The sequence below is a fragment of the Sorex fumeus genome, unplaced genomic scaffold (genome assembly GCF_029834395.1).
Source record: "Sorex fumeus unplaced genomic scaffold, SorFum_2.1 ptg000063l, whole genome shotgun sequence".
NCBI classification, from domain to species: Eukaryota; Metazoa; Chordata; class Mammalia; order Eulipotyphla; family Soricidae; genus Sorex; species Sorex fumeus.
The window spans coordinates 51,518,609-51,579,556 of record NW_026606120.1 but is presented as its reverse complement, the minus strand read 5'-3'; the positions used below and the strand labels follow the sequence as shown (position 1 = coordinate 51,579,556).

Genomic DNA, 60,948 nt, shown 5'->3' with positions numbered 1-60,948 from the left:
CCGAATTATAAAGGAATAGTATTACACCTTCATTAAAAACTGAAGTTAACAAACTTAGAGCTACTTTGGTTGAAGCACTATCTAAAAGTGTCCAATGGATCTATTATTAGTTATATACTCACATTTAAGTTAACTGCAGTATTTTTTTCTTGTGAGTTATATGGATTTTTTTGTTTGTTTAAAAAAAAAAAAAGGAACATCAAGTACTTACAGATTAAACTAACCTGTACTGGCAGGGCTGTGGGATTTTTCTTCTCTACCAGTAAGTAGCAAATGCTGAAATTCTGCTGCTAGTTAACAAAAACACAAAGTGTATTAAACTGAGGAGTTCAATCCATCGTTTAAAAGTCATTGTGCATTAAATTTCCTCAGACATTAATACATTTAAAATTTTCTAAGTCTTAAAAAAAAAAGTTACCTTACATTAGCTATTAATTTTAGAGTGAACTCATGACTTTTAACAACACTGTATTATCTCTTGGACACATTTCACTTAAAAAAAAAAAAATGCATTCCAGGGCCTAGAATGATCATACAGCAGGTAAGGAACTTGCCTTTAATTTGGCCAACCCAGGTTCACTCCCAGACACTCCATATTGTCTCTGAGCTCACCAGGAGTTATTCCTAAATTCAGGGACAGAAGTCAGCCCTGAGCACTGCTGGATACAGTTCCCAAACCAAACAAAAACCCCACTATGATTCAAAATTTTGGTTACTACAAAAAAGAGATTGAGTGGGGCATGTTTGTATCAGGGAGATTTGAGAGCAATTGCTGATATTTTCCACACTTAATTTATTCACCCAGTGCCAAATATTTAACATTTAATTCAATTTTCAATAATTTGGTTCTCATTTTCTTATAAAAAACTTTCAATTTTAAAACAATGACACTAAGGTAAACTCTGCTTGTCTTGAAGCTTGAAAGCTAAAAGGTAGGCTTATTCAAAAACTAGATGGCCCCTATTTTCTTAACTTGAACAGTAACTTGTAATTCCTCTCTTGGTCTAGTTGGTAGCTTTGTGATTCTTAAAAAGACAGGGAAATAATATAGTAAAAACCTACCCAACTTAAGAGGAAATGATTTTCACTGCATTAAATATCATGGTTTTCTTTAGGCCACACCCAAGCAGTTATGGGCTTCTCCCAACAGTGCTTAGGTTGCTCCAGGCAGTGCTAAGGGTGCAAGCGAACTCCCCAGTCACCTGATGCAATGCATGCAGTCAGCACCCTCAAGATCTCCTGCCCACATTCAATGTCTAATTCACTGATACTACATAATGACCTCTCTCTCAAATAATCACTATCTGCAAATAGTCTGTAATAAAGCTAGGGAAGGAGAATTTGTATCCAATTTCAATTTCACTAAATTCCAAAATTTAGCCAAAAGTAAAGGCAAAGAGATTCAGCAATGCAATAAACAAAAAAGACAATACCCGGAGACGGTAGTTACGCCAGATAATTTAGAGAATTCCAATAAAGGACTTCATTTTACAAACAGCTTTACACAAACCCCTGACCATACATATACACAGCACATTACTCAGCTGTGACATTACACCACCTTATACACCATTTATGGCATTTAGAATTAACAGGATCGGACAGAGTACAGCAGGAAAGGTCCTTCCTTGCCTTGCACATGGCCAACCAGGGTGAGATTTCTGGCAATACATATGGTCCCCTTAACACTGCCAGAAGTGATCTATGTATGAGTAGTCAGGAGTAAGCCATAAGCACAGTGGGCGTGACCCCCAAAACAAGTAAGGTAAAACAGGTAGGACTCAAGTAATCCTTGAAAGTTCACTCACATTATCTTCTCAGTAGTTAATTTGATAAAAAATTAAGTCTCATAACTGTGACAACTGTACCTCCCAAATAATCTAATTATGAAAGTCTTTTTTTTAAATCATAAGTCTTTATAATCACAATATTTAAAGTTTTCTTCACATAATTTCAAACTAGGTACAGTGAAGATCTCCATTTCTGGGTCAGAAGGATAATATAGTGGGTAAAGCTTGCATGCAGTAGACCCAGGATTCATTCCGAGAATCCCATATGGTTCCCCCAAGCACTGCCAGGAGTGATTAATCCTGAGCACAGAATGAGGAGTAAGCATTAACACTGTCGGGTATGGCCCCAAAACGAAAAACCCTGTTCCATTTCTGCCTTAGTGGTTTCTACACTTGTTGTATAGTAACTTTCAAGAACATGCAAAATTTCGTATCAATTATTTTATATTTTCAGACATAGCCTTTCTAGAATTACATATTGCTTTTCCAAAGTAGGGAGGAAAAAAACCAAAGAAACTTTCCCATGATCAATTATGAAAAAACATAGCCCAGAGCAGGATTTTAGGGCTGGAAGACAGCTCAACTGATTGAAACACATTTTATATGACGAATGCCCAAGTTCAAACCCCAGAATTACAGGGTTGGGCCCATGTAAATTTGGGAGTGGTCTCACAGCACTAAGCTAGGACTAAACCCCTTTACATAGCTAGGCTAAAAAAAAAAAAAAAGCTTTTAAATTATTTTCTTAGTTCATTGAATAAAGCTTGTTTTTTAAAAACTGCTTTCGATGGGGCCAGAGCAACAGTACAGCAGGTAGAGCATTTGTGTTGCACACGGCTGACCCAGGTCAGATTCCCAGCATCCCATATGGTCTCTCAAGTACCACCAGGTGTAACTCCTCAGTGCAGAACCAGAAGAAGTAACCCCTGAGCACTGCTTGGTGTGACCCAAAAAAAGGGGGGGGGAGAACCCATCTGAACCAATTCCCCTATAGAAACATCAAGCGGGGGAGTTGGTTATTTAAAATATTACTAAGGGGCTGGAGCAATAGCACAGCAGGTAGGGTGTTTGCCTTGCACTCGGCCAACGATTCCCAGCATCCCATATGGTCCCCTGAGCCCAGCCAGGTTTAATTCCTGAGTGCAGAGCCAGGAGCAGGCCCTGTGCATCACTGGGTGTTACCCCCACCAAAAAAAATTATTAAAATGGGACCAGGAAGAAGAAATCCATTTTGCCTGCACGTGGCCAACCCCACAACCACAAGAGTGACCACTGAGCTGAGCCAGGAGAAAAGCTCTGAGCAGCTGGGTGTGGCCCCAAAACAAAAGCAATCTACTAAAGGACTGCACTTTGAAATTCAGTAAATTTACAACAAAATTCAATAAAAATAATAAACTGAAATTGAATTTCTGCTCTTTTCATTTCCTATGCATGTTTTCCCTTAGATTTTCAGGTACCTAAGTGCTTAAGATAATCATACCCCTGGAAAATGAAATACTATAAATATTTACTGCATGGCACTACACAAACTCATTAAAGAGCTTTATAGTTTGCCAAGAAACCACACAGAAAAGTTAATTTCTATGCCAAAAAAAACAAAATGATAATTTATTATGATTCAGAATACAGAAAATAAAATACAGGGAAGCATTTAAAAAAAAAAAGAAAATGAACCACCACTTGTCATGATAGCTAGTGTAATGTAGGTTAATGCTTACTTACAAAAATCTCTGCTATCATTCATAATTTTATAACTGAAACGTTTCAGATCATTTCTTTCATATAATTAAGAGAAAACCCATTTCATTTTGGAAAAACATACAAGTTATTTGTTACAGGTATGTAGTATTTTACCTTTAGAAGCTAGCAACCTAATTCAGCGTGAGATCCCATGCCTTGCATGTATAAGGCCCTATGTTCAGTATATCCATCCCCCCAAAAAAGACGAACCTGTTTTATATAAAATTTAGATAACATTTTCCCACTTAATATAATTTACCAGTTTTGTCAGGGTCAGAAACTTAAGAGACAAACAAATAATTAGGTATCCACTTTCAACTTTAACAAATGTCCATTTAAAAAAAGAAATCTGAATCTTTGTACCCAACACAAACTTCAATTATTACTATTAGAACCAGGACAATCACTCTTGAATCGTTCGTATGATGAGAATGTTGGATACAACAAAACATCTCCAACTGTTTAAGAAGCCTTAAAAGGTTTAAATAACCAAGAAGGTTATTTGAAATAATGCAATGGAATATTTTTATTATATTGTTTTCTGGAACATTAAGTCTTTTATTCTGATTCAGTTACAGAAAAAAAAACATTGTTTACTAATTAAACAAAAAATAAAAAAAAATTCCTGTAAAATGCTTTTTCCTTTTGCTTCCAAGAATAAAATCACATAGAAAACAGTACTGATGAACTAAATATTGTATGCTGTTTACCATTCAACTGTTCAGAGAAATATGCTATCTGGAAGGTATGGTGTTCAAACACACAGGAATTGTTTTGGCCTCTAAATTTCCTCTTCACCCTGTACACCATATATATAGAACTGTGATCACAGAAGCTAACTTTCGATGCAAACAAAAACAGGTATTTTCCAGTATGTGCACATTGCATAAAATACTGTAGAGTGAAAATAACGCTCAAAATAATAGTTCCAAAATAATTCAAAATTGCTTCATTTCCTGGATATTAGTAAACTATTCATCTTATCAACATGTTATAATAGCCAAACTTTTATTATCCAATTACTGAATGTGTTGTGTATATACATACCACAAACACACACACACATACATACACACAACACACAACACACCACCTTCCCAAACTTCACAGGGCTCTACATTAACATTTGCTCTAATGTGGTGAGGTTTGGAAATGTTAAATCATAACCATTTCTAGATGACCTTCCACCCTTAAATGCTCAGCATATAACTTTGTGATTAAGAATGCAGATTTCAGTATCCAGTGACATTTCCAATGATAAAACTTAAGTCTTGAGGTTAAATTTAAGTTCGAGGAGAGAAACAGTAGGATTTTCCTAAAGATGAAAGTGAAATTTGAATCACACAGCTCATGCCTCCAAATCAATGTCAAATTTTGTCAATTTACTGAAGTTCATTGTAATACCAACATTACTCAGGCTGTAAAATATTATGTAACACAAAGTATATTACATAAAATTTACACATCACTTTTATTAACACCACAGTCAAACGTGAATATTAATATAGAGCCTTCTCTGCCAAAAGAGTATAAAAATCCTAATTTTAATTAAATTTAGGGGCCTTCACCAAACTTGCTGCAAGTTTGGGGACATAAATATCCAACAGCCATAAAGCTGTGAAAGCCCCTAGAAGGAATAAAATAAATCCCACTTGCCTCAGACTGAACAGGGCAACACTGAGACTCAGCCTCAGCCTGTCCTATGGCAGGGCTATAGAAAGAAGAAAATTTTAATTTTAGAAAAACATTACCCAATTAATGTAAAAGACATGCATTAAAATTAAAAAAAAAAAAACAAAAACAAAAAACCCCCAAAAACCTCCCAATGATCAAGCAAGCAAAGGAAAAAGAGCAGCTTAAAAAAAAAACTCTTGTCCACCATATTCCATTCTGAGTCCATAATTATCTGAGGATCTCTTGTCTCCCCATTATACCCCAACAATAAGGTTAATTAAGCTTAGAATAAATTAAAACTGTAACTTGATCAGTAGAATAAGTACACACTGAGTATTTTGCACATTTCCAATGGAAAGTGTGTGAGATAACTAAAATAATTAAGTATTCAGGTGGTAACTCAGCAGCCATTGAGAAATTGCTCTTCACCTGCCGTCTAATTATTACACACCATAGTAAAATCTATACAATAGAAACTAGTGCCAGACAAAATGCATTTTTGTTGTCACCTAAAGGTGATATACAGGAGTGGATATGAGGTAGTGCCAACCCTGGCAGCCCATTAATCTTAAAACTTCCTTAAATATGATAATCACAATGTACACTGGGTATATCAAATCCTAAAACTTATCTGTGAAGGGAGTTCAAGTTTACATTTATTCAACTTCATTTATTATTTAAGGAAGCATATGCGAAAATAATTTATTCCAATGAAAAGTTATTCCACTCATAATTTAACCATCATGTGGACCCCAGAAGCAGGTCAAATATTTTCTAGAAGCTTAATTACTATGATGCATGCACAAATTATACTGTATAAATGTACTCCACAAGCATTACCTGAACCATGTATCTAACTCAGGAGATAAATCTAACTCAGGAGATAACTCAGGAGTGTCAAGCAAAATATCAGAATTTTGGTTGGGAATGGGTAAAATGATTTGGTTTTGATATGTTCAGGACACCAATGTGGCGCTGAAGACCCAACCAGGGTTGACCATGTGCAAAACAAGTCCTTATCCTTTCTACCTCTCTAGCCCCTCAACTTTTGTTTTAGCGGTGCTCAGGAATTGAACTCAGTTGGCTGCATGCAAGGCAACCACTTAACTCACTGTACCATCTCTTTGGTTCCCTAGCCCCTTAACTTTTAATGCAAATTCTATCACTTATATATAGGAAACGACTGAAAATTCAGTGGCAAGTGCATGCTTCATACGTATGAGGACTTGACTTCCATCCTCAACACTATACACACACACACACAAAACCTAGTGAAAGTTCCTCTGTTTAGGCCTCAGAAAACAATAAAACACATAGAAGTCTCTTTGCATTAAAAGTTCTGAACAAACTCGGAAAGATCACTAACATTTTAGTTCACTGCTAATAGTACACATGAAATGACTGAAACTCTACATGAAATTTTTACCTCTAAAAAATTATCAATGGGTTTTTCCATAGCACTATGATAAAACATACTACCAAACCCAAAAAATGTGGATTAACAACTTCAAGACTACTAGGTAGGCAGGAACTTGGTAGGAAAGAACTTGGCTGCTGGCAAGAGAAATGTATCCTTGGTGACACATGAATGTTAGCTTTCCAGACTGAAGATTTAAGTTCAATGGTAGTAAAAGGAATTCTAAAATGATCGGAGCAACAGTAATAAAATAGCATATCTGTCATATCTAAAATGTTTTGTTTAAATGGTTTTGTCAAAGGCTCCTCTAAGATGATTAAAACATTTCCCAATATTTTGCTACATTAATGCAATTCAAAAAACCTTCAATTTCATCTTGGATGTAAATTTCATATAGAGGTTATATTTTTCTAAACATTTTAAGATATTAGCTTGGTACTGAGGAAAACTCAATTGGAACCCATCAAATTATACTATACAGAAAACTTGATAAGCCAATATCCTAAATTACTTTGTAAAGGTGAAGTTTTAAAAATACAACAAATACAAAAACCTGGCAAGAGGGGGACTGAAGAGACAGTAGTGGGTGGTGTACTTGCTTTGCACCCAGCAGACCCAGGTTCAATTCCCAGCATTACATGTGGTCCCCTGAGCATGCCTAGGAGTAATTCCTGAGTGCAGAGCCTTGACATCTGAGCACTACTGGGCGTAGCCCCAAAACAAAGTCAAGAGCTGTTATTCTCAGACTTGTAACAAAATACTGAGTAACAGTAGTCACCTCTACAGAAGTTCTTCATAGATCATAGTAACATTCAAATTTCCAAGAATGAAAAGACTAATAAGACTTTTCTTAGGCTTAATAAGGTAGTAAATAATCAAACTATTATTTTTCAGAAAACATAAAATCTGTAAATCCACTCGTTAAGAATCCTAATAGAGGAACATTAAGATTCTTAGGTGTACTTAATTCTTATCACCTTGTAATTAAAAGATATACCAACCCATTAATAGCACAAAAAAACTATTACTACATGCACCTTAAGCTTCTAGAAGTTTGCACCTGAAAAATTGCTGAAGTTCTGAGGTCCACACAATACTGCTATCCCAAAACAATCAGAAGGAAATGAATGGGTCTGGCACTAGGCTCTAAGCATCCCAGGAAAAGAAGGTAGTATTATATAGCAACATCTTAAAAAAATCTATGACATCTAACATATCAACACGAAGGGAGTGTAAAGGTCACATATAGATTTTAATACCCATTACTGATGATTCATTTATCTAAATTGTTCTATCAACTTAAGCACTAAGAATAAGTATATATTGGTTCAGTTGAAAACATGCAACTAACAACCTACAATTCAAATAATTCAATTGTATATCAAAAACTGCATTTCTAACTGAGTTTTTGTGGACATCTACTGTGGCATGCATTTGTACAAACCTTTCAGGTAGTGGTCCACAGCTGAATTATGAATAAAAAGGCATAAATTTTTCTCTCTTTTTATTACAATGAAGTTTAACAGTACAGAAAAGTCACATGACCTTGGTAGGTCAGATTTCTTAAGCCCTGCAACATGAGGAACTCTAAATACATTAAATATCGTTACACATTCAGACTTCCAATGTACAGGTACTTGGAAACAGTTACAGCCCTCACCAAGCTAGGTTGGGGACATGAAGTCCAACAGCATTCTGAAATGCTGTGAAGGCATAACTTTACAAATAGCAATGTAAGATTACAGAACTTGCCTTTATTAAGGTGGTATGTTCATGTAATTCCAGCGCCTTCACAATATAACGAACCAAATTTACTATACTTCACTTCTAAAAACCTAGATGAAACATGAAAAAGAAGCCATACAGTATAAATTGCAACTTCAGGAAAAGTTCCTGCTTTATTATTCCAAATAATTTTTCCCATGTAAAATAAATGTCCAATAGTTCCTGGTATGTAGGAAGATAATGTTTGTTAAAGTCACAATGAAGCCTTATTGACGGAAGCTTGGCTATATAAACAGCACAAGTTGATAAAAGGTTTAATCTCCAAACCTATTAGACTGGATGAAGTAAGATCAGTAACGGCCACCTTGCGACATTACAGGAGGTCTCATTCCCATCGGAGGTCGAGGAGGCCCGCCTTGGTAAGGGGGTACCATTGGCGGTCCCTGCCCATATGGTGGCATGGCACCAGGAAGGTAACCTGGCATGCCTTGATGATGACCACCGTACTGACCTAAAAAACACATTTAAAAAACACAGATTGAGTCAGCTATTTTTTAATGCAACATATCTTGCAAATAAATTTACTAAGTATAATCAAATCTACTAATAAACATAAACTAAAATAAACATAAAAAGAGAAATACCATGTGGCGGCATTGGGGGTCTCATTGCTTGTTGTTGCGGGATGCCTGGCTGTGGTGGCATCATACCTCCAATTGGTCCAACCGGGGGATTACCAATAGGAGCCTGTCCTGGTCGAGGAAGATTGCGTTGATATTTAGGTAACTGTGCCCTTCTCTCTTCCTAGAAAAAAAAAAATAATAAACACAACGTTAAAGGCCTGATTACATTAATTCATTAACATAAAGGTAATTATCTAAACTTTGTACAATCAGAAAAAATTTAGGGCTGCCAAGATTGTATAGGGTTTAAGGTACTTGTGTTTACATTAGTTTAAACCCAACAACATCAGATTGATCCCAAGCATAGAGCCAGAAACCTTGAGCACAGCCAGGTGTGGTCTAAGCTCCCACCCCCAAAAGAAAATTTTAATCGTGCCCTTATTCACCAATTATTCTATCCAAACACCAGTTAAGCTACTTAAAAATTTCAATGCCATAAGAAAACGTCATCTGGGACTAGAGCAATAGTATAGCGCAGGTAGGATGCTTGCCTTCCACACATCCGACCCAGGTTAGATTCCCAGCACCTTATATGGTCCCTGAGCCCACCAGGAGGAACTCCTGAGAACAGAGTCAGGCGTAAACCCTGAGCATCACTAAAAAGTATGATTCCCCTAAAGAAAATCTCATATATTTACTTTGGGTTTAGGGTCATACCCTGCAGTGCTCAGGGAACCATATGGGGTGTCAGGGATCAAATTCTGGTTGGCCACATGCAAGGCAAGCACCCTACCAGCTGTACTACCAATCTGGCCCCATCTCATCTATTTTATATTTGAAGCACAGAAAATCTTTACAAGACTTTGGGAGAGCTCACCAACAGGATGAAATTCTTTGCATGCAGGAGGCCCACACTTGATACCTAGCACCAGAACTGCATTGGTAACTGAACACCAACAGAGGTGAGCCCGAGCACTGAGCCAAGATTAGTCCTGTGCACCATTAGATGTGGCTCCAAAATAAAAAAACTGCCAAGGTATTACTTCAGCAAGGTATCAGAAAAGATTGTGGGCCAGAGATAACACAGCAAGGCACTTGTCTCGCATGCATCCGACCTGCGTTCCACCCCCAGGACCCCATAAAGTCCCAAGTTCTGCCAGGAGTAATCAGAGAAGAGCCAGGCATAAGCCCCAAGTACCACCAGCTGAAATCCAAAAGCCAACTTTCCCGTATCACTGAAACTAGTGGGAGGGATCAAGGGACCTAAAGGAAGATTCAATGTCAAACTTAACTATTCCTTCTAATAAATGTATTCTGGACTGTAGTAACCCATCTTAATGTATTTCGAAAATATGCAGGGGGAAGGACAGGAGATGTATCGAAGATGAGTAAGCCTGTGGCTCTTAAAGTCAATGGTTTGAAGGTGGTGAGGTAGCTCAGTGGGCCAAGTATTTGCAAACGGCTGACCCAGGCTCAATTCGCAGCACATTAGGTTCCCTGAGCACTTGCTGGAATGATCCCTGAATATAGGCTGGTATGGCCCAATAAGAAAAATTGTCAGAATGCCTAAAAACACTTTTTAGGGAAAACAAATAGCTAAAGAAGCTGAGTGCCATATAAGCTTTGCAAGTAGGACGCCTAGCATCAATTACTGGCACCACATGGTACCCTGAGCACCATGGGCAAACCCTATGCAGAGAGCACCAACAGCATAGTCCAAAAATAAATAAATAAATAAATAAAAAACAAGGGACCCGGAGTCATAGCAGAGCGGGTAGGGCATTTGCGTTGCACGTGGCCAACCCGGGTTTGATTCCCAGCATCCGACATGGACCCCCGAGCACTGCTGGGATTAATTTCTGACTCCATGAGCCACGAGTAACCCCTGTGCACCACCAGGTATTACCCAAAAAACAAACAAATGAAAAAAAGGAATTTTTTTTAAAAAAAGAAGCCAAAGAAATAATACAGGGGATCATAAGGCATTTGCCTTGCATGCAGCAGAGTCTGGTTCCTTCACCACTATGGTTCGAAGGAATCCTGAGCACAGTAATGAATAAGCCAAGGCATCTTTGGTTGTGGCCCCAAAACTAAACAAAAATTCACTTAGCATAATGAGGCATCATAAAATTGAAGTGTTTTTTCATAATAGCATTAAATCAAACACTGTCAGTAAAAACTAAGTAACTTACCAGTGATATATCCTCATCTGGATGGATCAACTTACTGGTTGCACTGGTTGTTGTAAGTGTCGCAGGCTTACTTGTTATTGAAGCGGCTGGTTTAGCTGCAGTGCTGTTTGTTGTACTAGTAGTTGAAGCTGTAGACTGTGTATAAGCAGGGAATGTAGGCTTTGGGGGTTCTGTAGTTGTTGCAGGAGTACTATTTAAGGGCTTGAAATCTGTACCAACAGGTCCTTGGACAGCTGCCTGAGCCTGAAAAATACAATCTTTCATCAACAAAATCTCAAAACTCAAAATGTTATTTACTAACAAATTTAGAATCAGACAAAGGACAAGGTTTCAAATGAAAGTAAAACAGTTAATGATACATAATAAAAATAAATAAAAATATCCTGTCATAATGATAACACTAAATAGAATTAAAAAAAAGTAATTCTTAGATGTTATTTATCTCCTCGGCAAAAATTTACAAATCTTTTTATTTTACTCTAGATTGATGAAATATAGTATATAAATAGCTTACATTCTACTTTGACTATTCTGAATTAGTTGTTTTAATGTACAAACTATGTTTTTAAAAGCTAAAATTTGGAGTACAGATGTTTGAATACACTCCAATTATTAAGCATAAAAACCAATGATAACAAAAATGAATAGTAGAGATTCTTTGAAATATTCTTTATATAATGCCTTCCCAAATAGCAATAGCTGGCTGAGTGCCATGAATAAAAGGGTTTAGTAGATCTTTTAAGTAAAAAGTTACCAGTAAAAATCGTTACTTTTTGAAATTACTTTCCGTAATACCGAACAAACTGACACAGGTGAAACAGGCCAACTTTAGAATCAAATGCAGATCACTAAATTTCCTTACATAATGTGATGCATTAGATTAAACAGCATAAATCAAAATAGCTTAATCATGCATCAGGCTAACCATTGGCCACTATAATGCATTTACTGCTAACATGCTTTTAACCCTTTAGAACCATAAGAATTTGGGGTACTTTTTTCCCTACTAGTATGAGCTCAAATTTCAAAACCATTAATATATAATTCATTTTACTTATACAATATTAAGCAGTATAGTTTTGGGAAGGTTTCTTTTTTTTTAAAAAAAGTAGGGTCCAAAGGGTTAAATTATAAAGCCATTTTAACAATTTTAAACTGCAACTTCCTGCGTACTTGTGCTGTGCTAGGAAACAGAGCTTTAGAAGATGCAGACAGACTTTCTGAATTGGATGAAGCTGTACTTGAGCTTGTTACAGGTGTCCCCATCTGTAGCATAAAAGAAAGGAAACAATGAAAAGTCTCCAAACAAATGGGTGAAAAATAAGCCACTGGTAGACTTTTTTTAGTATAGATTGCATTTTTTGTAAATGCAAAATACAATGCAATCAAATCTGAATTAACAACTGACAAATTATGAGCCTCAAAAATTTAATTCTACACCAATAAGCCTAGTTAAGCATTTTCTAAAACTAATGTGTTACTTTATTACACTGAACTATTTTCACATCACCCTAAACTTTAGCATCATTGGCAGTTCAATAAACTGAATTTTTGTTACATTTCCCTCTGAATAAAAAAATTCACACTGCCCTCATTGCAGTGATTAAATTACAGGTTAATATGATTACTGGAAATTTAACAGCAAATTTTTTAATTTACCAACAACCAAAAAATATAAATCAATTAAAAAAAGCACCCCAGCAAGAAAACAAAGTGTCAATATATCCTAATCTTCCCAATGACCTGAATACATCTATTTATTTCTAAATGTAACAACAACAACAAAAACTACTATCAACCACTATTTATCTATCATTTGCCTCTGAATTCTGAAAAAGCAGAAAAAGCTACTGGGTCAAAATTAATTAAATTGTGTGTTCTGGCAAGACTGAAGCATGGCAGCTTTTTGAGTCCAACCCCGTAAATTATTCAGGCTTATTCCGTACTCTGAGCTTTAGAGTTCACTCCTAGCCAGGGTAGGGGGGAATTTTATGGGGTGCCAAGTATTGAACTCAGCCGGCCATGTGCCAAGTCAAACAACCTACCTGTTGTACTCTCCAGTTCAGCACTGCAGCTTTTTATATTGTGATCAGATTATCAAATTTAAAAATTTGAAAATTTTCTTTGGCTACAGTTGAACAAAGAGCTGAACTTAATACTAAAATGAACTTTTAATTTATGGGCTACATCTGGCATTGCTCAGGGTTCAAGTACCATATAGGGCTGGTGGAGATCAACATGGGTCAGCTGCATGCAAGGCATGCACCCTGTCTGTTATACTCTATCTCTAAGCTCCATATTGTCATGTACTTTATTCCTTAGAAACAGAACTTTCATTTCTATCAAAAATTAAGACTCACCCTTAGTCATACTCTATCTTTGGCTAAAATGAGGAAATCAATGTGTATAAAAAAGGAAGAGAGGAGGCCACTTCTCAGTTTACTTATTATGTATAACAATCCAAAGACTTCTGTAAATACACGTACTCTGCCTTGAAATCTAAGTGCAATCTTTTCCAGAACGATCACCTTACCTGCCCGGCACTGGGGAAAAGAGGTTTAGTAACTGGAGGCTGTGGAGCAGGAACTGTTGCTGTTGGTGCAGGTGGTCTGTTAAGAATACCTGGTGCTGAAACAGCCTGTGCTTGCGTCATTGGAGGAATTCCAGGACGAGGAACAGGAGGTGGCATACCTGCAGGAAAATATTGGGGAGAAGATCCAATTGCTGAAACAATTATTTCAGGAAAAAAAAATTTCCTTAAAAACTTTGCCGTTGAAAGGGCTGGCGAACTAAGAGGTCAAGGCACTTCCATGTGTCCAGCTCCCTATCAATCCACAGCACCACACAGCACTTCTTAGCACAATCCATGGACAGCCCAAGTACGTGAATGCCAAACAATCTCCACATTCTCCAGCATTTCCAATTAAAAAAAATTCTTTTTCAACAGGCTGGAATCATAGCACATAAGGTAGAGTGTTTGCCTTGCTTATAGCTAACACCGGTTTCCCATCCCCGAGATAACTTCTGTAGGAAGTTATCTCCAAGTTCAGAGCAAGGAGTAAGACTGAGCACCGCCAGGTGTAACCCCAAAACAAAAATAACTCAATAAAACTGCTCTTAAAACTGGAGCAATAGTACCACAGATAGGACACCTGCCTTGCATGCAGACAATCCGGGTTCAATTCCCAGCACCCCGTTTGGTCCCCCAAACACTTCCTGAGTGCAAAGCCAGAAGTAATCCCTGTGCATAGCCACCCCCCAACCTTCAAGTAGCTTGCTCTCTTTCCATGTTCTCTCAAACATATATTCTATCATGACATCTTTTTTATTTTTGGCTTTTTAAAAATCACACAGCAATGCTCAGGAATTGCTCCTGGTGGTGCTTGGGGAAACATGGGATGTCAAAAATGGAACACAGGTCAGCCACGTGCAAGGCAAAGGCTCTACCAGCTGTACTATCCTCAGGCCACTCATGAGATCTAACTTCAATTAAAAACAATCTTGCTTCAAAGAAAAATTCTTCAAGTGGCTAAGGAAATAACACATGAAGCACTGTTTTTTATTTATTTCAGGTTCTACTCCTGACACTACACTTAGCGAATAATCCTGACAAACACAGGGGACTATTATGTGGTGCCGGGGTTTTGAAACCCAGGTCAGCTGTACACAAGGCAAGCACTATACTCGCTGTACTATTGCTCTAGACCCTCTAAATTTAGAGGGGAGGGTGGACATGTGAGCCAACCGTACAGTGGGTAGGGTGTTTGCCTTGCACACAGCTGACCTGGGTTCGATCCCCAGCATCCCATATGGTCCCTGAGCAACACCAGGAGTAATTCCTGAGTGCAGAGCCAACTCAGGTTAAATTACAAGCCTCAACATATGGGTCCTTTAAGCACTGCCAGGAGTGATACCTGAGCACAGAGCCATCAGGAAGCACTAGGCATTGCTGGGTGTGGCCCAAACAAAACAAAAACAAAGCAGATAGGTGCTTGTCTCACACCCATTCATTTGATCCTTGGCACCCCAAAAAGTCCCCTGAACAGCAGTAATCCCTGAGAGAAGAACCAGGAGTATATTGTAAGAGCCAAATATGGTCGCAAATACAAAAATCCTTAAAAAAAAAAAAAAAAGCAACAACAATAAAAAGCCATGTTCTTGGCCAGAAATATAACTCAATAGGCTGAGCATGTTCTGCATATAAGAGGTCTAGGTTCAATCTTAACACTGCATGAGCCAACCCAAGCACCCTATTGTGTGCCCGTTATACACACAGAAAGAACATGGGTTTTTCATTATCACCAAAAATACTAAAGATACAGATTGGGTCATATGTGTTGTATAAGGCCCTTGGTTCAATCCTAAGCACCCCCCCCAAAAAAGTTATAAATATTTTTAGAACACTTAAGCACAACACTTATATTAAAAAGGAAATTAACATCTCATACCTGGTGGCATACCAGGCATCAGAGGTGGTATTCCTGGTCCAGGTGGCATCATTCCACCCATTGGCATCATTCTGTAGAAAGCAAATTGCAAGACACAACAAATTTACTTCATAGCAAAACCACTGGAAATTATTTTGGCTCAAGTCTGTGAACCAACAGGCAAGACCTGAACTTGACCCTTAGTACTGAAATTAATCAAGCTGAAAGTACAACACAAAAACCTTAAAGAGTAAATCTGCTAAAAATATCCAGAAAACACGTGGGGTGACCAGTATAAGGAAAAATTCAGTCTTTGTTGATAAAATATTTAATGGTTAAAGTGAATTATATTTCATTAAGTTTTTTACAGAACCTTTATCTAAAGTATGCATATTAATTGGAAAGAAAAACCATCTTTTGTCTTACTTGGAAAATATCCACATGAAATATGCAAGAAAGAAATGAGATCTCTTTGTTCTATAAGATTTTTCAATCTGTGGGGTAAAAACATTTTTTGGAGGGGCACAGAATAATTACTAAAATTATAGAGAATTAAGTCAAAATTTTAAGTCAAAGTAAACTTAAACAGGCTAATTTTTTTGTTAAATAGCTACCTAAAAGTAAACCATGATGAAAATGTAACCGGTTTCCCCTAAAATAGGTCACCTTCTAATATCAGTTCAAAATTACTGACGACTTTCATCAAGACTAACGTCTACATAAATTCAGCAAAATTACACCTGTATACCAGAAATATCCTAAGGAATATATCCTTTCATAATACCAACACCTTTTTCTTTTTGTTGTTTTAGGAGAAATATCAACATTTAGAAAGGCTTTGTTTATCTGGTCATTCTGTATTTCCTCAGAGTTAATTTATTTCCCTCTATTAAGTTACCTGTGTCAATCAGCCTGCAATCTTTAGTGGGAGAAGTTCGGAAAAAAAAAAAAGAGTATTTCTGAAGCTGACTAGATACCATTAACACACAAAAAAAATGACATTATGATTATACCTCCTGAATTACATTATGAATGAGATGCTTACATGTTTTCACCGCAAAATGACTGGGTGTATTTTCTCTGATGATGCAATCTGTGAAAATGTATGACAAAATCAAAATCTAACTGTGATTTTCAAAATACAGTGGGAAAGTGTATTGTATACCTGACATCCAACAATACTTAAGTAAAGTGATGGGCTTGAGCACCTCATATTCATTTTAGTTCCTAATGATTTGACAAATTATTTACAGAGTATGCTTCTTGGCACAACAGTTATTGATAGTTGTGAATCTCAGAAACTCAAATATTTACAACCAACTTCTTTAATTACATTAGATGCAACTGAAGCAGACGGCTGCCTGTATTTTATATATATATCCTAAACCCAAATCAATCTTCCTTAGAGGTGAATTTCTATTTCTTAAAATTTATAGACAGACAGCCTTAATAGACACGTTAATATTTATAAAGCCCATACCTTTCAGAAACAAAAGAATAGAAAGAAAAAAGAAAACAGAAAAGGAAAGAGAAAAGGGAAAGTAATGTTTAAATTATATTATCCAAAGACCATTACTAGGCATAAGCCCACAAAGCAACTAAAGACTTTCTTACCCAGGAGGCATGCCCGGCATAACTGGTGGCATTCCTGGCATCAGAGGAGGAACACCTGGCATTAATGGAGGTATGCCTATAAACAAGAATTTCAACAACATATGTAATTAACATTACAGGATTAGAGGCCAGAGTGACAGTACAGTGGGTATGACGCTTGCCTTAAACTTGGGGAACCCGAAGTTGCTCCCTGGCATCCTATATGGTTGCCTGAGCACAGAAACAGAAGTACAATCTGGTATGATCCCAAAACAAAATTAAGAACAATTCAGTTTATTAGAAAATGAAAATTTAGCCAGTTTACAAAGTAACAATAAAATTCTAAGGAATGTTTAAGGGAACTAATGCTGGGCAAGAGAGAGTTCTAAGAGACCTCACATGTTCTGATACTCAGCACCTAGATACAGCTCCCAAGCCATTGCCAATAACAATTCCTGCCTGCAGAGAGATACAAAGCAGGTAGGGCATTTGCCTTGCACATAGCTGTCCTGCGCTTGATTCCCCAGCATCCCATATGGAACCCTGAGTAATGATGCTGGGCAATCCCTCAGCAATGCTGGATGTGGCATAAGGAAAGCCAAAGGGGGCCACAGAAACAGTACAACATTTATCTTGCATGTGGCCAACCCAACAAGTTTGATCCCTGGCACTCCATATGGTCCCCTAAGCCCCACCAGCCAGGGGGCCAGAGACACAGTATAGTGATAAGGCCTTGAATGTGGCTGACCAACATTTATGTTCCTGTTCGATCCTGGGCATCCCGTACAGTTCCCTGAGCATTGCTAGGAGTGACTCTTGAGCGTAGAGCCAGATGTAACTCATGAGCATCGTCAGGTTTGAACCACACACTCCTGCGACCAGGGCAAAAATTTTTAAAAAAGAAAAGCAAGCAAGCTTCTGTTACCTGGTGGCATTCCTGGTGCTCCTGGAACTGGTGGTAGCCCTGGCTGCGCCATTGGGGGTATATAACCTTGCTGAGGTTGAACAGGCTGTGGTTGAAATGAAGTTGAAGCTGCAGTTTCATCATCGTCATACTCATCAGAATCATCTTGCTGCTTCTTTTTTTGACTCTCTGCTAAAAAAGTTCTAATTAATTCTTCCCAAAGAAATAAAACATACCATAATTATGATCGCAGAGCCTGGCAAACTACCCGTGGCGTAGTCGATATGCCAAAAACAATAACAATTAGGGTTTCATTGCCCTGACCCAGTAAAAGCCTCCAATATGGCAGCACTGGGAAGACAAATAAGGAGAGGCTGCTAAAATCTCACGGCTGGGACAAATGGAGATGTTACTGATACCTGCTTGAGTAAATCGATGAACATCGAACAGTGATAGTGATAATTACGATATTCAACACTAAAATCATTCATCAGGGTTTTGGTGGGGGGCTATGGCTCACATCTAGAGCACAAGTGAGGACTGATTACACTACCTGGTACAAAAACAAACAAACAAAAAAACCACTACAACATTTCATATTCAGTGAGGAAGGGGAGGTGCATTTAGAGCCCATGGACCATCCACAGCAAAATTCAGTCCAAATATGTGGGCCAGTGAGAGCCAGGAGCCGAGGATGCTGTGCTAGAATCAAGAAGCTAGATTTAATGGTGTTGAAATGAGGGGCATTTGGTGCCAGGGATTGAATTTGGCAATCTGAATTCAGTTACTCTACACTATCTCTTATGTTTTCTTTTTTCCAAAAACATACAGTTAATCCTTTTCCCAGTTTCCCTCCTGTCCCTGAGGACAGAACTGTTGAGCAGAGCTGAGTGTGGCCTCAAAGCAAAACTATTTCCAGGGAGGGAGGGGGGAAGAGAGAAAGGGAAGTAGAAGAGATAGAGGAAAAAAGAGAGGGGGAGAAAGAGGGAGGGAGAAGAGGAGGAAGGGAGGAAGAGGGAAAGAGGGAAGGATGGAGGGAGAGAGGGAGACAGAAAGAAGGAGCACACAAGAGCTAAGGCACTTGGCTTTGCATGTGGCAACGGCAGCCGTAACTGAGTACTGGCACCAAATATGGTTCCTTGAGCACCTCCAGGAATCATTTCTGAACACAAAGCCAGGAACAGTGAGCCACTGAGCACTGCTGGGTGTGGCCCCCAAAATTTCCTAGGTGACAAATGACATCTTTCATTTGAACAGTACAAGGATTCTAATTCTAAGTCAAACAAAGCTCTCTCATTTTTGGGGGGAGGAGGGCTGGTTTGGGCCACACAGGCGTTGCTTAAGAGGACCCCATACGCAGTATCAGGGATCAAACAGGAGTTGGCTACATGCAAAATGAGTGACTTGCTTCTACATTATATATTCAGTATGGTTGTTTAAAGGTTCATCTTCAAAGGTATCACAATTTGTTAATTCCATTTGGAATTCAAATCTAATTTCAAATTTTAAGAGTGGCATTCTGAATAAATCTATAATCTAACATCATTTTAACCCTTGGAAATGGTAAAAATACTCTTTGGGCCGTATCAAAAGATTTAGTGATTACTCAAGAGTAACCACACAGTGCCAGGGATCAATCCTAGGGCTCTAGCATTTAAGTCTTATTATCTTCCCAATTGGAACTAATACTCCACCTCCTATTTTTACATGACAGCAACCACTCCCTAAAATACTTAGGGTGGCACCACCCCAGTGCTGGGGATCAAAACCAAAGTACATGGACCAGCCCTTTGGCCCACTCCTGGAGGGGGGTGGTGTCAGGTGGTGGTGCTGAAAACGTGGAAAGACCATGTGATGCAGAAGATCAAACCTAGGCCTCCCTGAAGCGAAGTATATGTTCAGCCATTTGGTAAGTCTCTCTTGGTCCCAGCAATAGTAATGTCTCTTTAATAGTGAGGTTGTATTACGAATACACAGCTGGTTGACAGAACTGAGCTTGAGAGAGAGAGAGAGAGAGAGAGAGTGAGAGAGAAAGAGGGGGGGGAGGGAGGTGGGTGGATGGGCTGGGGTGGGGTATGTGGGGGAGGGGCGGCCCAGATATTGGTGAAAGGAAATAGGCAATGTGGTAGTATGATGTTAGAAAGCTGTAATGCTTGAACATGTTATTAACAGTATTATAAATCACTTTTACTTTCAATAAAAATGAAAAGTTACAAAGCTTTCAGGTTTAAGTCTCAGTCATACAATGACGAAACATCCATTCCTTCAGTGCACAGATTTGATGCCCAGAATCACATGTTCCCTAAAGCACTCCACAGTGTGGAACAAAACAAAACAAAACAAATGTGTAGATGTTTAAGACTTAATTTACCTTGTGTTTTCTGTTCAAGAAGTCTTCGTCTTTCATCCATGTCTTTTTCTGGAATACCTTCCATCCCGTATATTTCCAACTCTATGTCTGTTCTCCCAGGTATGGCATTTGGTACAGCATCTATTGTCTCCTTATGTACCTATCATTAACAACAAAACAAACTCTGAATTTGTATTAGATATGCAAAAGTTGCCTTACTGAGGTCTTCCATAACTTTCAAATTACTCAAGAAATCAAATGGTTTTTAAATGACTGGTCCCAGGCTGGAGCGATAGCACGACGAGTAGGGTGTTTGCCTTGCACACGGCCGACCCCAGTTGATTCCCAGCATCCCATGAGTACTATCAGGACTAATTACTGAGTGCAGAGCCAAGAGTAATGCTGGGTGTGACCCAAAAAAACCAAACCAAAACAAAACAAAAAATTGGTCCCTGGGATCAAACTAACTGTATTCATTTCCTTTTTTGGTGGGTGGCCTGCACCCCACTTGTGTTCAGGGCTTATTCCTGGCTCTACATTTAAATATCATTCCTGCCAGGGACCAGGGTATCATGAAGTACCAGAGATCTAACCCAGGTCGGGTGCTTGCAAGGCAAACACCCTAACCACTACAATCATTTTGGCACCAGAATTTATTTGCTAGTTTTGTTACTTATTAACTATGCAATATTAGCTAAGAACCATGACTACTTGAAACTGTATTATTTTAGTAAGTAACTTACTGGCCCTGAGCAATTGAACAGGTAGGCACTTGTTTTGCATATAGCCAACTCGGGTTCAATCCCTGGTACCCTGTATCGTCCCCCAGCACTGCCAGGTATGACCAAAAACTTTGTCATTTCTGGGTTTAAAAAAAAAAAGATGTCTGGGGCTGGAGCGATAGGATAGGGCATTTGCCCTGCAAGACGGTGACCCAGGTTCGATTCCCAGTATCGCATATGGTACCCTGAGCACTGCCAGGAGTAATTCCTGAGTTCAGAACCAGGTGTGACCCAAAAGCAAAAAAAAAAAAAAAGTTTGTAAAAATCACTTGGCAGCCTTAAGAGTAGAGGGTAGGGTGCATGCCTTGTTTATAGATGACCTTGTTCAATCCCCAGTACTGCAGAGTCCCAAGCACTGTCAGGAGGGATCCCTCAGTACTAAGCAATAAGCCCTGAGGACAGGAAACCACCCTCCTCCCCCCACCCCCCCCAAAAAAAGCCCACACCATTTGAGAGCTGTGGAGATGGTTCAAAGCGATTGAGTGCATGTTTTGCGTGCCTGAGTCCCAATTTGGATCTCTGGAACGGCATGACACTCCCAAGTATCATGCCAGAAATAGCCCACAAGCACTCCACTGCAGGTATGGGCTTAAAAAAAAAAACACCGTATCATTGTCATTCCATTGTTCATCGATTTACTTGAGCAGGCACCAGTAACGTCTCCATCCATCCCAGCCCCGAGATTCTAGCAGCCTCTCCTTACTCGTCTTTCCCAACGCCGCCATATTGGAGGCTCTTTCAGGGTCAGGGGAATGAGACCCATTATTGTTAGATTTTGGCATATTGAATATGCCACAGGTAGCTTGCTGGGCTCTCCAAGAGGCGCATATATATATATATCTCTATATATAGCACAGCGGGTAGGGTGTTTGCCTTGCACGCAAGTTCGATTCCTCCGCCCCTCTCGGAGAGCCCAACAAGCTACCAATAGTATCTCACCCACGTGGCAAACCCTGGCAAGCTCCCTGTGACGTATTCAATATGCCAAACACAGTAACAACAAGTCTCACCATGGAGACGTTACTGGGCCCACTCGAGCAAATTGATGAACGGGAAGACAGTGACAGTGATTTCTCTCCATGATTTGTTGCCTACTATATGAACCCCATCAAATATGGTGTGGTAATTATGGAAAATGTGTGCGGAGTGTCTCACGGTGTCATGCAGTGCAGTTATCTTAACCGGATAAAATAATAAAAAAAATTTTTAAGAATCACTTGGGATCCCCCTAGTGATGATCAATTTGACCCGGAGAGTTTTAGAAATGCAAATTATCAGGAACTGGCAGGGCCCTAGGGCCAGAGTATTAACACAATGAATAGGAATTGTCTTGTGCACAGCAGACCTGTGTTCAATCTCCAGTGTCCCATATGGTACCTGGAGTACCACCAAAAGTAATCCCTGAGTGTGAAGCCAGGAGTAAGACCTGTGCACTGCTGAGTATGGCCCCAAAACAAAACACAAAAAAGAAACAAACTCTCAGGTTGGGTCAGCAACTACTTAAGTCCTAGGTGATTTCCAGGCATTCTGCTCAAATTTGAACTGGTAATATGGGCTAAACATTTGGATCTATTTGTTCAAATAAAGTAATACTCCCCCCACACCCCATGTTCAGACCATATTTGGCAGTTTTCAGTGTTCACTCCTGGTGGGGCTCAGGGGACTGTATGCGAGTGCTGGGAATCCAATCTGGCTGGCTGTGTTAAAAGTTAACATGGTGCCCACTATGCTGTCTCTCCAGTTTCCAATTTTTTTCCCTTCACATTATATATAAAAATAGAAAGATTAAAGCCAGAGATAGCTCAATGGGATGGACTATGTGCTGGCCCTGTTACACCCTGACACTTCATGGTCACCTCACCAAGCATCAACAAGAACAACTCAACCCTCCACCTTCCAAACTGAACTGCACTACTAAAGTACTACAGGGCGTGTAGTACGAATATTTGTTTCTAAAACAAGTAAGTAGGAGGAGCCAGAGAGATAGTACAGGGGGTAAGGCACTTATGGTTCCCTGAAAACCAGAAGTAATCAAGCTCTGAGGACTTCTGAGTGTGGCACCAAAAAATAGATAGATAGCGCAGCAATTGGGGAAATATTTGAAATACCCCAATGAAATCCCCAACACCAAATGCCTCCCCCTAGTACCACTAGAACTGAAATATTGAGGCCCCCTAGCTTCAAAGGAAAAGTCCCTCAAATAACAAAATGTTTGGGGGATGCCTTTCTTGCTGGTTTCTGGCTACATCGGGTTCTTTGTTCAGGGTTCTATACAGTATAGGGATGAACCTGAGTCTCCTGTAAGAATTCACTGGACAGACAGGTTTGGGCCCTCAGTGATGGGACACGTGGGGCCTCACGGGATGGGGGTGGAGCCGGTCCTTTCCTCCCCACTCTAAGGAGACCACCAAGTTGTCGCCCAAGAACAGCCTCTCCGGCTCCTGATCAAGCGGCTTAACGGCCATGATCCCAGAGATTCAGAAACAAATCTCGGAACCCAGTGGCTTTTGGCAGAAATGTGTCTGGACCCCACAGTAGGTTACTGTAGCTGGGCCACCCCAGGGGGTAAAGGGTGTTGTCCCTCCACCTGCTCCCCCTAGTTGGCTCAGTGGCTGCTATCCTCCAGAGGCCACTGGGCAGTCAGGTTTGGGCCCTCTGAGAAGAGACAAGTGGGGCCACACAGGATGGGGGTGGAGCCGGCCCTTTCCTCCCTGTCCCAAGGAGATCCCAAGTCGCCGCCCATGAACGGCCTCTCTGGCTCCTGATCAAGCTGCTTAACGACCATGATCCCAGAGACCTGAACAAATCTCGGAACCCAGCAGGTTTTGGCAGAAATTCCTCCAGATTTAAGTGTTAAAATTTCGGGATTTCAAAATTGTGCGGCCACTACTGCAGCCACGCAACATCATATGTTATTCTTCACCAGCAATAGAAAACAAATTGTCTAATGTTGCCTTTTTGGCAGGTCTGAGTGTTGGGGTAAAAATCCCAAATTAAAATGGTGGGTCTAGTGTCAAACTATTGAATGTGATCCAAGTAGAGAGAGTAATGTGGAAATCATCTGCTCCATAGGTAGGGAGAGGGTGTGGGATAGGGGTATACTGGGTTTCTGGTGGTGAAGAATGGGCACTGGTGAAGGTACGGTTGTTTCATTGTATGACCGAGACTTAAACCCAAAAGCTTTGTAACTGCGCTCATGGTGATTCATTAAATAAAATTATAAAAAATGAAAAAAAAAAAGTAATGTGGAGTTCATGCCCAATTCAATCAACTAACCAGTGGCTGAATAGCAGTACTCCTACATTAAAAAAAAAAAAAGAATTCACTGCAGCCCTTTGAACTATCATCTGCATCCAAAGCCCAGATTTTTGTTTGAGAATGAATTTTTGGGACTTGGGAGGCACACTAGGTAATTGTTGAAGGTTACTCCCAGCTCTGTTCTTAGAGCATTCCCAGCAGAGCACAGGGGAACATACATTGCTTCCAAAGTATTCAGTCCTTTAATCTCTCTCCTAGTCAAACTAGTGACATACAAATCAAATCCAAAGCAGCACACGATTTATTCCTGGCAGTGCTCAGGGAACCACATGAAATACCAGGGATCTAACCCAGGTTCACCAGGTGCAAGGAAAATGTCCCATCTGCTATACTATCACCCTGGCAACCATCCTAATTTTTTAATTAAGCACCATAACCAGTGGTGCTCAGTGATCATGTGGTGCTGAGGATCAGATGGGTCAGTTGCAGGAAAATCAAGTGCTTTTAATACCTATAAAAAGTCTCTGGCACCTGCTTCTCTAAGTAGGAGGTGTAGAGATAACTGTTCCATGACCCCTATCTAGCACATGCTCTGTATGCAGGAAGCCTGGACCAGAGACTAGATTTGATCCCAGCACTACAGATGGTACCTGAGAACTACCAGGAGTGACCCAAGGACCACAAAATAGGGTCCCAAAACAAAACCAAATCAGGGGCCAGAAAGAGTACAGGAAGTACTGGTACCTTGCCTTGCATGTGGCAACCCTGATTTGGTCACCAGCACTCTGACCCTAAAAGTGTTGCCAGAATTCACTCTTGAGCAAAGAGAACAGTCTCTGAACACAACTCTTTTCTAATTATAGGATCCATGTATAAAGTGATGATTTCGATATGCCAGACACAGTAACAACAAAGTCTCCAATGGAGACGTTACTGGGCCCGCTCGAGCAAATCGAAGATCGATGATTTCCTAAACTGTTCAAAATAATTTATTGCTCTTGTCAAGTACAGATGACCGAAGTTCTAAACTGTTTTACATTATTTTCATTAGGGGTGGAGAGAGCGCTCAATTAGCAGAGGTCATGCTCTGCATTTCAGAAGGCAAATGTTCCACCCCATACACTGCATGGTCACCCAACACTGCTGGGATTATGTCAAAATAAACAAAAAAATTTGTATTCATTAAAACCCAAGTATTACCAGGTCTGACCTAAATCTAACCCTCCCCCCCAAAGTACGGGAATAAGAAAAATACCAAAATTGATCTAAAATCTTCCTAACATACTACAGACAGAAGCAGAGTATCTTTGTTTAGAGATTAGAATAATCTTGGTCAAAAAGGTTAACATTGATGGGAACAAGGTGAATTACTAATGTCCTAAAACAAGTGTGGGGAACCTTTTCCCTGCCCCTCAAGCCCTCCAGGAGTAAACCCTGAGCACTACCAGGTGTGGTGAGAGGGGGAGGTAAGAAGAGGTGACCACATGGACTTCATGGGCATTATGTGGTTTGGCCCAGATGTTTTCCACCCCTTTCTAGCACTATCTATAATACTGGAGCTGTGTAAAATTTAACTTCCCTCTCTCAGGTTGCTGTCAAATTGCAGTGACTTTAAAAATAGAAAAGGGAAACCATAGTGATAGCACAGCGAGTAGGGCCCTTGACTTGCTTACAGCCGACCTGGGTTCGATCCTCTGCATCCCACAGTGATCCCCGAACATAAAGCCAGGAGTAATCCCTGAGCAGGCAGGCCCATCTGCTTTGGCACATGGCCAACACACGTTCAATCCCCATCATCTCATAGGGTCCTCCAACACTCCCTGACCCAGGAGTTCCCGAGTAGAGCCAAAAGAAGCTCATGAGCACTGACAGGTGTGCGTCTTCCCGCCCAAAAGAAAGTGGGGCTGGGGATATCAAGAGTGGGTAGCAGGGTGCCTGACTGCTTTACATGCAAAACAGAGTTCAACCTCTAGCACCCCAGGACCATAGAACCCCACCATAAATAAACCTGAGCATTGCTGGATGCAACGTCCCCAAAATAAAACAAAGAGAAAAAAGAAAAACAAAAAGTAAGTGGGGCTGGAGAGACCACACCATGCCATGCAGCTGACCCCAGCAACACAGTCTACCTTGAGGCCAGCCAGGTGTGCCCCTCCCCCAAAGCGTGCGGGCTGAAGAGCTAGGACAGTGGATAAGGCACTTGCTTTACAAGTGTTTGAGCAGTCCCGTATACTACCTAAGGTCCCAGAGCCTCCAGAGGTGATTTAGTAAGCCCTGTAAAGCCCCAGTGAATATGGTCTGGCACATGACAAACCTGGGATTGATCCCTGGCACCAGCTCTCCTCAGCGCCAATGGACTGATCACAGAGCCAGGAGTCCTAAGCACTGAAGGCCCTCCCAAACTAAAGAAATGTGAAAAATTCTAACGAAGAAGCCTTGAACATAGCCAGTTGTGGTCCCCAAAATAAAACAAAGAAAAGCGTACACCATGGAGCCAGGGTGACATTTCAAAGGACTGAAGCTCGTACGAGGGGTTTCGTGTGAGAGCTTTCTACCCCCACTCCAAGTTCCACCAAGTGTAACCCCTACCCAAACCAATTTTAAAGTACTTATAATGTATAAATATACTTACCACAAACCAGAAATGCCATTAGTAATAGAGTACATGCTTGTATGTACACATCTAAGCTCAATCTTTACACCAAAAAAGGGGTGAAGAGGTACCAAACAGAACACGTTACCTATTCAAACCTTTCCATTTCATTCAGACTAAAAAAAAATGGTGTACAGAATGGGCCCTGATGGAGGGATGGGTACTCAATCATTGTATGACTGGAACATAATCACGAAAAGTTTGCTAAGTCTGTAACTGTACCTCACGGTGATTAATTAAAAATAAAAAAATTGAAAAAAGAAAATGGTGTACAGTAAGCTCTCCCATACAAAAGTAGCAGTGCCAGCTGCTCTTTTCCTTTCCTTCAAGTCAGAGAATGAGCCCAGGCAATAGTACAACAGGTAAGATAATTTGCCTTGCACGTGACTCGGGCACCCCATATGGTCCCCTGAGCATCATCAGGAGTGATTCCTGAGCACGGAGCCACGAATAATCCCCAAGTACCACCAGGGATGGCCTCTCCCCTCCCCCCAAAAAAATAAAATAGAGAATTTGCACAGTATTTCAGGTCATACGCAATTCCCTGAAAAATTCTCTCTTGTTCCTTCTGACCAGAGTACAGATGTCTGTTTCTCAAGCAGGTTCCTTTACCTGGTTTTGTTTCCTCTCCCAGAACAAATCTAAAGTCTTGCTTCTCTCTTTGCTTTAGTGTTCTGAGCCACACCCAGATGTGTATACTAGCTATCCTCTTTTTTTTTTTGGCTTTTTGGGTCACACCTGGAGATACTCAGGGGTTACTTACTCCTGGCCCATGCACTCAGGAATCACTCCTGGCGGTGCTCAGGGGATCATATGGAATGCTGGGAATCGAACCTGGGTCGGCCATGTTGGCCGCTCCAGCCCCCTATACTAGCCATTCTTTAGTACTGCTTTTGGGAGGGAAGTTGGGGGCATGCAATGCCAGGGACTGAGCTCAAGAACTGCATGAGCTGGAGGCTGGAGCGATAGCACAGCGGGTAGGGCGTTTGCCTTGCACGCAGCCAACCCGGGTGCGATTCCCAGCATCCCATATGGTCCCCTGAGCACCGCCAGGAACAATTCCTGAGTGCATGAGCCAGGAGTAACCCCTGTGCATCGCTTGGTGTGACCCAAAAAGAAAAAAAAAACCTGCATGAGCTGGGGCCAGAGCAATAGTACAGTGGTTAGGGTGTTTTACCTTGCACATAGCCAACCCGCAACCCGGTTCAATGCCCAGAACACTATATGGTCCCCTTGAGTGCAGAGCCAGGAGTAACCTCTGAGCATTGCCAAGTGTGGCCCAAACAGCTAAAAAAAAAAAAAGGGGGGGGGGGGGGGGGAAGAAATGCATGTATAGCATGAGCTCACTGTTCAGCGTTAAGTCCCAAAGTAACATTTCTTTACTCACTGTTGTATTCCTTTTTATTTTTTGGAAGGAGTGCGGTTATCTGAGGAATACTCAGCTGTGCTGAGAGTTTACTTCTGGCTCTGCACTCAAGGATCACTCCAGTGGGGTACCATATGGATTGCCTGAGATCAAACCTCGGTTGGCCCCACCCTACCTGCCATACGATGGCTCTGGCCCCCTACATCAACTTACCTAAACTTGGGGGAAGCAATGCCTGTTAATTTACCTCCCTCCCTGTCAACAAGTTTCCAATAAAAAGGGATTTACTCCTCTTACATACCTCTAGGGTTCAACTAAGCCAAAAAGTTCATGCAGTGCTATACTCATTGGCAAAATTAGAAAAAATGTTGAATGAGACATAAAGGCACTTATTAGATTTTTAATACAATAAATGGGAAGGGGGATGTCTCAAAAGACTGGAGTGCATGTTTTGCATGCAGGAGAATGGTCGCCCCAGGACTTCAAGAGTGCCCCCCACTGTAAGTCAGAAAACAAAAGTAATGCCTACAGTCTTAAAGCTTAAAAAAAAAAATACCTTAAATACACAGCGTTAAATTAGCCTAGCCTTGCATTATAGAATAGCAATAATTCCTTAGATAATCCTAAATAATGGCAGTTAATTACCTATTCTTTGTGGGAAAGATTACCTGGTAAACCTGACAATAAAATTTAAACCAAAGAATGATCAGTACAAAAATCCAAGAATTTCCTCAGTAACTCAAGTACTGAGGAAATACTTGGTCTCTTCAGTCTTCTCTTATATAACCTAGGATGATCAAAGATAGTTTTAATGGGGCCGGAAATAAAGTGCAAATAAAGTACACTTGCCTTGTGGGTCAACCAGGTTTGATCTCTGGTACCCCATTATATTCTTCCAAGCCCTACCAGGAGGACACCACCAGATGTGAACTCCAAAAAGATACTATTGATTACAATGAAAAAATAGCAACTGAAATTCTCTTTAAACAGAAATTAGCATTCCTTTTTTTTTTTTTGCTTTTTTGGGCCACACCCAGCAATGCACAAGGGTTACTCCGGGTGGTGCTTAGGAGACCCTATGGGATGCTGGGAATGGAACCTCTGTTGGCATGCCCTACCCGCTCTGCTATCGCTCTATTTAAAATTTCGCAATAAAAAAATAAATCCCAACAGCCATCAAAGAGAAACTGATTTTTAAAATAGTTCCCAAATTAGGAAGCAACAAAATTTAAATCTAGGAAGAAAAATTATTACCTGCATGCAATGAATAGCTAAGCCAGGTCCTGTGTATAATTTCTTATGACATATATGGCATTTAAAATGCTTTGCCTTTTGGTGCTGTATAAGAATCTTCTCATCATCAAAATCTCTATTGCAATACCTAAACAACAGTGTTAAGGTCAATTAAAAAAAAACTGTACAATTGACACTTGCATGTTAGAAAGACAATTACAAAGCAAACAAGAAAACAAAAACTTAACACAGGAAAATGTTAAAGAAAATCTGCTTGATATTTACTCAATGTACAATTAGGGATTCCACTTTGCCCTGTTATTTTAGGGTTTTTCATTCCCTGGGAAGCCCATAATCTCTTCAACACCCTCTAAATAAACAGGAGGCAGACAGGAGTCGATTTCTTTGAATCCTGTGTCTAAAGAGACACATACAAAATAACCTTTGCTGCAACTCGACTCTGAACTCAACTGAAGAAGCGGCTCCACGTTTAAAAAAAAAGGGGGGGGTGAGGGGAAAAATCAGGGAGATAGTACAACGCCTAAGGCGCTTACTCTGCAAGCCGTCGACCAGGGTTCGATTCCCGGCACATCCTATATAATCCCCTAAGCACCGCTGCCAGACTCCCGAAGGCAGGAACAGGAGGAACATCCCTGAGGATGGCCAGGTGTTGCCCAAAACAAAACCAAAAAAAAAAAAAATTTTTTTTAAAAAGGCAGCCACAAGGTTTCTGCCAAAACAATTTCAAAAACACAACTCAGATACGACTTACGCACGAACATGCGCGCTCAGAAACCTAGCAAACATTTTGGAGTCCCGGGGGGGGGGGTCGGGGGGGCACAATCTGTGTAATGAGACTCAGCTCCCCGCGGGACAAGGGGCAAGCCATCCGGGGATCGCGGTTCCCGGGCGGGTTGGTCGCCAGACACCGGAACCCGAGAGGCGGCCCTCCCCCGCCATCCCCGAAACGCGTTTCGCACCCCCACCCCCAATCGTTTCCCAAACCTCCAGAAACAAAACGCTCGGCCACGAGCCGCGCTGGGGTGGGAACCCAACCGCCGAGTGGGCTCTTTGTACGCCCGGGACCCCGTCCCCGTCCCCCTCCCCCTCCCCACCCCCCGCCGCCGCTTCTCCGCAAAGTCCTGCGAGGACGCCACGTTTTCCAGGAGCCTCTCCCGCCCCCGTTTCCGGAGCGCTACCGAGCAGGGCGCCGGATGAAAGCAACCCCACCCCGCAAGAAGGCTCCGCCCGCGAGGCGCCCGCGGAGGCCGGGGCTGCACCGTGCGGCGCCGCCGGGGAAAGGCGGGTGCGGGGCGCCGGCTGCCTAGCGCCTCTCCCAGCGCGCAGCTCTCCGGCCCCGGCCGGACACGGGCGGAGCTTTCCCCGCGCCCGCAGCCTGTCCTTGGCGGCGGCGACGGCGCCCGCAGCGCCCCGTCCTGCCGCCTGCCCCGAGTTGAAGCTGTGCAGTCCTGCGGAGTCCAAGGCGGGCGGGCGAGTTGCCCGCCCCGAGGCCGCGGGCCCAGGTCGGGCCTCCCGCCCTCAGCCGCCGGCGCCGGCGCCATGGCTCGGCCCTGCCCGACACGCCGACCAAGGATACCAGCACCACGGCTTCAGCTGCTTCTTCTTCTTGCGACCCATAACGGCGTCCTGCCGACACGGAAACGGGAGGCGAAGACGAGCAGGAAAAACGAGGCGAAGAGCGCCCACTCTCCCGACTCAACGGCCACCACCGCGTCCCACAGGAAACAGACACAAAATGGCCGACACCCTCGCTCGGCGCTCTGCCTCCCGTCGGGCATTGCGGCCAGGGGCGGCGCCGGCGGGGTGGGTCACGTGACCCGGCCTCCGCCCTGCACGCGGGGCGGGGCCTCCGCGGTCGGGGGCGGGACCTCCGGCCCGCCGCCATCTTGCGCGCCAGAAGGGGTCCTTGACTCTTGCTTGCTATGTCCGCGGATGGTTCGCGTTCCGGTTTTGCTTTTTTTTTCTTTTTTTTCCAAATTTATTTTTGTGCCACACCGGCGGTTCTCGGGGATTACTCTTGCCTCTGCGCTTAGGGATCACTCCTGGTGGACTTGGGGTACTCACTGGGGCGTCAGGGTTCGAACCCAGGTCAGCCGCGTGGAAGTCGGCGCTGCAGCTGCTGTCCCATCATTAAGTCCCACCGCATCCGCTCTAGGGACCCGGTTATCCCTAGATGCTTGCTGATAGAGAAGAGAAAACAAAGTGGTCAGCGTAAGGAAGGGCAGGCGATAAATAAAGGGTCATGGGGCTGTCCCCCCACTTTTTTTTCAAGATTGAACTTTATTTAGTTTATTTAGATATCTGATAAATATAATTCTTTTTTAATTTTTATTAGTGAGACACCATGAGGTATAGTTGTAGACTTACAAATTTTTGTGCTTGGGTTTCAATTATATAATGATCAAATACCCATCCCTCCACCAGTGCCCATTTCCCACCACCACGGATCCCTCCCACCCCTCAGTATCCTTCCCACCCCATCCCCCCCCACCCTGCCTCTGTGACAGGGCATTCCCTTTTGTTCTCTCTCCCCTCTTGGGTGTTGGGGTTTGTAAAAGAGGCATCGAGTGCCAATCATGTTTGGTCTATAGTTTGCTTTCAGCATGCTTCTCCCATCCTGGGAGGATCCAACATCCTTTATTTGGTGCTCCCTTCTCTATCTGAGCTCCCTTTTCCTCTAGCACGAGTGGTTGGCCTCCAAGCCATGGAGCAAACCTGGTACTAATCCTGGCCACGCTTGGGTGTTTGTCTCCTATTTTGTTACTTTGTGTTCCCCACAGAATGCAATCTTTCTGTGTCTATCTTTGTCTTTCTGACTCATTTCCCTTAGCCTGATGCTTTTCATGTAGTACCACTTATATGTAAATTTCATGGCTTCATCTGTTCTAATAGCTACATAGTACTCCATTGTGTAAATGTACCAAAGTTTCTTTAACCAATCATCTGTTCTTGGTCACTCAAGTTTTTTTCAGATTCTGGCTATTGTAAAGAGTGCTGCAATGAACAAACAAGTGCAGATGGCACTTTAACTATACTTTTTTGCCTCTCTGGGATATATTCCCAGGAGTTGGCCCCCAATTTTTAAGTTTGTCTCATGGTCAGCTGCATTTTGTTTGTCGTGAGTGTTGGACCTTTGGCAGTCTACATGCTATGTTTAAACCAGTGCGCTCTTATGTGGCTGGAGCGATAGCGCAGCAGGTAGGGTGTTTGCCTTGCACACGGCTGACCCGGGTTCGATTTCCAGCATCCCATATGGTCCCCTGAGCACTGCCAGGAGTAATTCCTGAGTGCAGAGCCAGGAGGAACTCCTGTACATTGCCGGGTGTGACCCAAAAAGCATCTGTGCGCTCTAGGTCTTAGAGATCACAGCTTAGTGTTGGAAGAGGGCAACAAGGCGGTGTGGGCAGTGCAATGATGGACATGGGGAGGTGCTGCTGGCCTCTGAACAGCAGGAAATCTTGAACAAGGTCTCTGCGGCCATTGGGTATCAGTGAAGTTTCCTAGAGAATGAACTATGGCTCAAAGGACACCCCTTCCCGAGTGCCACTGCCCGTGCTCCCCAAAACAGATTTCTTGAAGGATTGGTGGATGAGAAAGAGAGAAAAGAGGGTTTCTTAGTAAGAGAGTGCAAGGAACAGGTTTTTGAGGCTGATCTCCTGGGAATGACAAGTGGTGGGAAGAGATGACCCTGGGGAGATTGGAAAGGACTTGTGGTAGGTGAGAAGCAACCTGAGGAGCTGGACTTAGGGCAGAAGTCTTCGGGACGCCTGGGCTGGAGCAGTGGTATAGCAGGTAGGCCTTTAGGCTTGCACACCGCATACCCAGATTCAATCCCGCATCCCGTATGATTCCCTGACCACTATCAGGCATAATTCCTGGGTGCAGAGCTAGGAATAAACTGACCATCGCTGAATGTGACCCCAAAAAAACAAACAAACACTCTGGGAAACAACTCAGAAGTTGTTTAGTTTGTGGTACAAGGTTTCAAACAAATCCAGAACCTTAGCCATTGCAAGGCTACCACAGAACTATTAGCTCCACGGAGAGATTTGAGGGAGTATTGAGAGAAAATTGCAAATGAAAGATAATAGACAGTTAACAGTGTAGGGGTTTGGGCTGTAGAGATAGTAAGTGGGTAAGGCACTATGCTGCCAACCTTGCCATCCCCAGCACCTCGGAGAAGAAAACATCACTGGGTGTGTCCCAGAAAACTTTTAAAAATAGGGCTGGATGGGGTTGGAGAGATACAGTACAGCAAGTAAAGCACTTGCATTGCAGGCAGCCAACCTGGGTTTGATACCCAGAATCTCATGGTTCCCCCAAGCCCTGCCAGGAGTTGGTTCCCGAGTGCAGAGCCAGGAATAACGCCAGAACATCAGTTTGTGAGGTGAGGGATCTAACTGGGATCCTACACATGCAAACGTGTACCCTCACCTAAAAAAAATAAAACTAGGGTCAGAGTGATAATACAGCAGGTAGGATATTTGCCTTGCATGTGGCCCTGGGTTCGATCCCTGCATCCCATATGGTCCCCTGAACAACATCAGGAGTAATTCCTGAGTGCAGAGCCAGGCATAAGCTGAGCACAGCTGGGTGTGGCCCCAAAACTAAAAATATTATTTTTGTTCTGGTGTCTGGAGTTGGCCGCAGAGAAGGCAAGCACCTAACCCTATACTACCTCTCCTGAGAGTTAAAGTATTTACCTGAGTTCACTAAAAACAAGTTAGATTTCAGGTTTACAAAAGTCACCTTGATTTTTCTGCACAGTGGAGACTGAATAATATCAACCAGGAAGCCACTGTAGTATAAGTATGGAAGTGCTAAAAAACAACAGTGAGGCTGTGGCTGGGCTCTGCTAGACTAAATGCTTCGGTATGAGAGGCACTGGAGTCAACCCCAGGACCCAGACAACAAAGATTACAGAAATCAGGTGATGCCATCGTTGACGGCATTATATCAGTAAAACATGGGAACCTACTGAAAGAGTGTTTTTGTTTTGTTTTGTTTTGTTTTGTTGGTAGGGGAGGGGTTGGTGGGGCCCGTGGAAGGGTTGGAGGCTGAACCACACCCAGAAATGCTTATGCCTTACTATTGGCTCTCTAGTGTTCAGGGCTCACTTCTGGTGGTACTTAAGGAACCACTTTTGGTGCTGGGGATCAAACTGGGGTGAACCACATACAAAACAAACACCTGTACTATCTCTCTGGACCTGAAAGAGCTCTTACTAGTGCTGGAAGAGTTTGAACAATAAAAAGGGATGAGCTTGGGTGATAGTACAGAGGCCAGAGGTACATGTTTGCATGTATTGGGTCCCAGTTAGATCCCTCACTCTGGGTATTGCTCTGAAGTTGCTCACCACAACACTGGCTATAGACCTGGTGGCCCCTGAGCACTGCCAGGTGATCCCTAGCATGCTCAGATTTAGCATTAAACCTTTCAGCCCAGTTGGCTGAGTGTCACTGGGAGTGGCCACCTGAGTACCACTTAGGAGTCCCTCCCCCAAAAGGACATAAAAATGCAGGGCCTCAAACATCTTTTTGTTTAACTTTAACATCTTTTTGTTTAACTTGTTTTGCTTTTCTCCTTTATTAAAATACCATGATTTAGGGACTGGAGCAGTAGCACAGCGGGTAGGGCGTTTGCCTTGCACGCGGCTGACCCGGGTTCAATTCCCAGCATCCCATATGGTCCCCTGAGCACCGCCAGGGGTAATTCCTGAGTGCAGAACCAAGAGTAACCCCTGTGCATTGCCAGGTGTGACCCAAAAAGCAAATAAATGAATAAAAAAATAAAATACCATCATTTATAAAGTTTTTTAAGATGCATTTGTTACAGACATTCAATAGCCCAACACCAATCCCACCATTTCCTCCACTATTGTCCCCATTTTCTTCAAGCCTTCCCCCTTAGCTTACACACAATAACTTATTTTATATTGCTTGTTACAACTAGTTGGCTCATGGAATTATCAAAAAATACTTTGTAAAAGAAAGTTTGTGAAAATTGTTATGTCTCACTATATATGTCCTTGTCTGAGGGTTTACTAAGCTGTTGTTGCTTGTAAAGTGGAACCTTGTGTGCAAGTGTTTTTGTTTATTGAGCTAAATTGGCTTCTATGTGGTGGTCAGTGATTACTCCTCCTGGCTCTGTACTCAAGAGCTCTTCCTGGCAGTGCTGGGGGTGGGGGAACCACATAGGATGCCAGGAATTGAACCTGGGTCAGTCAAGGCAAGCACCCTACTTGCTATACTATCACTTTTGCCCCTTAGTTACCTTCTATGATACTTTCCCATCTAATTTGGTGTGCTCCTACTGGGATGACAGTATTGCAGAATTTAGAGGTGTTGCACATTTGCACATTTGGGCTGCATGCTCCAGAAACTCCACAGTATTTAACTGGGCCAAGAGTTTACATGGTAGCTGTTGTGGGATGTAGGTATGGTTGTGAGGGCTTCTGAGAGTATGGGGTTTGTGGGAGTAGGCTACTCTCTCCCATTCTGAGAAGTCTCCAGAGATCTCAGTCTGAAGTGCATGAACCTGGATTTTTCAGCAGTTCTGTGTCTCTGCAGAGCTTAATCCTGAGGCAGTGGAGTCAGACCATTGGCATGTGTGTGGGGTGTGAATGCCAAGGCTTCAGCAGGGTGGGGACTTGGCCCTCCCCTTCTCAAGGGTTCCCCAGACTTTTCAGCTAGGAAACCAGTGTACCCATGAATTTTTGCGGCTAGTTGATCTTTTCTAAGATTTAATCATGAGTCTCTAAAGCTGAACCAATGGGGGTGGTTCTGGGATGTAGGTGTGTCTGCCAGGAAGTATGGGGTTGGGAGAAGGCTGCCTGCCCCCACTCCGAGAAGACCCCAGAATTCTCAACCTTCTCACAGAGTTAGGGATGGACTACCTACCTCTATCTCCTTATACAACTGGATGAACCAGCAGTCACACTTATGCCCCAAAGTCACCACCCAGTTAAATATTTAACTCCAGCTGTATCATCCTGTTAAAAATTTTGGACATCCTGGAGTGTGTGGCCATATTTGTGGCAGTTGTGACATCTCAAACTCTACCACACTGATAAACCAAGAGTAACACACCAGATTGGATGGTATATAATGTAGAAGGCAATCAATCATAATTAATAAAATATAAACAATCATGATCACGACCATCCTGTTGTTCATCGATTGCCTCGAGCAGGCCCCAGTAACATCTCCTTTGTCCTAGCCCTGAGATTTTTTAAAAAGTGCCATATTAAAAGCTCTTCCAGAGTTAGGAGAATGAGACTCATCATTGTTACTGGTATTTGGCATATTGAGTACACCATGGGGAGTTTGCCAGACTCTGCCGTGTGGGCAGGTTACATTTGGTAACCTGCCATTTTGTCCAAAGTAAGAATGAGATAATAAGGTGTCGCGCAGCCGCATTTGCGGCATTTGCAGCCGCGCACTTCCGGGAGCTGGGTTTTATAGTCTCTAAACACAGAAGGGTTAACCTGTAACAACACTTAGTAATCTCTTATTCAAGGACTAACGGGCTTCATGGTGAGATACAAAAATCTTCATTAACTTTCTTCTAAGGAAACATTTTTTGATCATCCTTTTAGCAAGTTATTTATTTGTAACAAGCAATTTAAAGTAGATTATTGAGGGCCTACTGTGGGGTCATACTTCAGGGGTGGTTGGGAAAATTGGAAATAATGGTGGAGGGAAGGTGCAATGATGGTGGGATTGGGGTCGGAATATTTAATGTAACTAAACTGATGATTTAATAAAGTTATAAAATAAAAGGTCTTCAGCCTGAAGACCTTTGTGCCTGGAATTTTTTGGCAGTTTGGAGTATCTGCAGAGCTCAGTCAAGAGGCAGTAGACTTGGGCCATTGGCATGGTGGCAGCTGCAGTGTGTGATTGTGGATGCTAGGGATACCAGTGTCTATTTTTTTTTTAACCAATGTTATGATGCAACATCATTCCACAGCCCTGCTACCAATACAGAGGCTTTCTTTCAAGATGTTTTTGTTTGGGGGCCACGCCTGGCTTTGTATTACTCCTTGTACGGGATGCAGACCTCCCACATGCAAAACATGCACCCTATTTCAAATTCTGACAGTACATGGTATCCTGAGCACCATCAGGAATCCTTCTGAAAACAGTCAGGGATTACCCCTGAGCATTGCTGAGTGTGACACATAAAACAAAAAATACATACACACAAAAAACAAAAAGATTAGATCAGGTCAGAGAAGTAGTTCAATGCTGGAATGCAAAAGGTTTTTGGTTTGTTTTGTTTTGGGGGAGGTGTTGTTTTGTTTTGTTTTGTTTTGAAATTTGGGCCACACATGCTGATGCTCAGGGCTTACTCCTGGCTCTGTGGTCAGGGATCACTTTTGGTGGTGCTCAGGGAACGAGATGGGATGCCAGGGATCAAATCTGGATCAAAGCTGCATGCAAGACAAATAGCCACTCTACTATCTCTCTGGGCTCTTGGGATGAAGGGGGATTTTTTTTTTTTTGGCTTTTTGGGTCACACCGGTGCTCAGGGTTACTCCTGGCTCATGCACTCAGGAGTTAGTCCTGGTGGTGCTCAGGGGACCATATGAGATGCTGGGAATCAAACCCGGGTTGGCCGCTTGCAAGGCAAACGCCCTACCCGCTGTGCTATCTCTCCAGCCCCTGAAGAGGGATTTTTGTTTGTCTGTTTTGGGTTTGGGATCACATCCAGAAATTCTTCCCCCCCACCACCACCTCTTTGGGTCACACCTGGCAATGCTCAAGGGTTATTCTTGGATCTGCACTCAGGAATTACTCTTGGCTGCGTACAGGGTGCAGTGAGGGGATGGGGAGGTGTTATATGGGATGCCAGGGATCAAACCCTGCTCAGCTGCATGCAAGGCAAACATCTTATCCACTGTATTATCACACCAGCCCCACACCCAGAATTCATAGGGGTAATTCCTGGCTCTGCATTCAAGAATCATTCCTGGTGGTGCTCAGGGGACCATATGAGAAGCTGGGGATTGAACCTGGGTCCACCATGTACAAGGCAAACACCTTATTACATAGAGTATCTCTCTAGCCCCTGGTACACAACTTTTGTGTGCTGGGAAACCTGGGTTCTATTCCAGTATCATATGCTCTCTCTGAAGTTGGTGGACCTCACAGGTGGCTTATGTGAGGCGGGAAGGAGAGAGACGGTCACTTTTTCCCAGTCCACCACTGCCACCCTGGGATCCAGGTTTACCAGTTCTTGTCTCACCTTGCAGAAAAGAATTTCAGGAGTAGACAAGCAGTTAACACAGATTTTATTTGGAGGTTTTTAGGAAGGGGAAGGAGGAAGAGAAAGTGAGAGAGTATAACACGCTCAAGAGAGAACCTGGGCTTCTCCAAAGGCAGAGAGAGTCCCTACACCTATCCCAGAAATAGATTTGGAAGTATGAAAGTTACACATCTCAAGAAGGGAATGCAGGTGACACATGTGCCGTGGGCACAAGCAGCACATGGGCTTGGGCAGCGTATACATACCCTTCCTTTGTTCAAGGTGACTTTTATAGGGTTTCCACAAGGTCCCACATGGGGCTTTCTGGCTAGGTAAAAAGCCGCTGCTAGGGTTGTTTCTGAGGGGATCACTGTATCACTGTCATCCTGTTGTTCTTCGATTTCCTCAAGCAGGCACCAGTAATGTCCCCTTCGTTCTAGCCCTGAGATTTTAGAAAGTGCCACATTCAAGGCTCTTTCAGGATCAGGAGAATGAGACCCATCATTGTTACTGGGTTTTGGCATATTGAATATGCCACGGGGAGTTTGCCAGACTCTGCCATGTGAGCAGGATACTTTCAGTAGCTTGCCAGGTTCTCCAGAGTAAGAACTAGATAATAAGGTGTTGCGCAGCCTCAAGTACGGCGCAATTCCGGAGCTGGGTTTTATAGTCTCTGGGTCTTGGCCTTTGATGGGATTACACAGTGCCCTGGGGCAGTTGGTGGGGGTAACGCCTACATACTGGAAGATGGGGGATCTGGGTGGAGGAGGCAAGTTCTGATCCGAGCAGGCTTGGAGATCTAAGCCCCAGGTCCCGCACACCTGGGTTCCTCTGCCAGTTCCTTCATGCGTGAGACTCGTCCGAACGTGTGGAGAGAGGTCTTAAGCATCCGAAGGGATAGAGTTGGGAATGTTCTTTGAAACTCCTTTTCCTGACCTTTGATCCTGCTGGATCTTCTCTCAGAGGATGGGTCCAGCCTTTTCTGCTCTGAGATAGCTGAGGGTTAATCAGATTAAAGAAAGGAATTGAGATTCTCCAGTAGATTTCCTTCAGGCCCTTACTGTAGGGAGGAGTACAGTTTCCTCAGGGTGGGATGCTGGAGAAGGTCTTAGCAGGTCTTGCTTTCTGTACCGAAAAGATGGATCAGATTTAGGACTGGTGGCTCTATTACCTCCCAGAAATTTTATTGCCATGATGTGTGGGATGTGATGTCCTGAGAAGTTCTACGTGGAGCTGGAGAAGTTCTATAAAGAAGACCACACCTTCTACAAGATCATTGTGGGTGATTTTAATGCCAAGATAGGACCGAGAAGATCAGCTGAAGAACTTCACATCAGGACCCATGGCCTAGAATGGAATGAACAGGGTGAGAGACTGTCTGAGTTCATCATGTTGACCAAGACCATCCATGGTAACTCACAGTTCCAGAAGGCAGAATCTAAACGTTGGACATGGGAGTCTCCCGGTGGACGATTCCACAACGAAATAGACCACATCATATTCAATTGATGGTTTTGCCTGACCGATGTGACTGTTGTCCCAAAATTCCAAACGGGATCAGACCACCATCTCCTTCGTGCAAAATTCTACTTCACAGAGCGGGGAGAAAGGGCTGCAAAGTTTAAAAAGAGAACTCCCAGAACGACCACCAACTGGGAGCTATTTGGCACTATTGCGGCAACATGACAAGATGCCACTGTTGACAACATTGACAAGGAATACGATTGACTGGTTCAGCACCTCCATGATTGTGCAAGGAATGCCAAGAGAGAGATAGCCACAAAAAAACTCCTGTCTTCGAAAACTCTTGAGCTTATTTGCCAACGTGGTTTGGCGCATGCCTCAGGCAACCGCAAGCGAATGTTTGAGCTCGCAAAGCAGTGCAGAGATGCGATCAAGAAAGACCTCAAAGAGAGAAGAGCAGAAGTGCTGGTAAATGCAGCAGAAGCCGGGAAAAGTATTCGTAATGCCCGCCTGTCCTTCGCCAACTACAAGACCAAGATGACTGCCCTCCGACATCCTGATGGATCTATCACATCTTCCAGAACGGCAATGGAGAAGATTATCCATGACTTCTACTCCAATCTCTTTGATAGCCATGTCCACTTGCCAACATACCAAATTCCACAGGATGGATATGTCGTTCCCAATGTTCTCCCTTCTGAAATCTGACACACCATTTCATCTCTAAAGAAACAAACAGCACCCGGCCCAGACAAGGTCAGACCTGAACACCTGAAGAACCTGCCATCAGTACTCATCAATACGCTGGCTCGGCTCTTCACACGCTACCTGTCTGAATGCAAGGTTCCGTCCCAATGAAAAACCAGCAGGACTGTACTACTGTACAAGAAGGGAGACATCCATGACATTGGCAACTATCCCCGATCTGCCTATTGTCTGTCATCTACAAGTTGTTCACTCGAGTCATCCTAAATAGGATTGGCAGAACACCAGATGAAGGACAACCATGCGAGCAAGCCGGGTTCCGCAAAGGATTCAGCACCATCGACCATATCCACATGATAACCAAGCTCATTGAGGTTTCTCGGGAGTTCAAGATGCTGCTCTGTCTAATATTCATTGATTTAAAGAAGGCCTTTGATTCTGTTGAGACGGAAGTGGTCATTGAAGCCCTAGCCAATCGGAGCATTCAAGCTCAATACATCAAGATCCTCCGTGAGCTGTATTATGGATTCACTACCAGGATCTCACCATTCTACAAAGACGTAATCATCCATGTCAAGAGAGGGGTTCGGCAGGGTGATACCATTTCACCGAAACTCTTCAGTGCCACCCTCGAGAACATCATGCGATGACTGGAATGGGAAGGAGTGGGAGTGAAGATAGATGGTCGGCAACTACACCACCTCCGCTTTGCTGATGACATTGTTTTAATAACACCAAACATCAGCCAAGCGGCACAAATGCTGGCCGACTTCGACCGTGAGTGTGGAAAGGTAGGACTACAGCTGAATCTTACGAAGACAATATTTATGAGAAACAGCCTCGTTCCTGATGCCCCATTCGCTCTCAACAAAACAACCATCTCTGAATGCAACATCTATGTGTACCTAGGTCGAGAAGTCCACGTGACAAATGACCTGGCATCTGAGCTGTGCAGGAGGAAGAGAGCGGCTTGGAACGCCTTTAAGAGCGTCGAAGAAATAGCTAAGAAGACGAAGAACCTCCGGCTCTGGGCACATCTCTTTGATTCCATTGTTCTTCCTGCATTAACATATGCCTCAGAGACCTGGGCCCTACGCAAACAGGATGAGAACGCTATTCGGGTCTCCCAAAGGGGAATTGAAAGAGCTATGCTTGGAATATCACGTTTCACTCAAATGAAAAAAAGAATCCGGAGTTCTGACCTCCGCCGACGATCAAGAATCAGGGACGCTGTCTCGTTTGCCAAGGCATCAAAAATCAGATGGGCTGGTCACGTAATGAGATTTAAAGACGACTGCTGGACTAGAGCTGTTACCAACTGGATTCCACGGAATGTCAAAAGACCGCGTGGCCACCCACCTACCAGATGGTCAGACTTCTCCATCAAGATCACGAACGATCGGTTTGAGGCTCTTCGTGTTCCTTGAGCAAATAGACGACATTGGGCTACACTAGCACGCGACAGGGACAAATGGAGACGTTACTGGCGCCCGCTCGAACAAATCGACAACGGGAAGTCAAGTGATCAAGTGATCAAGTGATGTGGGGGATGGGGCTTCCCTAATCTATCTGCCTACATTATCTTTTTTTTAAAATTTTTATTAGTGAGACACCATGAGGTACAATTGTCACGGTCACGGTTCATCCTCAGTTCTCTGTATCCGTCACGGTCACGGTCCTCCCGTTGTTCATCGATTTGCTCGAGCGGCCCAGTAACGTCTCCATCATGAGACTTGTTGTTACTGTGTTTGGCATATCGAATACCTCACGGGTAGCTTGCCAGGCTCTGCCGTGCGGGCGAGATACTCTCGGTAGCTTGCCGAGCTCTCTGAGAGGGGCGGAGGAATCGAACTCAGGTTGGCCAACATGGCCGACCCGAGGTACAATTGTAGACTTACAAATTTTTGTGCTTGGGTTTCAATTATACAATGATCCCATCCCTCCACCAGTACCCATTTCCCACCACCACTGATCCCAGTATCCCTCCCACCCCCCATCCCCCCCATCCCACCCTGCCTCTGTGGCAGGGCATTCCCTTTTGTTCTCTCTCTCCTATTGGGTGTTGTGGTTTGCAAAAGAGGAAATGAGTGGAAATCTTGAGCATGACTGGAAGCAACCTCCTAGCACCCTGGGTATGGCTCAAAGAGAGTAGGAGTTTGGAAGATAGTAGAAGTTAAAGCACTTGCCCTGCATGCTGTCATCCCCTGTTTGTCCTGGTACCACAAATAGTCCCCCATGTACCACCAGGAATAGCCCCTGAGCACTGCTGTGTTTTGCTCCCAAACACAATCCCCACCTCATGCCAAAAGCAAATATAATGTGGGATTTAGGGAGGAATCCTGAAATAGGAAAGATATTCAGGGGCCAAAGCAATAATACAGTGGGTAAGGCACTTGCCTTGCACGTGGCTGACCTGCATTTGATCCCCAGCTCCTCACATGATCCCTTGAGCCAGAAGTAAGCCCTGAGCATAGCTGTCTATGGCCCCCAAAATATGGGCCAGAGCAATAGTACAGCATGTAGGGTGCTTGCCTTGCACATGGTTGACCCAAGTTCGATCCCTCTCACCCCATATGGCCCTCCAAGCATCACCAGGAATGACACTGATTACAGAGGCAAGAGTAAGCCCTAAAAACACCAGATGTGTTGGGCTGGAGTGATAGCACAGTGGGTAGGGCGTTTGCCTTGCACGCAGTCAACATGGCCAACACAGGTTCGATTCCCAGCACCCCATATGGTCCCCTGAGCACCGCCAGGAGCAATTCCTGAGTGCATGAGCCAGGAGTAACCCCTGAGCATCGCCGGGTGTGACCCAAAAAGAAAAAAAAAAACACCAGATGTGGCTCAAAAACAAACAAAAATGAAAAGAAAGCTAAGGAACCGGGGCTGGAGTGATAGCACAGCGGGTAGGGCGTTGCCTTGCGCGCGGCCGACCCGGGTTCGATTCCCAGCATCCCATATGGTCCCCTGAGCACCGCCAGGAGTTATTCCCGAGTGAAGAGCCAGGAGTAACCCCTGTGCATTGCCGGGTGTGACCCAAAAAGCAAAAAAGAAAGCTAAGGAACCACGGATAAACGTTGGAACTGAAGAAATGATGAAACATCAGGCTCCATCAGGAGGCAGAGGGAACATGATGACAAATATGGGAAGAACCTTTGATTTTTCTGGAAGGAATGAGGAGATTTAGGATTAGCCAGTTTGAATCATTTCAGTGACCTCTGGGGCAAAGAGGCTGTCCCTAATTCCCTTGTACCAGATATTAATGGTTAGGGCAGAGGATTAACAATCTATGATCTAAAACTCCTCTGAGGGCCTGTGGTTAGGGATATGGCAGTGGATTAACACACATGAAATTGACTTCTTTACTATCTCTAAGAATTAGGGAGTAGTCACTCCTCTGATATCAGCAAAGTTCCAGGAGGTCAAGTATCAAATACAAAAACAAGGGCCTAGAGGGATAGTACAAAGGGCAGTAGCACTCGGCATGAAGAGGTTTCTACAAAAACCCTGGGGTGGTTCTGGGGAACCTAAGCACAACTGAGCCCGAGCAGCAATGAGTATTACCAGAAGTGGACCAGGGTTTGCCTGAGACCTGCTTGTTGTAATTTCCCTCAGAAATAAAGAAAAAACAAAAAGAAAAAATATGCAGAAACGAGAAAATGGTCATTACAAAGAACAAGGTGATTTCCCACCCCACCCCTTTAACGAATGAGCAAACAGAAACAGGTTGGTTCCCATAGTCAGTGGCAGGGGCAGGGCATGCGTTTTTTTTTTTTTTGTTCTGGCTCTAAACTCTCATATTGTGCCCCTAGGGATTTGACTGATGGTAGAGCACATGCCTTGCATGAGTGAAACCCTTGGGCTAGGAATGCCCTGCCACAGAGGCAGGCTGGGATGGGAGGGATGGGGCGTGGGAGGGATACTAGGATCGGTGGTGATGGAGAATGGGCACTGGTGGAGGGATGGGTACTCGATCATTATATAACTGAAACCCAAGCACAAAAATTTGTAAGTCTACAACTGTACCTCATTGTGTTTCACTAATAAAATTTTTTTAAAAATTAAAAAAATAAATGCTTTGTGAATGAAAAGAAACAAAAAGAAAAGAAAAGAAAAGAAAAGAAAAGGAAAGAAACCCTTGGGCCAATCCTGGAAACTACAGGTCCTTTACCTCCAACACCGTCAGGTCTTAGTGCTCCTCATGAGTGGCTCCCTACAATAATCAATATAAATAATGTAAACTAAAATAAAGTGAGGACAGGAAGAGAGTTCATGGAATGCATGCAGGAGCCCCAGGTTCAATTCCTAGCACTGCATGGTTTCTTGAGCATCTCCAGAAGTAACTTCTAACACTGAGCAGATGTAGCCCTAATCTCTGCTAGGTGTAGCTCCAAAACCAAATAATATAAAATAATAAAAGTAAAAGAAAATGCAATCCTATATTGACCAGAACCATGCCTGCTTTTCTCTGTAGGAACTATCAGCACACTGAACCCAGGGATCAGTATTTTCATAGCCTATTATGATGTTTGAAGCAATAGCACAGCGAGTGGGGAATTTGCCTTGCATGCGGCTGACCCGGGTTTGATTATTCTGTCCCTCTCGGAGAGAGCTTCAAGCTACCAAGAATATCCCGCCTGCATAGAAGAGCCTGGCAAGCTCCATGTGGCATATTTGATATGCCAAAAGCAGTAACAAGTCTCACAATGGAGATGTTACTGGTGCCCGCTCGAGCAAATTGATGAACAATAGGAAACGGAAGGACAGTGCTACAGTGCTACAGTTGTGATGTTTGAGACCTGGAGAGAAAAAAGTTTCCCTAATAAGGTTAGAAATATAAAGAAAGAACCAGGCAGCGGGGGTATGGTGCCGCCAGCAGGTTAATCTGTACCTGTGAGGCGAGTGCATCAGCAGCCTCATGGCACCGTCAGACTTTCAGATACCCCAAAATTGCTGCTGTGCCTTTGGCCAGACCCCAAAAACTTGGGGCAAAGTTTACCAAGAAAGTAAATGGCCAAAAGTTGGGTATGTGGGAGACATACCCACAAACCACCTCCAGCTCAGCTATATTATCGGAGGCATGGCCTCTCTGGTTCCTGATTGAACTGCTTAACAGCCATGATCCCAGAGACTCAGAAACGAATCTCGGAACCCAAAGGCAGAAATGCATCTTGTTCCTGCAGTAGGTTACTAGCACTGGGTCACTTCAGCTGGGAATAGGTTTCGTGCCATGGCCTGTTCCCCCTGGAGGCCCGGTGACTGCCATCCTCCAGAGGCCACTGGACAGTCAGGTTTGGGCCTGCAGTGATGAGACACGCGGGGCCTCACCAGATGGGAGTAGAACCGGCCCTTTCCTCCCCAACCCAATGAGACCCCGAGTCACTGCCTACAAACGGCCTCTCTGGCTCCTGATCAAGCTGATTAACAGCCATTATCCCAGAGACTCAGAAACAAATCTTGAAACCCAGCGGCTTTTGGCAGAAATGCATCTGGACCGCTGCCTCAGAGCTTATAGGAAAGCCAGGTATGAGCCGGCGGTGATGGGACAACTGCAGTCTCATGGGAAGGGGGGCGGTACCGGCTCATCCTTCAGGTCCTACCGAGGTCACGAGTTGCCCCCTACGAGTGGCTCTCCAGCTCAGCCATAACACCAGACGCACAGAAACCAATCTCATAATTATCTGGCTCTTTGCAGAAATCCAAAATCATTATATGATTCTCATAACCAGCTATAGAAAACAAAGTATTTCACAATGCCTTTTCACCAATTCTGATTGATGGGGGGAAATTCTAAACAATAATGGTGCATCTTTTGTCAAAATAATGAATGTAATCAATGTAGAGAAAAGTTAAGTAGAAATCATCTGCCTCTCAGGCATTGGGAGGGGTGGGAGGGGGGGTATATTGGGGTTCTTGGTGGTGAAAAATGAGTACTGGTGAAGGGAAAGGTGTTTGATCATTGTATGACTGAGACTTAAACCTGAAAGCTTTGTAATTTTTCCCACAGTGATTCAATAAAAAATATAAGAAGAAAAATATATAAATAAATAAAATTATAAAAAAAGGAATGTGCAGTTCATGCTTAATTCAGTCAGCTAATCAGTGGCTGAATAAATAGCAGTACTCCTACATTAAAAAAAAAAAAAAGAAAAAGAAAGAAAGAACCAGGCAGGAGTGATAGTACAGAGGGTAGAGCATTTGCTTGCATGTGGCCAACCTGGGTTAGATACCCTGTATGTCAAAAGGTTCCCCTGAGTACTGCCAGGAGCAATTACTGAGAAGTAATTTCAGGAGTAATTCCTGAGTGCAGAGCCAGGAGTAACTCCAGAGCATGCAGGGTGTGGCCCGTAAGCAGGAAGAAAAAAAGAAGGAAGGAAAGAAGGAAGGAAAGATGAACACTGAAGGTAAAACTGAAGTCATTGGACCTCCACGGGTGGCTTATGTGAGGCGGAGAGGAGAGAGACGTCTCTTTCTCGTGGTCTACCTCTGCCACCCCGGGACGAGCTGGAAAGGCTAGGACTGATAAAGTCTGTCAGGAGCCCCTTTGAGGCATGGGCCAGAGCCTCCCCCGAAGCCCCACTAGGTGGCCATCAAACCACACCTGACACTCGCTTGACCTTCTTGCACAGGAGCCTTCTCTGATCTGGGCTAGCTCCCGGTAAAGGTCTTATCGGGACTTACTTGCTGTAGCCACAAGGTGGGTCCTGATGGCCTTAGGGCTAAGTGGTTTTACTATTCTCCAGAAATTCTATTGCTTTGGAGGCCCTTCCCTAATCTACATCATGGCATCATGCTTTGCACACAGATGACCTGGTTAGGTTCAATCCCTGGCATCCCATACGGTTCCCTAAGCACAGCCAGGCATGATCTCTGAGTTCAGAGCACGGTGGGTGTGGCCCAAAGGCAAAAAAAAAAATTCTCTTTTTTGGTAGATATATTGGGGAGGAGTGGGATTCGCAAGGCACTCAGGAGACAGGCAAAAGACCTCTCCTTATTATTGTTTTGTGTGTGTGTGTGTGTGTGTGTGTGTGTCACACCCGGCATTGCTCAAGAGTGCAAACCCAGGAATTACTCCTGGCGGTGCTCAAGGGACCATATGGGATGCTGGGAATCGAACTGGGGTCTGCCGCGTGCAAGGCAAACGCCCTACCCACTGTGATATCGCTCCAGCCCCTGATGATTTATAGTACCAGAAATGGGCTGCATGCAAGGCATATGCCTTAACTTCTCTGTAATCTCTCTGAACTCTTCAGGTTGTCTTTCTATATATTAATATATTCTAATTCATTCTCTTTCAAAGTTGCGTAGTATTGCAGGCAGATAATATACTTTTGGAAAATAATAAAACTTAAGCAATTGACTAGGTAGGGCACTAGTCTTGCATGTTTTTTTATCCCTGGCATCTCATATGGTTCTGTGAGCTGACCAAGAGTGACTCCTGAGTTGCAGAGTCAGTAGGAAGTCACAAATGTTGCCAGGTGTGGCCCAAAACCAAAAAAAAATTTTAAAAAGAAGAAATTGCCTAATTCTGAAGTAACACAAAGGCATGATGACCACATCTTTTTGTAATATAAATCTTGAGCTCGTTGGAGAGAACAAACTGAAACACACCCCCGATGCAGAAATCCAAGTCCCCACCCAGACAAGAATGGACCCTCAGAAAAGGAGAAGTTAAGGAAGCATCTATAGTATTATAAAACGACCATCAATAGTTCCAGGCTTTCCCGTGACAATGCCCACATTAATTTCTAGGTATACAAAACTCCAGGAAAAAAAGCATTAGGAGGAATTGTATGAAACCTCTTCCTGACTGCCATTTTGGTTTTTTTTTTTTTTGTAGGAGTACTGCTATTTATTCAGCCACTGATTAAAGTAAAGTAAAGTAAAGGCCCTCCCGTTGATCATCGATTTGCTCGAGCGGGCCCAGTAACGTCTCCATTGGAGACTTTGTTGTTACTGTGTCTGGCATATCGAATACTCTCGGTAGCTTGCCGGGCTCTCCGAGAGGGGCGGAGGAATCAAGCTCGGGTCGGCCATGTTGGCTGTGTGCAAGGCAAACGCCCTACCGCTGTGCTATCGCTCCACTCAGCTGATTGAATTGTGCATGAACTCCACCTTACTTTTTTTTTCCATTTTTTATAATTTTATTTATTGAATCACCGTGAGAGCAGTTACAAAGCTTTTGGGTCTAAGTCTCAGTCATACAATGAAACACCCGTACCTTCACCAGTGCCCATTCTCCACCACCAAAAATCCCAGTATACCCCCATCCCACACCCTCCCCCTGCCTGTGGGGCAGATGATTTCCACATTACTCTCTCTCTCTACTTTGATGACATTCACTATTTCTACATCAGACCCACCATTATTTGAGATTTTACCCCAACACTCAGATCTGCTGAAAAGGCAACAATAGACAATTTGTGTTCTATTGCTGGTTATGAATAACATATGATGTCGTGTGGCTGCAGTAGGGCCATGTGGTTTTGAAATTCCGAAATTTTAACACTTAAATCTGGAGGGATTTCTGCCAAAAGCCACTGGTTTTAGAGATCTGCTCCTGAGTCTCTGGGATCATGGCCGTTGAGCAGCTTGATGAGGAGCCAGAGAGGCCGTTTGTGGGCGATGACTTGGGGTCTCGTTGGGGTGGGGAGGACAGGCCCGGCTCCCCCCACCCCGTCCCGTGAGGCCCAACAAGTTTCATCACTGCGGGCCCAAGCCTGACTGTCCAATGGCCTCTGGAGGATGACAGCCACTAAGTCGCCAAGAGGGAGCAGGCGGAGGGACAACACCCTTTCCTCCCTGGGGTGGCCCGGAGACAGTAACGTACTGACAGTAACGTACGACAGTCCGGATGCATTTCTGCCAAAAGCCACTGGGTTTTGAGATTTGTTTCTGAGTCTCTGGGATCATGGCCATTAAGCAGCTTGATCAGGAGCCAGAGAGGCTATTCGTGGGCGATGACTTGGGGTCTCGTTGGGGTGGGGAGGACAAGCCCGGCTCCACCCCCATCCCGTGAGGTCCTGTGTGTCTCGTCACTGGGGGCCCAAATGTGACTATCCAGTGGCCTCAGACGGATGGTGGCCACTGGGCCGCCAGGGGGAACAGGCCAAGGCACAAAACCTATTCCCACCTGGGTTGGCCCAGCACCGGTAGCCTACTGCAGAGACCAGACGCATTTCTACCTAAAGCCACTGGGTTCTGAGATTCGTTTCTGAGTCTCTGGGATCATGTCCATTAAGCAGTTCAATCAGGAACCAAAGAGGCCTTGCCTCCAATTATATAGCTGAGCCGGAGGTGGTTTGTGGGTGTGTTTCCCACATACCTAACTTTTGGCCGTTTACTTTCTTGGTAAACTCTGCCCCAAGTTTTTGGGGTCTGGCCAAAGGCACAGCAGCAATTTTGGGGTATCTGGAAGTCTGAAGGCGCCATGAGGCTGCTGATGCACTCGCCTCACAGGTACAGATTGACCTGCTGGCGGCACCATACACCCCGACTGCCATTTTGGACTGGCTCTTTCAAGTCTGTGTTCTCCCATGAACAATCTTTCTACATCTCTTTTCTTCCTTGATCTTTTCAGCTAATCTTACCTGAATGCATATTCCTTTCCTTCTCCCCTTCACATCTAAGTAAGTTTCATTTAATAAAAGTTGTCTTGGATCAGAGTGATAGTAGAGCAAGTAGGGCATTTACCTTGCATGCAGCCGACCCAGGTATGATCCCTCATATTCCATGTAGTTCCCAGAGCAGTGCCGGGTGTAACTGCTGAGAGCAGACCCCGGAGGAACCCCTGAGAATCCTGGGTGTGACCCAAAAAAAGCAAAAAAAAATTTGTCTTGCTTCACAATTTTGTTCCCTCCTGAAATTTTTATTTGCTGATAGTGCTTGGGGGACTATGTGGGATGCCAGGGATCGAACCTACATCAGCTGTGTGCAAAGGAAGTACCCTACCTGTTATACTATTTTTTTTTTTTGCTTTTTGGGTCACACCCGGCAATGCACAGGGGTAATTCCTGGATCATGCACTCAGGAATTACTCCCGGCAGTGCTCGGGATGCTGGGAATATGGGATACGGGATGCTGGGAATCGAACCCGGGTTGGCTGTGTGCAGGGCAAACGCCCTACCCTCTGTGCTATCGCTCCGGCCCCAACCTGTTATACTATTGCTCTGTCTCCTATGCTTTTAAATTTTTGCTAGGTGAAAATAATACAGTATACTATTGATTCTGATTGATTTGTATATTCTTCTGTAGGAAAGTGAGAAAGTGTATAGGCACAAGAGTTCCTTTTTAGGAGAGAACTTGGGTGAAGGATGTCTTTCTCTGTGATGTCTACTTAGAATGAGTGTCTGTTTGTAAGGATGTCTGCATCCTGGAACCGGTTTGACTCTTCTGCTGAAGCCAGCATCTTTTTTTTTTTTTTTCTTTTTGGGTCACACCCGGCGATGCTCATGGGTTACTCCTGGCTTTGCACTCAGGAATCACTCCTGGTGGTGCTCGGGGGACCATATGGGATGCTGGGAATCGAACCCAGGGTGCAAGGCAAACGCCCTACCTGCTGTGCTATTATGCTCCAGCCCCTGAAGCCAGCATCTTAAATCTGCATATTAATCTATACCCTTGTTTACTCCACCTTTCCAGGTAACCTTCCGGAATAGATCATCAACGACCACCCCTATTTCATTTCTGGGGACTAATAAGTTTTGTCTCCTTCCTAAAGGTGCTTTGAAACCATTTGCATTTTGCTCTTGTGTCAATCTATCTAATGGTGCTTTTTTTTATCAGCCAGTGGGAAGGGGGAATTTTCCCCTCTCCCCACCCTCACATTTTATTTTTATTTATTCTTTGAACTGCCAATGGTACTTTTTTTTGTTGATAAATTACACCAAAAGCTTTTGTGTTTGTTACAAATGTTTTTCCAGACTGTCATTTGTGCTTTGACTTTGTCCATATGAAAGTGTTTGGTTTTTATGTGGTCAGACTTTTTCCTCTCTAAAGTTTCTGATTGCTTTGTTATGCTCAGAAAAAATTGATAATTTAAAAAAAAACCTCCCCTGGCGCCAGAGAAATAGTACAGCGAGTAGCGAGCTTGCCTTACACCGATAGTGGGATAGTGGAGAGAGTCCACCAGGTATGATCCCTGAGGGCAGAACCAGGAGTAAGCCCTGAGCACCACGGGGTGTGGCCCAAAATTTCCGCTTTCTTGGGAGAGGAGGTAGGTGGAGTAAGAGCTCTATTAAAGTTTTTTTTAAATCTTGGAGTATGCATGCCTGCAAGGGAGTTAAGAACTGGCTTTACTCCTTCCCGTGTGCCTGGCTAGTGGTGCCACTGTGATGACTAAGTCTTCTAGAAATCTTAAAAGGAAAGATGGGGTGGAGCGATGGGTGCTGGATCATTCTATGACTGAAACTCAATCGTAAACGCTTTCTAACTGCATCTCACGGAGATTCAATAATTAAAATATAATAATAATAATAATAATAATAAATAAACCTGGACCCCAACCTCTGAAACATAAAACGGAAAGACGGAAAAGAATTTATTTTAAAGGCGTTAATAGGGAAATGGTAAAAATTTCCCCAGGAACTTTGTTTTTAGTCCCCTTGCCAACCACACACACACGCCGGGGAGAAGCAAGCAAGCCCTTTGAGCTGAGGACCCGGAAGAGGCGCGGAACTGGTGTGTGCGAGCACCGGCAGCCGGACGAGCCGGGCCACCCAGGACCGCGGCTGCAGCGGGGGAGCGCTTTGCGGGGGACACAGGGCTGCCCGGCGTCGGCCGCGATGCTCCCCTCTTTGCAGGAGTCTCTGGACGGGGACGAGAAGGAGCTGGAGAGCAGTGAGGAGGGCGGCCCGGCCGAGGAGCGGAGACTCGAGCCGCCGCCCAGCAGCCACTACTGCCTCTACAGCTACCGTGGAAGCAGGTGCAGCGTCCTGCCGGCTGCGCGTCCCATCCCCGGCCCGGCCCGGCCCGGCCCGGCCCGTCACGTCCCGGCCCGTCCCAGCCCGGCCGCCGGGCCGCTCGCTAACGCTCTTTTCTTTCCCAGCCAAGAGCGTTTGCCTAAGCGCCGTCCTGCTGTCAGGCTCCCGTCCTGGCCTTCGGTACCCGGCCCTCCCATCTGCCCCTGGCGTTTCCCCCCCCACGCTCAGCTCAGTGCCCTGCGCGCCCCAGTGATGCTCGTGACCTCCCAACCGCCCGGTCCCGCGTCCCTGCGTTGCCCGAACCCGCCCTGCATCTGTGCTGTGCGTGCAACCCCCTTTCCTCCCAGCCGGACTCGCTGCGACTTTCTCTTGGTCTTGTAAGGCCTGTGTCTGTCTTGTGTTGGGAGAAAGGTGCTCGTTTCCTGATGTTTGCTGTAGCCTTTTCTTTCATTTCTTAGGTGACCGTAGGGACCTGAGAGCGTAGGGAACCGTGTGTCATTGTCAGCACTGGCCTAGTGTGCACCTGCCTGCTAGCCTTTTCCGTTGATTACCGACCCCGCCCTGCTTGCAGGTGCCCCCCTACTCCCCGTGGGTCGTGCCTCTGTGTGATAGTGTGTTGCTTTTGTGGTGGCAGATTGGCACAGGCGCGAGGGGATAGTGAAGATGGAAGTCCAAGTGGCACGAACGCAGAAACTCCCTCTGGTGATGACTTCAGGTAAAAACAGCTTATCCATAACCCACCTTACGTGCCTCTTTGACCTGTACGTTCGTGTTTTCGGTTTTGGTGTTGGGGATCAGAATCAGAGCCTGATACATGCAAAGCATGCGCCCTACTACTGAGTTCCATGCCTGGCCTGGCCCATAGCTGACAATGGGTGCCCTACTTCCACTGATCTTTCTCCGAATGAAAGCACAAAGTTTACTGGTGCCCTTGCAACCACATCTTGATTTCCTCATTAATTCACTCATTCAAGCCGCGAGCAGATGTAAATATTGATCATGCAGGCCTGAGCGATAGTACAGCAGGTCGGGTGTTTGCCTTGAATATGGCTGATCCAGATTCGATCCTCGACATCCTGTATGGTTCCCAAAGCACCACCAGGAGTAATTCCTGAGTGCAGAGCCAGGAGTAACCCAGGAGTAACCCCGCAGGGTGTGACCCAACAAACCGAAAAAAAAAATCTTGATAGTACCCCGGTTGATAACCGGTAATAGTTATTTCAAGTTTCTTGATTGCAACGCCAGTAAAATACTCATCAACACAGGGGTACCAAGGAAGTTTTCAGGTCCAGAGTGATGGTACGGGGGTGGGTAGGGCAATTATGTTGCATGTGGCTGGCCCAGGTTCAATCTCCTTCACTCCATATGGTCCCCAGAGTCCTGTTGAGAGTGATCCCTGAGTGCAGAGTCAGGAGTGATCTCTGAGTACTGTTGAGTGTGGCCCTCCCCCCAAAGGAAGCAAATTTTCAGTTCATCCCCTTCCTTGAATATTCTTTCATGCTCTTCTGTTGCATGCTAGCTTGTAACAATTGCAAGTCAGCAGAGATCCCTCTCTCTCTCTCTTTGATGTGGGTTTGGATCACACCCAGCTGTACTCAGGGCTTCTTGCTCTATTCTCAGGAATCTGTAAGGTGCTGCTGGGGGAACTGTAAGTGATGATCAAGCCAAGTTGCATGTAAGACAAGTGCCTCACTATCTCCATCCATCCTTCACTTTCATTCATTGATGTTTCCCTTTGTGGTACTGTCTCATGCCATATAATTAACACATTATTAAATGAGTAAAGATTGGATAATAAACAATTTAAGAAACCTTTCAGGGGCTGCAGGAATAATACAGTGGGTAAGGTGTTTGCTTTGCACATGGCTGACCTGTGTTCCATCCCTGGCTTTGAATAAGGTCCCCCAGCACTGCCAGGAGTGATCCATGAGCCACAAAGCCAGGAGTAAGCCCTGAGTACTGCTGGGTGTGTCCCCAAAACAAAAACAAAAGCGAAAACTTAACTTCGGGTGCTGTAATGGTTTTGTATATACACCTGTTGTTTCATCTTATCAGGATACCTAGTGAGAAATTTATAGATGAAATGATATGAAGCCTGGGGCATACTTCAAAATAAATCTAGAAGATGGGAAGGTTGTAGACAGCCTAAGAGCACAGATGAACAAGACTAGTTATAAGCTGACAGTTGTCAAAACAGAGTGGGGGTTATATGTGGCTAATTATACTATGCTCTCTGCCTAGTATAATAATATAATGTAATATTATATATGTATATAATGTAATATTATACATATTATATATGTATAATATATTATATTACATCATATATTAATATTATACATTATTATATATTATATATAACATGAATATTATATTATATTATATTATATTACATATATTATATATGTAATATTATAATATTATATATAATGTAATATTATATAATATATGTAATATTATAATATAATGTAATATTATATAATATAATAATATAATAATATAATGTAATAGTATAATATAATGTGGCTAATTATACTATGCTCTCTGCCTGTTTGAAGTGCTCTATAATATACATTAAAACAAAAGACAATGAGCAGTGTTGGGCTCATATCTTCTACTGGGACATGTGTTGATAGAAGATCTTTTTTCTCCCTCCAATTCCAAATAGTTGAAATTATAGTCTCCGTTTGTATTTGAATTGAAACTTTTATTTTCTGTTCATAAATGTTTATTGATGGGCAGTAGGTAGTCGAATTGAGGAGAGAAAAGGAGGCCTGACATGGGGACCTGGGAGGACAAAGGAGTGAGGGAATCAGGAAATGTGGTGAGAGCTGGGGGGCGGCGTGGGTTCACTTAAAGCTAGTGATATTTAAAAGGAGACCAGATTCCTTGGATGTGTACTTTAACCATAGAGGTGCAGGGGCAGGGTAGGTGGAGGGCTGGACTAATCAGGGCTGAAGTTTTATTAAATGTGTCCAGTGAGGTGAAAACAGGAAAGAAATGGAATGAGCATTTATACAGGGTGGGAGGGTAAATGCTCACTCTGGTTTTCAGGCTGGGTGAGGAGGAGGGAAGGGATGAGAGGAGAAAGGTGTGGAATTGTGAAAAGGAAGGAAGATGAGTGGGTTGGGGTTCTAGAGGCATTGCACTAGAAAGTGCTATAAAGCAAGGACTAACTGACATTGTTCAGTGAGACAGATCAAATTTCATAATACACTAGAAATATAACCCACAGGAGTGAGAACAGAATATTTACTCAAGTTTTAATCTTATTGATCTAAAAAAATTTGGGGGGAATTGTTTTTTGGGTCACATCTGACAGTTCTCTGGGTTCTGACTCCTGGGCTCTGTGTTCAGGGATCACTCCTGGCATTGCTCAGGAGATCATATGGGACACCAGGGATTGAACCCAGGTCAACCATGTGCAAGGCTAACGCCCTACCGCAGTACTATCACTCCAGCCCCTTTCACATTTTAATTTTATTTACTTAAAAAATATTTTTTTGGAGGGGGGCTGGAGTGATAGCACAGCAGGAAGAGCGTTTGCCTTGCATGCGGCCAACCTGGGTTCGATCCCCGGCATCCCATATGGTCCTCCATGCACCGCCAGGAGTAATTCCTGAGTGCAGAGCCAGGAATAACCCCTGAGCATCGCTGGGTGTGACCCAAAAAGCAGGGAAAAAAAATTTTTTTTTTTTTGGTTTGTTTTTGAGCCACATTTGACAGTGCTCCCTCTGGGCACACTCCTGGCTCTGTACTCCTGGACCACTCCTGGCAGGTTCAGGGGACCAGATTGGGTGCCAGGGATTGAGCCCAGCTCAGCTTCACGCGAGACAAGTGCCCTATCCACTGTCCTGTCTCTCTAGCCCCCTCTCGTTGTGTTCTTTGCGACGTGTCCGAGCACAGGCCTCCCCCAGTAAGGGATATGTGTCTTTTGTTTGTCAAGCCTCTCCTTGGCGGATACTAATCTGCCACCTGAAGTGGAGCCAGAGCTGCGCAGCTTCATCGCTAAGCGTCTTTCCAAGGGAGCCGTCTTCGAGGGCCTGGGTAATGTTGCATCCGTGGAGCTGAGGTAAGGACAAAAGGTGCTGTGTCTTGCGTTTTCATTTCTGACTTAAATATGAGACGTGACAAGAGACTCCAGAAGCTCAGCTCCTCTTCCATTCGCAGGGTTCATCTTTGTCCCCTGGCTGTCCAAGCACGGCAGCCTCACAAATAAACATTTGGGGAGTGGAATTACTTGACCCAAGGCCCAGATTCTCCCTCGTAAGTGGACTGACTCAGTTTTACACTTGGAAGACACCAGTTCACTGCCAGACTAAAACTGTATACTTTAGACTTCGTAAAATGCTTTTGCAAACTTTAATGTCATTTCTTTACCAAAAAAAAAAAAAAAGTAGAGGGCCAGAGCAAAAGCTCGGCTAAGTGGCTTTGCATTCAGGAGACCCCAGTTAGATTCCCAGCACTATATATGGTCCCCTCAGCATTACCTGGACCAGCTTCAAGCAAAAAACTTCGGTCGTCGCTGAGCACTGCTAGGTGTGGCCGAAATAAAAAACAACAACAGCAACAAAAAGGAGACATGGAACAGATACTATTACTTTTATTTTATTTTTATTTCAAATGAAGAAGTAAACTCAGAGAAGCCAAGTTCACATCAGTGACCGTTAGATTAAAATATAGGCATCTTGGGGCTGGAGCAATAACACAGCGGGTAGGGTATTTGCCTTGCATGCAGCCAACCAGGGTTCGATTCCCAGCATCCCATATGGTCCCCTGAGCACCACCAGGGGTAATTCCTGAGTTCAGAGCCAGGAGTAACCCCTGTGCTTCTCCAGATGTGACCCAAAAAGCCAAAAAATAAATAAAAAATAAAATATAGGCACCTTTTGTTGAAGTCCAGCCTTCTTTCCATTTTACCTTTTTGCTGCTGTTGCTGTTTTGGTTTGGGGGGCCACACCCAGAAATGCTCAGGAGTTACTCCTGGCTCTGCACTCAGGAATCACGCCTGGTGGTGCTTTCGGGGACCGTATAGGATGCCAAGGACTGAACCCGGGTCAGCTTCATGGAAGGCATTCATGCGCCTTCCCCACTGTACTGTCTCTCCAACCCCTCTATTTCACCTCTTCATTGTGGTTTTCTTCAGACTGTGATTAGAAGACCACAGGATAAACATGTCATAGCTGACTGGGGCTCCAGTGATTTTTCAAGTTTGTGGGGAGGGAGAGCATGCTTATATTAATGTAAACATGGTTATAGTATGAGATTGAAACTTGCAAGAACTTTTTCACTCAGGAAAATTCCACGAGTTAAATATTTGTTGGGGGCTGTTTCAGCTAAAGTCAATCATGATATCAGAGTCCTGACCCAGTGGGGACAGGCCTGGTCTTCAGCAAGGGAGCTCCCTGCTCAGTGGCTGCAGGGACAAGGAGGCCTCAGGCCCAACTTCTCCAGGAACAGCGTGGCACCTGCACAAGCTGCAGATTGGCTGCTGGGGAGACATGTTTATTTTCCTGTTACAACGTGGAACTCATGGAGTCCAGCAAACTGAAGGAGTGAACAGTCTAACTTTTATTTCGGAGCATTATCAAATCAAGGTCAATGCTGGATCACAATGACAAAGATTCAGAGTAGTCCATAAAATCAGGTGCACAGGTTAATAAAACAACACATTTGACCTTTGTCTCTCCTAGAACTCCAGGTTACCGGGTTGGTTGTTACTACTGCCTTTTTCAACAAGACAGACTGCTTCCTGAAACTGCAACCATGGACTCTGAATCCAGTCCTTCAGACTATGTGGTCTGCTTTTTAGGAGGGTCTGAGAAAGGACTTGAGCTATATCCTTTACTTGGTTTAAGAGAATAGCAGGAGGGAAAATGCAGGACCAACCTCCCAAATCCTTCCTACCCCACCCTTGAGCTTCAGACTTGTACTTCCTCCCTGCTTTTTGCCAGTCTATCTTGGCTTATTTGATGTTACAGTTTTCGTTTTGTAAGGAGAGATAAAACACTCTTGATTCATCCTTTATTGCTTCCTTAAGAACAAACTTTCAGGCTTGAATTGGACAAGTACATTCAGGGGCTGAAAGATAAATTGAACTGTGAGGTAAGAGTATTAATTTAGTAATATGTTTATTTATTTATGTTGGTTTTGGACCACCCAGTGATTCTTGGGGCTACTTACAGCTCTATGCTTAGAGTTACTTAGGTTCTTCTTCTTTTTTTTTCTTTTTGGGTCACACCCAGTGATGCTCAGGGGTTACCCTGGTTCTGCACTCAGGAATCACTCCTGGTGGTGCTTGGGGGACCATATGGGAAGCCAGGGATCAAACCTTGGACGGCCGCATGCAAGGCAAATGCCCTATCCGCTGTACTCTTACCCTGGCCCCATTATTTAAATTCTTAAAGGGGGATGTGGTTCCTAAACTCTATACATTCAACTTAACTTGACTCACCTCACTTACTCAATGGTCCCTAATTTAGTAGGGTTTTTTTTTTTTGTGGGAAGCAACACCCAGCAATGCTCAGATAGAGATTGCTCCTGGCTCCGCGCTCAGGAATTACTCCAGGTGCTCATGGGACAATATGGGATACTGGGGATAGAACCTGGGTTGGCCATGTGCAAAACAAACACTTTACCCCTGTACTATCCCTCCTAATTTAGTAGTTTTAAAAGACAGACGTGATCACAACATAATGTCACTGATATACTTGTCTGATCATATAGATAGGCACAGATACCTAAACTCTTTCTTTTTTGTTATTATTTGTTTTTGGTTTTGAGGGCACACCAGACAGTGCGCAGGTTCTGCTTTCAGGAATCACTCCTGGCAGGGCTCAGGAGACCCTATGAATGAAGTTCATTCATTCATTCATTCATAGGGGATGAAGATGGTTTACCTCATGCAAAGCTTTTAAAAGCTTACCCCACTATACTATCTCTCTGTCCCCAGATGCCTAAATTCTATTTTTTTTCTTTTGCATTTTGGGTCACACCCATCGATGCACAGGAGCTACTCCTGGTTTATGCACTCAGGAATTACTCCTGGCAGTGCTCGGGGGACCATATGGGATGCTGGGAATCGAACCTAGGTCGGCTGCGTGCAAGGCAAACGCCCTGCCCGCTGTGCTATTGCTCCAGCCCCCAGATGCCTAAGTTCTAAAAAGTGCTATTTTTAGAATTTAGCCATTGAATTTAGTGTTGAAGTAAGATAATTTTTTTGGTTTTGTGGTTTTGGGCCCCACCCAGTGGTGCTCAGGGCTAGCATTTCTCAAGGATCACTCCTGGCAGGGCTTGGGGGAACCATGCAGGGTGCCAGGGGTCAAACCTGGGTTGGCTGCATGCAAGACAGCACTCTGCTCGTTGCACTATTTATCTGGTCCCTGATTTTTTTTTAAACTTTGGGCCATACCCAGCAGTGCTGGGGGCTATTTCTAACTTGGGGGATCATGTGGTCGTGTGGATCAAATAGAAATGGGCCCCATTCAAGGTAAAGTACCTTAATCCCCATGCTAACTCTCTTGCCCCGAGAAAGAGATTGTTAAAGGGAGTAAGAACAGAGTCCTATAAGTTTCAAAGACAGCATCTGATATTTTGTATTCATAAAAAATTCAGTCCATTTAATTCAGTGGCATATGGTAACCTGCCAAGTGTGCAAGGGGATGCTTCTCTTCCCGATTTCTAGGCACATGAGATTTATATTCTGGTCAGAACTAATGGTCCATAAAGTCTCTGGCACCAGAGACAGGCTACACGATGTTTGACTGGTTTGGGAGTCAACATTAATGACTTAGAAAGATTCCACTTTCATTAATAAATATTTCATGAATTCAGTACATCCACATTTATGTGTTTGTTTTGGGGC

General features: G+C 43.8%; 2 protein-coding genes across 7 annotated transcripts in view; one reads left to right on the top strand and one right to left on the bottom strand.

Annotated features, from left to right (window-relative positions):
* Positions 1–8,108: 8,108 nt before the first annotated feature.
* On the bottom strand, positions 8,109–31,500 carry ZNF207 (zinc finger protein 207). 6 transcript variants are annotated; one of them, XM_056127264.1, is made up of 12 exons: positions 31,325–31,500; positions 29,749–29,875; positions 20,457–20,595; positions 18,107–18,277; positions 17,203–17,278; positions 16,634–16,681; positions 15,610–15,680; positions 13,695–13,852; positions 12,335–12,427; positions 11,162–11,404; positions 8,991–9,150; positions 8,109–8,857 (listed from the first exon to the last, which is right to left on the bottom strand). In XM_056127264.1, exons 1-12 carry the CDS (start codon positions 31,363–31,365, stop codon positions 8,697–8,699), a joined length of 1,488 nt encoding a protein of 495 aa, XP_055983239.1. In that variant the 5' UTR covers positions 31,366–31,500; the 3' UTR covers positions 8,109–8,696. The 6 variants fall into 6 exon arrangements, with proteins under 6 accessions (XP_055983239.1, XP_055983240.1, XP_055983244.1 ...); XM_056127265.1 differs by having other exon boundaries at positions 18,107–18,274; XM_056127269.1 differs by lacking the exon at positions 12,335–12,427.
* A 21,364-nt stretch (positions 31,501–52,864) lies between these two features.
* CUNH17orf75 (chromosome unknown C17orf75 homolog) overlaps positions 52,865–60,948 on the top strand; it is a 17,896-nt gene continuing 9,812 nt past the window's right edge. The window contains exons 1-5 of the mRNA XM_056126970.1: positions 52,865–53,086; positions 53,719–53,799; positions 57,031–57,156; positions 58,778–58,921; positions 59,132–59,189. Of these exons, the coding sequence (XP_055982945.1) occupies positions 52,947–53,086; positions 53,719–53,799; positions 57,031–57,156; positions 58,778–58,921; positions 59,132–59,189 (549 nt within the window). The 5' untranslated portion in view covers positions 52,865–52,946. The remainder of the gene's footprint in view (positions 53,087–53,718; positions 53,800–57,030; positions 57,157–58,777; positions 58,922–59,131; positions 59,190–60,948) is intronic.

Bases quoted from the DNA above. Each gene is read 5' to 3' on its own strand.
- ZNF207 (XM_056127264.1), bottom strand. From the start codon at position 31,365: ATGGGTCGCAAGAAGAAGAAGCAGCTGAAGCCGTGGTGCTG. The intron at 17,279-18,106 runs GTAACAGAAGCT...TCTTGTTTATAG, and splicing joins AGCACCAGGAATGCCACCAG to GCATACCTCCATTAATGCCA. The intron at 11,405-12,334 runs GTACGCAGGAAG...TGTATTTTTCAG, and splicing joins TGTTTCCTAGCACAGCACAA to GCTCAGGCAGCTGTCCAAGG.